This window comes from Hibiscus syriacus, unplaced genomic scaffold, assembly GCF_006381635.1.
Source record: "Hibiscus syriacus cultivar Baekdansim isolate YM2019G1 unplaced genomic scaffold, ASM638163v2 tig00110443_pilon, whole genome shotgun sequence".
Lineage (NCBI taxonomy): Eukaryota > Viridiplantae > Streptophyta > Magnoliopsida > Malvales > Malvaceae > Hibiscus > Hibiscus syriacus.
Genome location: NW_024062739.1, coordinates 1,292,054 through 1,364,142, shown reverse-complemented (window position 1 = coordinate 1,364,142; position 72,089 = coordinate 1,292,054). Strand labels below are relative to the sequence as shown.

At 33.6% G+C, this 72,089-nt stretch overlaps 5 protein-coding genes and 1 pseudogene across 5 annotated transcripts; 4 read left to right on the top strand and 2 right to left on the bottom strand.

Moving 5' to 3' along the window:
• LOC120125814 overlaps positions 1-996 on the top strand; it is a 7,815-nt pseudogene extending 6,819 nt beyond the window's left edge.
• A 31,459-nt stretch (positions 997-32,455) lies between these two features.
• On the top strand, positions 32,456-34,425 carry LOC120125795 (pentatricopeptide repeat-containing protein At3g22470, mitochondrial-like). The gene has a single exon (XM_039144134.1). It carries the CDS (start codon positions 32,468-32,470, stop codon positions 34,385-34,387), a length of 1,920 nt encoding a protein of 639 aa, XP_039000065.1. The 5' UTR covers positions 32,456-32,467; the 3' UTR covers positions 34,388-34,425.
• A 1,063-nt stretch (positions 34,426-35,488) lies between these two features.
• LOC120125757 (GPN-loop GTPase QQT2-like) lies at positions 35,489-38,396 on the bottom strand. Its single transcript, XM_039144106.1, has 7 exons — positions 38,264-38,396; positions 38,015-38,129; positions 37,650-37,876; positions 37,102-37,392; positions 36,628-36,833; positions 36,225-36,526; positions 35,489-36,186 (listed from the first exon to the last, which is right to left on the bottom strand). The coding sequence occupies exons 1-6, from the start codon at positions 38,357-38,359 to the stop codon at positions 36,241-36,243; spliced, it is 1,221 nt and encodes a 406-aa protein (XP_039000037.1). The 5' UTR covers positions 38,360-38,396; the 3' UTR covers positions 35,489-36,186; positions 36,225-36,240.
• A 5,876-nt stretch (positions 38,397-44,272) lies between these two features.
• On the top strand, positions 44,273-46,882 carry LOC120125804. The gene is made up of 7 exons (XM_039144144.1): positions 44,273-44,549; positions 44,646-44,869; positions 45,082-45,143; positions 45,502-45,723; positions 45,835-46,278; positions 46,365-46,509; positions 46,616-46,882. The coding sequence occupies exons 1-7, from the start codon at positions 44,357-44,359 to the stop codon at positions 46,859-46,861; spliced, it is 1,536 nt and encodes a 511-aa protein (XP_039000075.1). The 5' UTR covers positions 44,273-44,356; the 3' UTR covers positions 46,862-46,882.
• Positions 46,883-55,021: 8,139 nt separating this feature from the next.
• On the top strand, positions 55,022-55,590 carry LOC120125800. The gene has a single exon (XM_039144139.1). It carries the CDS (start codon positions 55,060-55,062, stop codon positions 55,432-55,434), a length of 375 nt encoding a protein of 124 aa, XP_039000070.1. The 5' UTR covers positions 55,022-55,059; the 3' UTR covers positions 55,435-55,590.
• A 2,598-nt stretch (positions 55,591-58,188) lies between these two features.
• Positions 58,189-59,727, bottom strand: LOC120125799 (auxin-responsive protein IAA14-like). The gene is made up of 5 exons (XM_039144138.1): positions 59,417-59,727; positions 59,120-59,340; positions 58,789-58,924; positions 58,601-58,662; positions 58,189-58,513 (listed from the first exon to the last, which is right to left on the bottom strand). Exons 1-5 carry the CDS (start codon positions 59,668-59,670, stop codon positions 58,476-58,478), a joined length of 711 nt encoding a protein of 236 aa, XP_039000069.1. The 5' UTR covers positions 59,671-59,727; the 3' UTR covers positions 58,189-58,475.
• Positions 59,728-72,089: the final 12,362 nt, after the last annotated feature.

The window sequence follows — 72,089 nt, the reverse complement described above, 5'->3', positions numbered from 1 at the left end:
GTTCAGCTGGTTTCACTCATCCCAACTCCCCTAGCTCTGGAATAAACCCAGTACAGGCATACTAGCAACCACCTGCTTTTGTATCTGCACCGATTTATATACCCCATAGCTCTGACCAAATGGAGCTAAATTCTGCCCAGTCTGGCTTTCCGTTTGGCATGGCAACTAGGGATGATACTTTGCCAAATGCAACCCAGTGGTTGGAGAGTTCTGGAAGGGATGGCAGTAGAAGTAATCCTTCATTGCTTAGTGAGGTCCAAAACCATGACTTGTACAAGTCCGAGTGTAATGGAACCCGGGAGCACTTTTCGGAGCTTCCAGCATCTACATCCGGATATCATACTCAAGGTGTATTGGGAGATGAGTTTCCACATCTTGATATCATCAACGACTTGCTTGATGAGAAGCACAATGTTGCGAGAGCAGATAGGTTAGGACCAGGGTTCCATTCTTTTGGTAATCGCCCACTTTTATTAAACCGGCAGTTCTCTTTTCCATCCAATTTGCACATGTCGGGTGAGATGGGATCTGCTAATGGTGAATGCAGGTTTGACCGAGCACGGAGTTTGTGTGATGATGGGTTCCAACAAGGTTACAGCAGTTCCTCGGGCAACCATTTCGATACACCGAGGGAATTTATTCAGCATGCGAGCCCACTACCTTACGCCAATGGACAAATTGATGGATTGGTCCCAACCCAGTGGCCAACCGCATCTTCCAACCTACCTTTACTTGGAATGAGGAATGCATATGGTGATAGTTACCCATACTATAGGCAAGTGTATTCTAATCCGGCATGCGGCGTCAATGGCTATATGGTATTCCGACCTTTCAATGGATACTAAAAAAGGGTAATCGAGGACGGAAATTGCGTACACATTCGATCGTTACTTATTCCGTCTGATAATGTATTTAAGGTAAATTTGTTGGATCTTAGATTTGGAGCTTGTAGGGAAAAACATTTTAGTAAAGAGTGTTATTTGCTTCTTGGCATAAAGTATTTACAGTTATATTGTAGCTTTCTATTTGTGTTCAGATTGTAGGTTTTTGTTCCAGTTTTTGGGTTAAATTCTATTAATATTATACTATACATAATCCATGGATTTAGTGATTTGTCTATATTTTGATTTAAAGAATTAATTTATAATAATTTAGTAATTTTTACCGACTACTTTTATAATTAATTAAAAAAATTTATGATTAAAAAATTATTTTGATATAGATATTTCTAGGGATGGGCATGCGTCGTTTGGTACAATAAATGAAATAAATATATAAAACAAGTGTTTTGGAACTAAAAGGGGGACTTGGTACAATAGTTTAGGCGTGACATTGGCTAAACGGGGTGACCTAAGTTCGATTCTATTTAGGCGCACTTTCACTCATTATTTTCTCACTTTAATAAATAGTTACACGTATCACCACCTTATTGGTAGAAAAATAAATATATTACATAAATAAAAATATTAAGAAAATATGCTCTAACTAGGTAATGATGTGTCATCATTTAATTGAAGATTAAATTTATTTTAATCAAAATAATTTATATCCAAATTGATAGGATTTATAAATATTAAGGATCAAATGTATAATTATGTCATTTTTATTAACGGATACGTCACCATCTTTATTAAAAACTAACGGAGAGTAATTTGATTGAATCATTTAAATAGTTGAGTGCTCTTTTTAATCAAATTAAAATATCGGTGATCAAAATGAATTTTGACCATAATTGGGTGATTACCTGTGTAATTTACCCTAAATTCTAAATTCAAACTCGAGCTAAACTTAAATTTATTTTAAAAAATATCCGACCCAATGAGATCGTATCAATTCAGAATCCATTAGGTTGAGTACGGTGTCCATCTCTAGATATATTAGGGTACTTTACTAAAAAGTAACCGAAATATGAAGTAAAAGGTGGTTTCAAAATACTTTTCCCGTGAGGTGCATAAAATGTTCACTATAAATAGAAGAGCAACAACACCCAAAAAAAGGGCAGAAACCCTAAATCTCTCCTCTTCGCTTCTTCAAATCAAACCCCTTAAGGATGCTTTGGAGGAGGAGTTTTTGCATTCGGATCCAGTCCCTTTGTTTGGACAGAGTAATCACGGTCGATTTGCTCATAAGTCTGTTTCGGACTATCATCCTCCCTGCTTTTTAACAGATTTTTTTGTTGAATCCACCGTGTTACTCTGTCTAATCAGATGTATTGGATCATCAATCTCCGATTCCTTTTCTGTTTCGAAACCCATGCAAACTAAGTGAAGGATGATTAGTCTTTCTCTTGCAATCTCAGCAGTGGAAAAATCGGAGGGAATCGGTAATCTTTCCATCGCCAAAACAGTAAGCAAAAATTTCCAAAAAGCCAGGTGAATTTTCTTCTTCTTTCTGGATCTTGATTGTTGCAGAAATGGTGTAACACGTGGGGCAATCAGCGCTCGTTGCTTTCCAGCTTTGAGTTAACCACTTTTCAATATTCTTATTCTATGTATTTTAACTGTTTTCCTTATTTTATTGGCTTAATACTAAATAAATGTTCAAGTTATACTTTTAACGGTGATAGATGTCACAATATGATAAATTTAAATTTTATATCCTCAAATCTTAATTTTAATTCGTTATCGTTGTTATTTTAATCACGACCATCTTCATCCTAGTTATATATGGCTGAAATAAAAAAATTTCAAAATTTTCAGTTTATTTCAAAATTTATGTATTTTATTTTAAAAAAATGTATACTTTTATTCTTTTTAATTTTTTAAAATTATCAAATTTAACATGTGTCATTTAAACTTAAGAAATTAACGTCATCCGAACACCTAAAATAATAATATTTAATCATATAGATAGTCTGAAAAAAAATATTATAAGCACATTAAAAATATATATAGCTTGGATATTTATTCACGTATTAAGCCTATTTTATTAACCAAATCAATTTTTTATTGATTCGTTGAAACCATGACAGGTAAAATTGATCGAATTTTAAAGAGTATAATATATTCAAATGTCAAATCAATCAACCAGAAAAATGTTAAATCAAATGATTGTAGTTTAGATGGAATATATTTGGGTTATTAATTATTTGATTTGTTGTAATTATATAAATATATTAATTCTGATTATAATTTTATTTGTACAATTTATTGATTAATCGGTTTTTAATAATCAATCAATCATGATTAAATATTGAAATGTGAGTCAATTAACGGCAAATTTGCTTCGATGATTTTTTTAATAAAAAGAATGGTTGATATTGGGAGGAAAAAATTATTTCTTGAAGTGAGGTGAAAGTTATAGTAAATATAGGAGATTTTCAAAACATATGACATCTTCCGAAAGACAATCGGAGCACAAGATAGGTTCATTACGGTAAAATAGAATTTTAGTGGTATTTTTTTAATCTTATAGCGGTATTTTTAAGCGTCGTTAAAAGCACTTGCGGCAATAAGAAAAACGTCGCAAGAAGCGTCGGCCATACTAGCGTCGCTAAAGTTAGCAACGTTTGAGAACCAAAAACGCCACAATAGGTCAAGATCTATAGCGACGTTTTTGGAATAAACGCCGCAAAAAGTCAAATTTATAGCGACGTTTTTGGAACAAACGCCGCAGAAGGTCGAGATATATAGGGGCGTTTTTGGAACAAACGCCGCAAAAGTTTAGATCTATAGCGTCGTTTTTAGATACAAACGTCGCTAATTACCTTTCTTTAGCTTAGATTAATTGATTTGCATATTTCATTTCTACTCTACATCACCTAAATTTAATATCATGTAGTTTTATCTAAATAACAACAACCATAAATTTTAATTAAGACACACATTATGCAGAAAAATACTTAATAACAAAATAAATTAAAATTTATAAACATTACAATTAAATGTAATATAGTTTGACATTGTTCTCTATAATTTAATCTAGGTTCTTTCACTTTCAATTAAAAAAAAATATTGTTCACTAGAATTTAGTCTTCATCGCTCCTTCGTGGGGAAAGGAAGTAAAAAAACAACTTTCCTTGTTTGATGAAGCGTTGTTAAGTTTTTCCTCCGTGTAAACTATATATGGAGAAGCTCTTTATCCATTTCACCAAATAAATCCCCTAGGTCCGGTTCACCAAGAAGACACCTTGCGCACTTCAGTCCATACATATGGGTGATCGAGGTACTTATTGCATGTCTTTTGATGTTTCAACATTAGTAAACACAAGTGAAGACAAACCAAAAGCAAACAAGAAAAACAAACATGCAATAACCGAAGCTAAATACTAAACTTTTTGTAGTGAATGAATGTCACTTTACCCTCTATAAGTAATGTGCCTCTTCATAGATAATTCCTAAGTATTGGTTCATCGTTATTTTACTAACTCATTTGATGTCTTATTTAAAACCAAAGAATAGTATAGATAATTTGAAATGGTTACAAGTAAGTCAAGTTCATATCTGAATCTTAATCCAGCAAACAACAAGAAAAACAAAATAGTAGCAAACAACAAAAGCAGCAAGATTGACTTTTAGCAGCTAAACAAAAACTAAAACTAACCTCGGTCCACAGCAAGTAGCAAGTGAAGAAACCCCCGAATTACTCCTAGGTAGAGCTCCTTGTGCTTCCAGCTCACTAATTATCCCTTGGACAACCTAAAATATCAATAGATAAATAAATAAAATTCAAACAATAATTAATACAAAGTAGTTAATCCAATGCTTGAGCTTATTCCAGCATACTCATGCAAATACTGGAGTTCAATCTGAACACGCTCTCGTGCTAAAAACAACAAAATGGTATACACATGTGTATACATAAATTCACTAATAATCCAAAATCTTGTTTATGTACTAACAAATTACACAGTCAACTTGCCCCCATTGTGATAGAACCAAGACCGAATGTAGTAGCAAAAACCTTAGTGGATCGTATTCGACATCTGAATACACACACTTTGCTTACTTACAAGGAAGTCCTTCGACCCAAAGAATTACATTTCCGATAAAAATCTACAAGAAAATGTCAACAGATGCCATTTCAGTGCTAACTTCTTGTCGCCCCGCACATTTGCTTTTAGCTTATGTAGTGAAACTCTATGGTGCAATATGGTGAAAAATCTGGCTAAAATAATTGCCAGATGCATTCGATGGAAAACTCCATGTGATGTCTCCTTGCTTCAGGGTGATAATTACAAACTATTGAATCATAGCTTTAGGCTTAGAAGCTCACAAATATACCTAGTAGGTCAATACATTTTGGTCTGACCAATTATTCATCTAATAAGAGAGCAACTGAGCAAATGAATGAAGATAATTGACCTTGAAGATACGAAACTTACTATATTCAGATTACCAATAAACTATTATTATCAAGATAAAATGAAATCAATCGTGCATATGCAGAAACATACGGTGAAACATAAGATATAAAATTAAAAATACCTCGGAAGACATATCTTGAGCTGCAAACCCTTCGGTAAATGCTCTTGCACCCTGCATTCAGCAACATAATCTAAACTATTACCAAAATAATAAAGATAACAAGTAATGACAAGAAAATACAGGAGAATCTTATTTAAGCAAACTCAGCAGAATTTGCATGCCTGCCATCTGAATCAGAAACTCCCACTGAAGATCCCTCTTGAGACCCTTCTTGAACTGGTGGTGGAGAAACTGTTGAGTTAATCGATCGGATGAAATAGTCAAGAGGGGGTGAAATGGAAATTAAAATTTTGATGGAAGCTTTGATAGAAAATTGAAAAGATTTACACATCGATTTAGAGTGGTTCGACTTTCTCAAGCAAAGTCTAAGTCCACTACCTTAGCTATCCACACTAAGGATTTTCCACAAATTCACTCATTTGTCTTTCTTTTGAGGACAAAGAATAACCTTACAACTCCCTCAAGAATTATACCCCAAATTCTTGAGACACTCTCTTCTCAAGGAGAAAATTACAGACTTTGCAAACTTACAGAAAAACCTCACAAGGTAAGATGTTTACACAATTCTAGAACAAAAAAAGAACACTCAAGAATGAAATCAAATTGAGCACAAATGGTGTTCTTGAAAGCAAAATAAATATTGAATGGATTTTGGCTTGAATTGTTCAAACAATAAGTTTAAGGCTTTCTCTCTTTGAATTCTTTCTCAAAACTTGTTTCTTGTTCTTCGTCAATGGCTTCAAGACTTGTTTAAATACCCCTTGAATGAATTCTGAACGTTGGGGATGATCATGAAATCAATAGAGACGTTTTTGTATGTTTTCCACTTCAAAAAGCTGTTGGGAACGTATGGGTATCGGTACTCCTTCATAGGGGTATCGATACTCCTTCATAGGGGTATCGATACTACCTGTATAAAATTCAAATATTTCGACTGTTGCAAAACTGATGTTATCGGTACCTCTCAAGGGGGTATCGATACTACAATGTAAAGAGGTATCAATGTCTGTCATGGTATCGGTATCCATTTTGCATTTTGTTATTTCTCGGAGTCAAAACCAAATGAGGGGTATCGGTACCTTTTGGCTAGGTATCGGTACCTCTATATAAAGGGGTATCAATACCCTGTAGGGTATCATTACCTCTTTTACATTCGATGTTTGATGGGTATTGATACTCATTAAAGAGGTATCTGTACCTCCCTATTAAAAACTCTATTTTGACTTAATTATGGTTCGAAATACTTTGTAAAAATCATTTCAAAAATATTTTAAGAGTGAAATACAATTTTTCATTTAAGTAAGGAGTAAAAATAATATTTGAAAACTTGGAGTAATATTTGTGATATTCGAATAATTGAATCAAATATTATATTTTAAATCGAATATAAAATATTAAAATTAATTAACACTTTATTTGTTATATGGAAATATCAATATGTTTTCAACAATCTCCCCTTTTTTATATAACAAAATATTTTTGAAATTTTAAGATTTTCTTTTAAATTTTTTTTTAAAAATTACTCTCACTCCCCCTTACTATATTCTCCCCCTTTTATTAAATAAAAAAGACTCTATTTATTTTAAAAACAAGTTTGTCAAATTGATGTGTGTGTGTGTGTATATATATATATATATATATATATATATATATATATATATATATATATATAGCTGTTAAGATCAAAGTCAAGAGAAATATTAGCCATTAGTCCATAAAATCAATATTCATCAACAATATGTAATTGGAATTGGTCATAATTTGATCCAAAAGGTAAATGATGCATAATCTAACATAAAATTTAATTTAAGTTCAAAAAACTAATAATCATTCATAGTATCTCAAACAAATCACACCAAACATCCAAAAACAACCAAATATTCAAACATCCAAAGCATCAAAATGTTTAAACAATAGAAGGTTCAAAGTTCAAACTAAGAAAACTAGCAAGAGTGGTCAATCATCCGTAGGAGGATCAGGATCAAATCGATGTACTCTAAGAAAATCAACATCGCGGGTTAGTGCATCGAGTCTCTTATCTACAACATTGAATCGAATATCCATTGCTTCATGTTGAGCTCGGATTTCCCTTTGATTCTCCAACTGTTGAGTTCTCATAGCAATCAAATGGGACTCTAAGGATACAAACCTCAAATCCAATGTCTCTATAAAAGACTAAAAGTATAGAGGCTGATAACTCCGTAAAAAGACTCAATTTACAGTCTTTTCACTCAAGTTATTGCTCATCTAAACAAAGTATGCACAACATTTTAGTTGCATATAGTTGCATATAGGTTATGTTAGTTTGTGGTGGATAAGTTTTGCTTAGGCAATATTTATTTGGTCTAATTGATGCTGCTGAGGAGAAAGAGTTGTTTGGATTGTGTTTGTGCAGGAAACTTACAGAGGAAGAATATTTCAGTTGTGACAACGTAAATTTGCAAAGGCCAATGGAACATATAAGAACGTGAGGAGCAGATTTATATCGTCGAGGCAAGGTTTATCTGAAGAAGTCTGAAGCAGGTATGATGAAACCGCCTATGTCACACGCCAGCTGGATGACCTACTTCACGTGCAAGCAAGCCTTAATTATTCTGACAGACACCAGCTACCTTTCCTTTTTAAGTTTGGGCATTTAATAACGGCTATTTAAGGAAACTCCAAAAGCATGCAAAGCCCTAGGTGATATTTCCTTATAAATAACCAGTCATAGCCGCAAAGAAAGGAGGCAATGAAGAAGAGATAAGAGCTTTACTCAAGGCGTGAGCGAGAAACTGTAGTGCTTTCTCACTGTTTCCCAACCAACCTTCCTTGGTTTCCTCCATAGCCGGACTGTAGCAGAGCGGTGATCAGGTCTCGAGATAGGCTGATCACCAAGGCAGGCGCGGTGCTGATCAGAATTTTCGCGACAGAGCCCCCGATCTTGGGAGTCGTTCTTCATTTGTTTTTAAACTCTTTATCTACTTGGGGTTGTATTAAACGTTGAAACTTGGATGATTTTTTATAGAACCATGATTGTCTTACTTGGTGCTAAACTTTGTTTTGCCTTAACAATATTTTTATGTTTTATGAATGATGAATTATGTTTTGCTAATGATTGTTTTGCTCATTGCTTAAATATTTACCTTACGCTGTAAGAGCATCGAGAGATCACTTGGGGTGTTGGTAAAACATGTCTTGGCAATATAAGAGCATTGAGAGATAGCCTTTTATCTAGATAGTGATTCTTAAATTTGAGAGAATTAAGATAGATCCACATGAGCAATGAAATGAATCCGGGATGGTGAAGTTCTAACTTGTCTACCTTAGAGATAAGGAGTCAGTTTCAAACGACTAAAAGGGATAGATGCTAGAGTAGGATAGACAACGCCTATAGTTTACGCTGAGAGGTATTGCTACAACAACAGTTCGACAAACCAAGGGTTGTAGTTAACGCTGAGGAGTATTGCCATAGCAACCGTCTAAGAATACCTAGTAATCCTGTCGAGCGGGTTTAGCAAATCATAAAAATTCATTCTAGACTTAGAATAATTGTTTTCAATACAAAAGTTTAGCATAAGTGTTATGTGATAAGTCTGAATATGTGAGGTTGTCTGCATTATATTTAAACCAACACTTGTTTTATTTTATTCCAGCGTTTTGCATACTTATTTTTCCTCGACCAAACTTTTCTGCAACCAATATATTACTTCTTGTTTTATTAATATCAATCCTTAAGTTGACAACTTAGTAGGAATTAGTTTGTGACACTAGTTCTAGTTGTGGTGAAAATAAATTTCCAATCCAATCCTTGTGGAGACGATACTCGCTCATTACTATATTACTTGCATCGATTGTGTATACTTGCACAGATTTGCTTGCCTTAGCATTTACATTTACAAGCGATCAAGTTTTTGGCGCCGTTGCCGGGGGTTAGCAAGTGACGAAATTTTTAGCCATAACAAGTTCTTTTTGTGTCACCTTATATTTATTTAGTCTAATATAGTTTATTATTTTCTTTTGTAGGTTTTTATTATTGCATGACCTTGAGATCTGCTAGTAAGCCTTTGGAACCATTCGACCCTGAAGTTAAGCAATCATTCAAACAAAGGTAGCGTGCCCAAAGAACCAGAGAACAATTAAACCAACTCCAAATGCAAGAAAACATGGGAGATCTAGGACCTGATGCAGCCATCAATCTTCAACTTGCAAGGCCAAGAGCGATACGAGATCATTTGAACTCGATTCTTGATGACCTCAATCCAGGCATAGTGGCACCTGAAATACAAGCCACTCATTTCAAATTTAAACCGGTGATGTTTAACATGATAAACTCTATTGGAAAATTTGGTGGTTCATCCAATGAGGATGCTAGGGAGTATGTTCGTGCTTTCCTTGAAGTATGTGATTCGTTTCGATAACAAGGAGTACATGAAGATGTGCTTAAATTGAAACTTTTCCCTTACTCCCTACGCGATAGAGCAAGAGCCTGGCTCAGCGGAGTTCCTTCCAGCTCAATGGAGTCATGGGCAGATTTATGCGAGAGTTTCTTACTCCGATATAATCCCCCCAATATGAATACACAGCTTCACAATGACATTACGAGTTTTCGCCAAGGAGATGATGAATCAATGTACGAATGTTGTGATAGATACAAAAGTCTACTTCGCAAATGTGTTAACCATGGGTTTCACGATTGGACGCAAGTGGTGATGTTTTACAACAAAGTTAATACACCAACTCGAATGATGCTAGATGCCTCAACAAAGGGCACCTTACTGGACAAATCACCTGAGGAAGCTTTTGACATCCTCGACAGGATAACAAATAAAGGTTATCAATTTCAAAATACAAGATTGGGAACATGCAGAAAAACATCCGGAGCTTATGAATTAGATGGTAAGGATTCGGTAGCCACTCAACTTTCTGCCATAACCAATATGTTGAAAATTTTGCAACATCTTAATGAGGTAAGAGAAGTCAAGGTGACCAATAACGCATTCATATTTTGTCACGACAACCATCATGAGAGTGAATGTCCGAAAAACCATGAGTCAACCAATTTTGTGGGCAACTATAATCGGAGCAATAATAACCCCTATTCAAACACGTACAATCCTAGTTGGAGACATAACCCAAATTTTTCATGGAGTAATCAAGGGAACAACAAAAATCAAGCAGCAAATTACAGGCCACAGCAAAATAATCTTGACCATCAAAATTTTCAGAATTAGCATCATCAGCATCCCTGGCAAAACAATAAAAGTATAGCTTCTTCCTCTAATATTTATTCCAACACTAACTCCTTGGAGTTATCATTGCAGGAATTTATGGCCTCAACGAAAGATTTCATGACCTCCACAAAGACTATGATGCACGAACATTCTGCAACAATTAAAAATCAAGGAAATTTGTTACAAAGCCAAGCAACACTTTTGTAAAGCCATAATTCATCTCTAAGAGCATTGGAGAATAAAGTGGGACAAATTGCTACAGCATTACATTCTTGCCCACAAGGAAATCTCCCTAGTGATACTGAAATCACTAAACATCATGGGAAAGAGCAATGCAATGTACTTATATTAAGAAGTGGAAAACAAGTCAACCAAGATGACAAGTCTGGGGGAGAACACCCAAACAGTTTTCGCCATGGCATAACACAATCAGAGGATCGAGCTGAAAATGTTGAACAAAAGGAAGCGCCTAAAGAGAATAAAAGAACTGAAAGCTCAGAAAAACATCGCTCAAATAATGAGAAATTCATGGCCAAGGCCAGTGATTCTTCAACATCAACAGCAGACAATGTGAGACCTCCACCACCGTTCCCTCAACAGTTGAAAAAGCATGATGAAGACATCCATTTCAAAAAAATTATTCATGTTCTGAATCGGTTGTGTATTAATGTGCCCTTACTTGAAGCCATCGAACAAATGCCTTCATATGCCAAGTTTCTTAAGACATTGTTACAAAGAAACGAAAGGTAGAACGTGTTTCCACGGCAACAGAAATATGTTCGGCAGTAAACAAACTCCCACCAAAACAAAAAGAGCCTGGCAGCTTTATAATACCATGCTCAATTGGTAATGACTTCATAGGACGAGCCCTTGTTGATCTGGGATCAAGTGTAAACTTGATACCAAAATCCATATTTATGAAACTAGAAGGGAATCACCCTTGTCCAACCTCAGTCATCCTACAACTAGCCAATCAGTCTTATGTGCGGCCCGAGGGCAGAATAGAAGACGTCATAGTAAAGGTGGATAAATTTGTATTTCCATTGGATTTTCTCATCTTGGATTACGAAGCCGATGAAAATGCCCCGATCATTCTAGGATGACCCTTCTTAGCTACTGGAAGAATCCTAATAGATTGTGAAAAGGGAAAGTTCACAATGCGAGTAGGAGAGCAAAGCGTCACCATCAATGTATTCAACTCCATGAAATATGTGGACGATTCAGAGGAGTGCCAATGCATTAGAGAAGTAGAAGAAAAGACAATCCTTGGATGAGGTGAATCTAAGACTCGATGAATACAGCACTTTGTACCATGACACTACAACCGATATGTATGGTCAAGATATTTATGGCCCAGGTGAATTATGTTCAGAAGATGATTCTGAAAATTATGGCTCTGATAACAGAAATCTGAACAATGATTGCCCTAAAAATGACACCAATGCAAGATACGGAGGAAATACAAAGGATCAACCAAGGCTTCTTCATAATAAATCAGGTATGAGATTCAAACCCTTAGATTATGATGAAGTTAAGTTTCAAGAGTCATCCTTACAACATGCACCGAAACTGGAACTTAAAACTTTGCCATCACATTTGAAGTATGCATATCTAGGAGATGATGAAACTTTACCAGTAATAATTTCTGCTAACCTAACCTCCGAACAAGAGAATAGCTTGTTGAATATTTTGTCACAACATAGAAAATCAATCTAGAAGATAGCCATATCACTTTGTTAAAACCCCAAAGAATGCTCAACCCAATCATGAAGAAGGTAGTCATGAAGGAAATTATAAAATGGTTGGATGCGGGAGTAATTTATCCTATATTGGATAGTTCATAGGTCAGCCCGGTGCAGTGTGTACCAAAGAAAGGTGGTGTGACCGTGATTAAAAGTGAACATGATGAACTCCTCACCACAAGAATAGTCACGGGCTGGCACATATACATAGATTACATGAAGCTCAACAAAGCCACAAAGAAATACAATTTCCCCCTCCCTTTTATCGACCAAACGCTTGATAGGTTAGCGGGAAAAGCATTTTACTGCTTCCTCGATAGATACTCAAGGTATAACCAAATAGCCATAGCATCGGAGGATAAAGAGAAAACCACTTTCACATGCCCATATGGTACCTATGCATTTAGACGAATGCCGTTTGGATTGTGTAACGCTCCAGCTACATTCCAAAGATGCATGATGGCAATCTTTTTAGATATGGTGGAAGAACGTATGAAAATATTTATGGATGATTTCTCCGTCTCGGGTGATGATTTTGACCGATATCTCGGTAATCTATCCAAGGTACTGAAACGATGTGAATAAGCCAACCTAGTGCTGAATTGGGAGAAATGCCATTTTATGGTAACCGAAAGAATAGTGTTGGGTCACAAAATTTCATACCGAGACATTGAAGTCGATAAAGCCAAGGTGGACGTGATTGAAAACCTTCCCCCACCTACCAACGTGCGAGGTGTACGCAGTTTTCTTGGATATGCAGGCTTCTGCAAGCGGTTTATAAAACATTTTTCTCAAATCTCTAAACCCTTATGTCTTTTGCTTCAACAAAATCATCCATTTGAATTTACTAATGATTGTTTGAATGCCTTCACAAATTTGAAGAAAAAGCTTTCGACATCACCAATTGTTATCTCACCAGATTGGAGCGAACTATTTGAGCTCATGTGCGACGCTAGTGACTATGCAGTCGGAGCAATTCTTCGGCAACGAAAAAGTAAAATCTTTCATGTTATATACTATGCGAGTCGTACTCTTAATGATGCACAAGTAAACTATACCACAACTGAAAAAAACTCTTAGCAGTAGTATTTGTATTCGATAAGTTTAGGCCATATTTTATAGGCACTAAGGCAATTGTGCATACAGATCACTCTACCATTAAATATCTAATTAATAAAAAAGATTCAAAGCCTAGACTAATTCGGTGGATATTATTACTACAAGAGTTCGATTTATAGATCAAGGATAAAAAAGGTATAGAAAATCAAGTGGCAGACCATTTGTCTAGGCTAGATAACAAACCTGATTGTCCTGACATAACAGAAATTAAAGAGGATTTCCCTGATGAGAAAATATTATTTATCACGGCTGCGCCGTGGTATGCTGACATAGTTAACTTTCTTGTTAGTGGTATTGTTCCTCCTGATTTATCTAGCCAGGGTCGAAAGAAGTTTCGACATGATGTGCAACATTACTACTGGGATGAACCATCTCTATTCAAGAAATGTGGAGACCAAATAATCCAAAGATGCATTCCAGAAGAAGAACAGAAAGATATTCTACACCAATATCACTCGTCACCATATGGAGGTCACTTTGGTGGAGTGAGAACATCAATGAAAGTGCTTCAGTCTGGATTTTATTGGCCAACCTTGTTCAAAGATGTGCATGAATTCTATAAGTCATGTGATAGATGCCAATGAACAGGAAGCATGTCGAAACGACATGAAATGCCATGACAAAATATTCTGGAAATTGAACTCTTCGACGTATGGGGAATAGACTTCATAGGACCTTTCCCACATCATTTAGAGATTTGTATATTCTCTTGGCAGTGGATTATGTATCTAAATGGTGAAGCCATCGCAACACCTAAAAAGAATTCCAAAATGGTGTTAAAATTTTTGCACAAAAAATATATTCACCTGATTTGGAACACCACGAGCTATCATCGGCGATGAAGGCACACATTTCAACAACAAACTCATTTCCAAGACACTAAAACGATATGGAGTACGACATAGAATTGCTATGGCGTATCACCCTCAAACGAATGGATAAGATGAAGTGTCTAACCGGGGAATTAAACATATCCTTGAGAAAGTGGTCAACCCAAGTCGAAAGGACTGGTCGTCGAAGCTAGATGAAGCACTATGAGCTTATTGCACAACATTCAAGACACCATTGGGAATGTCACCGTTCAAACTAGCCTACGTAAAAGAATGTCATCTTCCTATTGAACTAGAACATAAAGCCTATTGGGCCATCAAAAAGTTAAACATGGATGCTCAACTTGCTGGAGAAAGAAGACTCTTGGAACTGAACGAGATAGATGAATTCAGAGCACACGCATAAGAGAATGCCCTCCTATATAAGGAAAAAAACAAAACGATGGCATGACAGAAAAATATTGTCGAGGCAATTTTATTCTGGACAACAAGTATTGCTCTACAATTCACGACTTAAGTTATTTCCAGGCAAGTTAAAATCACGATGGTCAGGACAATTCATCGTATACTAAGTCCATGACAATGGAGCAATTGAAATCCAGAACCAAACTGATGGTTCCATATTCAAGGTGAACGGGCAGAGACTCAAGGAGTACAAAGGAGCCCCAGTCATGCACGACAAATCGACATCGTTGGCACATGATGCCCAAGAGTTTGCTTTACTTAAAAAAAATTCGTTGCCTAAGCAACGAAAATTTGAATATGTACATAAATAAATTAAGTTATTTTCTGATTTCATTATCCGTTTTATTTTATTTTCTTTATTTATTGTAAGCATACAAAGAACACGTGGCAGCATGGGGAGTTGGAGCATGTATGAAAAGAAAGGAAACCCTAGGATGCATGGTTTTGGCGGTAGAATAAAGAGGGAAAGAGATCTTTTCCCCCACTTTATGTCCAATCATATATTTCTCATTGAATGCAAAAATCTTTTCCCCTCGTCTAAAGACAAAAATACCTCGAAACCACCCATTACTTTCCAAAGAAAAACTACCCAACTTCTTCTTATTCATCGTGTCTCACTCACTCTCTACCAAACAAGAAAAATTTTCTTTCTCTCAACGAAATCCTCCCCATCGCCACCACTGATTTCACCAAACCAACCAAGTAAAATGGTAAGATCAAGGAAAGCCCCAGCCTCAACACAGAGTTTTGAACGTTTTCAAACAGCTGAAGCGGAAGCAGGCTTCAAAATCCTTCAGAAATGATAAGTGTATTTAGAAGATGGATTCGTCTTTCCAGCTGAGGATGAGGAGTCGTTTGGACCAGTGATGATGGATGTGATAAAGAAACACAATTGGGAAAAGTTTTCTCGCCATCCCAAAGCCGTAGTACCAGCGATGGTGAGGGAGTTCTACGCCCACCTCGAGGACCCGTCAAACCATACGGTGTACATCTGAGGGAAGCTCCTTCGATTTTCCCCTTAAGTACTAAACAAATACTTCAAGTTGGGGAAAGTGGAGGAGCAACATAAGCGATTTGTGGTTGAGGTGGATCAAGAAACGTACAGCGGAGTGATGGAAGATTTATGCTTCGAGTGAACCAAGTTCGAAGGGAATGCCCCAACGAGGAAGAGAGTCAATCGAAAAGCCCTCAAACCGATTGTGAAACTATGGAACCACTTTCTCAAGGGTAAGCTTATGTTTGTACTCTTGAAAAGATTGATGCTCTTGCACTCGATCATATACGGAAGGAAGATTGACGTTGGCGAACTCATCTTTGAGCAAATCCACGAGTGTGCCAAGAGGAACCGGGGAAATCTATTGTTTCCCAACTTGATTACCACACTGTGCAGGAAAAAGAAGGTCCCCGAGGAGCCCTTTAAGGATTTTATTAAATTCAAGGAGGGTATCACCAAGAAGAAGGTACCCGAGTTGATGATTTTCTATGACAATGCCCCGCATGAAGGCTTAGAACGGGGAGCAAAATCGGTTGTCGTGACTAGAATAACCATCGTGGTTACGCACACAAGAGAAACACGTGAAAAGATCGGGTGCCTAGAGGATCACATGGAGAACTATTTTGAGTATGTCAAGGCAAGGGACGCGCAGCTCAACGACTTCTTCAAAGAGTTACTCCCAAACAAAAACGCCAATCTGCCATCCTTCCCCAGCTTCATCCTCAAATAAACTACTGGTGGCAGCATATTCCACGCCTCGACATAGAATGTCCCTCCAGGAGTACCAACTAATTTACCAGAGGAATGCCAAGGTGACACAGAAGAGTTCATCAGCTCCTCATCTTTCTCCACCTCTGATAGTAGCGAAGATACCCCACCCAACTTCTTCTCAAATGAATATTTCATTCCAGTACCAAAACAACCCGAGCATGATCCCATTCAGTCCCCTGTCTGTCAAGCAACACCAGTCCCAGTAGCAGCTCTTAGCCCAGTACCAGTTCCAGTACAACCGAATCCTACTGCCGAGCAACTAACTCCAACATGAGCCTCGACCAGCAAGAAGCGCTACAAGAGAACGACAAGCCGTATACTTCAGCCTTCTTCCTCAACGATAGCAGCAGTAGACTCGAGATCTGAGAGCCCATCCCATTCTAAACGACACCGAACGAGGGCGTCCAGTCAAGCCACCCCACCACAGTGAGTTTCCATTTTAGTTTTAGTTTTTTTTTTTACATTCACATTTAGTATCATGTAGTTTTAGTTTTCATGCATTGAGGACAATGCTTCCCTCAAGTTTGGGGGAGGTATTGTGTCATATTTTGCCATACTTTGTTTAAAAGCAATTGATGATGATTGGTTGAAAATCTTGGTTGTCATGACATAAGTAGGTTAATTTTATTGTTAGGAATGAATTAGGGATGCCAATGATGAATGCATAATTTGATTTCCTAGGCCAGAATTATTGTAAGTCTGTCTAAGGAAGAGAAATAACCATAGGCCTGATTCTTTGAAATTTACAAACATGATTGTAGGTTGTCCCTACTTAAGGTAATCTGCAAAATTTTTAGGAAAGAACTTTCTATTTGCCGAGACTTCAAAAATATTTTAAGGGTAAAGTAAAGCTCCCTAGTGTTTAAAAAAGTTGAAAAATAAAAAGGGACACTCTTCTGTGCAAAGGCATAAACAGAAAAACTCCATAAGAAATTAAGAGTATCCAAGGCATATAAGTGAATGAAAGTAGTCACATGATGACTCTGTCCGACTAGCTTGGGGGTGGAAGGTATGCTCCCTTTCACCTAGAGTGTGGGATGGTAGGTGTGTGAGCTGAATCCCCTATGGAAAAAAAAAGTCGATAAATAAATAGGAATATAAACTAAGCCTGACAAATAATTTGATGCCTTGACAATCCAGAAGTCTTTACTTTAAGTTTTCTAATTACCTTTATGCATAAATTGGTTATAATCACGCACACACAATAGCAAGGAATCCTGACTAAGGAGGGGGCTTGACTGATATGACTGTAGAACATGTTAAGGCCAAATATTTTTGCTGAGGGCTGAAATCTCAAACCATATGATTTTCTTAACACTACTTTGCCATGACAATTTTAATTTTGTTCTAGTTATTATACATTGCTTGAGGACAAGCAATAGATTAAGTTTGGGGGTGTGATAACTCCGTAAAAATACTCTATTTCCAGTCTTTTCACTTAAGTTATTGCTCGTCTAAACAAAATATACACAAAATTTTAGTTGCATTTAGTTGCATATAGGTTATGTTAGTTTGTGGTGGATAAGCTTTGCTTAGGCAAGATTTATTTGGTCTGACTAATGCTGTTAAGGAGAAAGGGTTGTTTGGATTGTGTTTGTGCATGAAACTTACAGAGGAAGAATATTTAAGTCATGAAAACGTAAATTTGCAAAGTCCAATGGAACATATAAGAACGTGAGGAGCAAATTTATCTCACTGAGGTAAGGTTTATCTGAAGAAGTCTGAAGTAGGTGTGACGAAACCGCCTATGTCACACGCCAGCTGGATGATCTAGTTCATGTGCAAGCAAGCCTTAATTATTATGAAAGCCACCAGCCGTCTTTCTTTTTTAAGTTTGGACATTTAATAATGACTATTTAAGAAGACTCCAAAAGCATGCAAAGCCCTAGGAGATCTTTCCTTATAAATAATCAACAGTAGCCGCCAAAGAAAGGAAACAAGTTAGAAGAGATAAGAGCGAGAGAGAAACTGTAGTGCTTTCTCATCGTTTCCCAACCAACCTTCCTTGGTTTCCTCCATAGTCGGACTATAGCAGAGCGGTGATCAGGTCTCGAGAGAGGCTGATCACCAAGGCAGGCGCGGTGCTGATCAGAATTATCGCGATAGAGCCCCTAGTCTTGGGAGTCGTTATTCCTTTGTTCTTAAACTCTTTATCTATTAGGGGTTGTATTAAACGTTGAAACTTAGATGATTTTTTATAGCACCATGACTGTCTTACTTGGTGTTAAACTTTTTTTGCTTGAACAATATTTTTATGTTTTATGAATGATGAATTATGTTTTGCTTATGACTATTTTGCTCATTGTTTAAATATTTTACCTTATGCTGTAAGAGCATCGAGAGATCGTCTGGGGTTTTGATAAAACATGTCTTGGCAATATAAGAGCATCGAGAGATAGCCTTTTGTCTAGATAGTGATTCTTAAATTCGAGAGAATTAAGATAGATCCACATAAGTAATGGAATGAATCTGGGATGGTGAAGTTCTAACTTGTCTACCTTAGAGATAAGGAGTAAGTTTCAAACGACTAAAAGGGAAAAAATAGTTTGACAAACCAAGGGTTGTAGTTAACGCTGAGGAGTATTGTCATAGAAACCATCTAAGAATACCTAGTAATCCTGCCGGGAAGCTTTAGAAAGTCATAATAATTCATTCTAGACTTAGAATAATTGTTGTCAATACAAAAGTTTAGCATAAGTGCTCTGTGATAAGTCTGAATATGTGAGGTTGTTTGCATTATATTTAAACCAACACTTGTTTTATTTTATTCCAGCATTCTGCATACTTATTTTGCCTCGACCAAACTTTTCTGCAGTAAATATATTACTTCTTATTTATTAATATCAGTCCTTAAGTTGACAACTTAGTAGGAATTAGTTTGTGACACTAGTTCTAGTTGTGGTGAAAATAAATTTCCAATCAAATCCCTGTGGAGACGATACTCACTCACTAATATATTAGTTGCATCGATTGTGTATACTTGCACAGATTTGCTTGCCTTAGCATATACATTTACAAGCGATCAGAGGCATTGAACTGTCTTGCCTAGCTGGCTTGTCGTCGGTCTGGTTTACGGGATCGTTGATATCCTATAGAAGATCGTCAAGCACTTGAGCAATAACCGGAGCCAGAGCAGCTCGTGAAGAGCTAAGCATAGAGGGTTTTCTTTATTGCTCGAACCCATTGGTCTTTGTCTCCAGTCCATCCTGATTTTCGTAAAGATGTTTTGTTGATTTGTGTGGTTAGAGGGATGGCTATGTCTAATTCTAGCTTAAGACTAGTTTTCATAAACATATTACTAAGTAGACATCCATAAATTAATGTTTCAACATGTTTAGAAGGAATATTGTTTACGATTTTTACGAGTTCCCCAAAGATAATTTGAGGGAGATTTATTTTCTTATCTTGTTGGATATAATGTATCCAACATAAGTTTAGAGCCCTAAGAGTGGAGTATTTTCCTCTGGATGGTCTAAACCACCAAGAGATGATAAGATGAAGAAAACGTTCATGATAATCTAAAACTCTTACACTAGACTTGGCTTTATAAGGGGTAGGCACTAAATCTAGCTCATTATCTAACCCTCGATTATCTAGACCAAATGTGTTAGCTATATAGTCTGAGTCTATAAAGATGTATTGCCCCAAGAGATAGGAGTGAATACCTTCAGTTGCAGTTTGGGACTCATTTTGTACACACACCGCATTGGAGTAGAAAATATGAACTAGTTGGTGATAAACAATTGGTTCAATCTTAAAAAGTTTATCAAATTTCCATGATTTGAGGGTAGGGAGGTATTTGAATTTCATATCTTCCATATCTTGGAGAGACGGGATACATTCTTCCCTAATGTTATAAGACTCGAAATGGTTAACGAACCTAGAGTAGAGACCTCTACAGTTAGGTTCATTAAAATAAGAGTTAAGAATAGTCATTTCGGTTTCATTTGTATTGGGATTTGGAGGTGGAATAAGAGGTGGATTTTTAGGTTGAGAGGATCGACTAGACGAAGACCTAGCTCGTTTAGACATGGTTTAAAAAACAGAATGGGATACCTTGAAAAATTGGATATTGAATGGAATGTAGTGTTGTTTGCACGATTTTAATGAATGTTACAGGATTATGAGTTGAAGAACTATTGAAATCCGACTTGAAATCTAAGGTTTTGAGCAATGTAGTGATTTGGGGTTGAAAGAGAGAGGAACAACGAGTAAGAGATATGTTTGGGAGTTTTACGAAAATGTTATGTTTTTAGGGATTTTAAAGCCTAACCCCGACATGGGGTATCGGTACCCCTCTAGGGGTATCGATACACATTCAAGATGTATCGGTACCGTTAAGAACGATATTGATACCTAGCAAGAGAGGTATTGGTACTTGGGTGACCAGTATCGATACCTAGCAAGAGAGGTATTGGTACCTGGGTGACCAATATCAATACCTAGTGCATACAATTGTCAAAAATCTATTTTTAAACACCTAGCAAGTAAAATTAATCAGCTCTAGTGGTATTGGCAACTCATATCACGAAAATTAACTATGTTCAATCAATCAAATCTATCCTTAAATTTATTTGAACAATTTAGTAATTTTCACTAAAGATCATAAACTCCCCCTAACTATTAGCATAGAAGGCATTCAAAATGTTATTTTTACATGCATTTTTCTTTAATCGTTAAAAGTGCTAAAATTATTTTAAACACAAAATCAAGGTAGGTTGTTTAAACCTAATTCTCTCTTAAGTGTCCAAAATCTTTCTTTATCTAAAGGTTTTGTAAAAATATCGGCTAATTGATGCAAAATATCTACAAATTCTATGACTACATCTCCCTTTGTGACATGATCTCTAATGAAATAATGTTTAATTTTAATGTGTTTAGTTCTAAAGTGTTGGATGGGATTTTTAGTGAGATAAATAACATTAGTATTGTCACACTTGATAGGTATGGTACCAGCTTCGATTCCATAGTCTAAAAGTTGTTGTTTCATCCATAAAACTTGTGCGCAACAACTATCGACTAAAATGTATTCTACTTCAGTGGTAGATAATACAACACTATTTTGTTTCTTTGAAAACCAAGAAATCACCATATTTCCTAGGAATTGACAAGTACTGGAGGTGCTCTTCCTATCTATTTTGCATCCTCTATAATCCGCATCCGAGAAGGCATGCAAGCTAAAGCTAGAGTCTCTAGGATACCAAAGTCCTATACTAGGAGTGCCCTTAAGGTATCTAAAGATTCTCTTAATGGCTTATAGATGTGATTCCTTAGGGCATGATTGAAATCAATCATATAAGCAAACACTAAACATAATGTCTGATCTACTTGCAGTTAGATAAAACAAGGAGCCAATCATAAACCTATAAAGTTTAACATCTACACATTTACCTTCTTCATCTTTGTCAAGCTTTGTGAATGAGCTCATAGGAGTGGCTTGGGGTTTGACATTTTCCAATCCAAACTTCTTGAGCATATCCTTGACGTAATTTGCTTGATTGATGAAGATACCATCTTTCCTTTGCTTGATTTGGAGCCCTAAGAAAAATGAAAGCTCCCCTATCATGCTCATCTCAAACTCACTTTACATTAGCTTAGAAAATTATTGAAAAAGAGCATCATTAGTATAACCAAATATTATATAATCAACATAAATTTGAACTACTAATAAATCTTTACCTTTTTAAAAAAAAACAATGTAGCATCAACCTTTCCTTTTGAAAAACCTTTTTCAGTTAAAAATTTTGACAATCTTTCGTACCAAGCTCTAGGCGCTTGTTTTAAACCATATGGTGTTTTTGTCAATTTAAAAACATGATTTGGAAATTTTGAATCTTCAAAACCATGAGGTTGTTCCACATACACTTCTTCTTTTATAAAACCATTTAAAAATGCATTTTTACATCCATTTGATATAATTTAAAATCATTGAAACATGCAAATTCCAACAACATTCTAATAACTTCCATCCTAGCTACAGGAGAATATGTTTCATCAAAATCTATTCCCTCTTCTTGAGTATACCTTTGAGCAACAAGTCTAGCCTTGTTTCTCACTATATTATCACTCTCATCTAACTTATTCCTAAATACCCATTTAGTACCTACAGTAGATTTATTACTAGGCCTTCAACTAATGTCCATATTTTACTTCTCTCAAATTGATTTAACTCTTCTTGCATAGTCATAAACCAATTTGCATCAGTTAATGCTTCTTTAACATTTTTAGGCTCTATGCATGAGATAAATGCAACATAATTACAAATGTCCCTAAGAGAAGATCGAGTAGTTACCCCTTTGGATAGATCACACCATCCTTTACATAGTTGTACTCTCTTGGGTATGTTATTTCCCTTTCTTCAATGGTTAGATTCTTGAATGCATCTTGAGTTTCCTCATCCATCACTTCTTCCTTTGATGATGATTCTCCAACGTCATTTGCATTTATAATACCTACGTCATCATCAACACAAAAATCCTTCCTCGGAATGGGATAATCATCGAAAACAACATTAATAGACTCTTCTACCACTAAAGTTCTTTTATTAAATACATGATAAGCTTTAGAATTTAAGGAATAACCCAGAAAAATTCCTTCATAACTTTTAGCATCAAATTTGTCAAGATTGTCTTTACCGTTGTTTAAAACAAAACATTTACATCCAAAAGGATAAAAATAGCTAATGTTAGGCTTTTTATTTTTGAAATTTTCATATGGAGTTTTCTTTAAAATTGGTCTAACCGTTACTCGGTTAATAACATAACAAGCGATATTTGTGGCTTCCGCCCAAAAATATTTTGGAAAATTGTTTTCACAAAGCATGGTTCTAGCCATTTCCTGTAGAGTTCGTTTTTTCCTCTCAACAACTTCATTTTGTTGAGGGGTGCTAGGTGCTGAAAAATTATGGCTAATCCCATTTGAATTACAAAAATCGGTAAATCCAAGATTTTCAAATTCAGTACCATGATCACTTCTAATACTTGAAATGAAGTAACCTTTTTCATTTTGGATTACTTTTGAAAAAGTGATAAAATTTTCTAATGCTTCATCTTTAGTACTTAAAAATAGAACCCAAGTATATATAGAATAGTCATCTACCAAGATAAAGGCATATTGTTTTCCACCTAAGCTAGTAGTTCTAATTGGCCCAAAAAGATCTATATAGATCAATTGTAATACTCTACTAGTTGATACATAATCAATGGATTTAAAGGAAACTTTCTTATGTTTTCCTTTTACACGTGCATCACAGATTTTATCTTTATCAAATTTTAGCTTTGGCAACCCTCTTACTAAATCGCCTTGAATTAGTTTTTACAAAACACTCATGCTTGTATGTCCTAGTCTCCTATACCATAACCAACTATCATGCTCATCCTTGGCAACTAGGCATAAATTAGTCATATTAATTAAATCTAAATGCACCATGTATATATTTCCTATTCTATGACCAATAAGCATAATCATATTAGATGCAATGTCAATAACTTTACAGCCATTTGTTTCAAACAAGACATTGTATCCTTTATCACACAATGCTTTAACCCATTTACATATAAACCATTTTCTACTTGTATGGAAGAGGTATTACCTATAGTACCTATACCTTCTATGTAACCTTTTGAGTTGTCACCAAAGGTTATCACTCCTCCATTTTTGTCTTTAAGCTCAGTAAATCGGCTCTTGTCTCCAGTCATATGTCTTGAGCATCCACTATCAAGGTACCATGTATTTGAGCTTGCATTTCATGCCTTGAAGCAATGCTCCTTTTCCTACAAACATAAATTAAATTTTGATTTTTGGTACCCAAATTCTTTTTGGTCCATATTCATTAGTTCCTAAAAGCCTTGTCCCCTTAGGTATCCATTTGTTTAGGATATCCTTATCTTTAGTAGTATTGAGTTCTTTAGGAACCCATATACTCCTAATGATTTTACTATTTGAGGTTCTTTGGGGACCTCTATGATTGTAAGATTTAAAGTTATTTCTAATATAGTTGGATTTTGAATTTTCTCCTTTTTCAAAATATTTTGATCAAACTCTATTAAAAGAAGATTTAAGATCATCAATTTCTTTTTTATTATCAACATTGACTCTTGAAAGTAAATTATGCAAATCAGAATTTTTTCTTTTCAAAATCTTCTATTTTGATTTGCAATTCTTTTATTTTACTTTCAAGATCATTGTTGGTCTTGGATATGAGATCTTTTTCATTTTTCAATTTTGAAATATCTTTCTTGTATTTTGAAAATAATCTCTCATAATCCGATGCCAACCCATTATATTCCTCTAATAACTTATCAAATGAATAATCTTCTAAATTAGATGAGTTAGAGGTTACCTAATAATCCTCCCTAAAGGCCATTAAGAACAAGTTAACTACTTCTTATTCCTCTTCATCAGATGATTCTTCATCGCTCCAAGTAGCCACGTGTGCTTTATGCTTCTTCTTTGAAAGACCATTTTTCTTCAATTGTGGGCAATCGTATTTAACATGCCCAGGTTTTTTGTACTCATAGCAAATGATTGGGTCCTTCTCCTTAGAGTCATTTTTGAAGCCTTCATTTCGTTGGAATTTTCTTCCTCTGTTGGGCTTTATTAATTTTCTGAGTCTTCTGGAAAGCAACGCCATGTATTCATCCTCGTTATCGTCAGAATCACTCTCATCTTTGGATGATTTGAGAGCAACACCAACGTTATTCTTCTTCTCTATCTCTTTCTTTGTGTCGTCTTTCTTCTCAAGATCTACCTCATCTTGAATCATCATTTCATGAGTGAGGAGAGAACCAATGAGCTCATCGAGAGTTAAAGACTTTAGGTCTTTAGCTTCGATAATTGTAGTATTCTTTGATTGCCAATTACTTGGAAGAGAATAAATTATCTTCCTCACAAGTTTCTCATTAGGGATTATTTCTACGAATCCCTTGAGACCGTTGACAATTACGAAAAATCTATCCATCATAGCTTTGATCTCTTCATCTAGTTTCATCCTGAAATTTTCATAGCTATGAGTAAGAAGACTGATTTTGGTTTCTTTTACCTAGTCGGTTCCTTCATGCGTGACTTGAAGTTTATCCCATATCTCCTTGGCGGTTGAACAAGATGATATTCTACCGTATTCATCTGGTCCAAATGCACAAAAAAGAATATGGATAGCTTTTGATTTGAGCTGGAATAATCTTGTCTCTTCTTCACTCCACATTTTCGGATCTGTGGATGGTTCAGAGTATCCTCTCATCATGATTTTCCATGCTCTCATGTCACATGCTTGAATAAAGAACTTCATCTTATTCTTCCAATAGGCATAGTTAGCACCATTGAAGAATGAAGGCTTGTTGACGGGCTGAGAATCAAGACCGAAGTCGAAGTTTGATGCAGAGGCCATTGATGACTTGAATATCGATTGAACTTTTCCCAGATCTTCTCAAGAGGTGGTAAAACCTTCAAATGAGTGTAGCTTTGATATTAATTGTTGAGTTAATTGATCAGATGAAATAGCCAAGAGATGGTGAATTGGCAATTAAAATTTTGGTGGAAGCTTTGACAGAAAATTGAAAAGATTTGCACAGCGATTTAGAGTGGTTCGACTTTCTCAACCAAAGTCTAAGTCCACTACCTTAGCTATCCACAGTAAGGATTTTCCACAAATTCACTAATTTGTCTTTCTTTTGAGGACAAAGAGTAACCTTACAACTCCCTCAAGAATTATACCCCAAATTCTTGAGACACTCTATTCTCAAAGAGAAAATTATAAACTTAGCAAACTTACAGAAAAAACTCACAAGGTAAGATGTTTGCACAATTCTAGAACAAAGAAAGAACACTCAAGAGTGAATACGATTGAGCACAAATGGTGTTCTTGAAAGAAAAATGAATATTGAATGGATTTTGGCTTGAATTGCTCAAACAATAAGTTTAAGGCTTTCTCTCTTTGAATTCTTTCTCAAAACTTGTTTCTTGTTCTTCATCAATGGCTTCAAGACTTGTTTAAATACCCCTTGAATGAATTCTGAACGTTGGGGATGATCATGAAGTCAATAGAGCCGTTGTTGTATGTTTTCCACTTTAAAAAGTTGTTGGGAGCATATGGGTATCGGTACTCCTTCATAGGGGTATCGATACTACCTGTATAAAATTTAAATATTTTGATCGTTGCAAAATTGATGGTATCGGTACCTCTCAAGGGGGTATCAATACTACTATGTAAAGAGGTATTGATACCTGTCATGGTATCGGTACCCATTTTGCATTCTGTTATTTCTCGGAGTAAAAACCAAATGAGGGGTATCGGTACCTTTTGGCTAGGTATCGGTACCTCTTTTGCATTTGATGTTTGAGGGGTATCGATACTCATTAAAGAGGTATCTGTACCTCCCTATTAAAAACTCTATTTTGACTCGATTATGGTTTGAAATACTTTGTAAAAAATATTTCAAAAATATTTTAAGAGTGAAATACAATTTTTCATTTAAGTAAGGAGTAAAATTGATATTTGAAAATTTTGAGTAATATTTGTGATATTCGAATAATTGAATCAAATATTATATTTTAAATCGAATATAAAATCTTAAAATTAATTAACATTTTATTTGTTATATCAAAATATTAAAATGTTTTCAACAGAAACATAAATCACTCTCAATTTGCACTCCTCGACTACATGTCCAGCTTCTTTGTTGAACTATAACATGAAACACTCCCCGTAGATAATAAGCTGCACATATTTCCGAATGTTGAAATTGTAAATAAAATCATGTAAAATAAATAGTCACCTACCATTTATGTAGTTATATCCTTTGCCGTTACACCATCATTCACTTTGACACTTTGAAGGAGGAATTTGTCCCTGCATTGCATATCAGGTGGAGCTTCCTTTTGCGCTTGCATTGTAACTGAATCAAAATCAACCATTGTACTAGAATTTATTCTGAATCCAATATTGAGTAGAGATAGAACCAGTAAAATATAAAGTAAAATACAATTAATTTAGTGTGCCCATAACTTCAAATGTGGATCGAGGCAAGACGACCCCTGCGTTGGGACGGACGCAATACTTCTTTGGATTTATTGTTTTCACCTGAAAACCAATTGTAACTCAAAAAGGCAACGTACAACATCAATTTGAGATTTAAACCTTAAAAATCAAAGCTTTTCAGGTTCGAAATGTTGATCCATTCGTTATTCATGATTTTGTTCATCAACCAAACTTAGGCGTACGGCGTCGCATTATTTAAGCGTAAGAAGATCATGATAAATCAAAGATCAAAGTTTCTTGGAACTTCATATGAAACTCTTGCATACTAATACTTAACTCCTTCATGAGAGCCTGTTTTTTTTTTCTTTTTATTTTTATTGGATGGCAGTCACAGACGTTGGTCTATATTCACAAAATTTTGGAAGGCTTTTTTTGCCGAATAACAATGATCACTTGTTATCCACTTCATCTGAAAAGGGTAATTAATTCATACAAGGCACTAACCTATTGGGGTAAAAACAAATAAGACTCTCCTCCGCATACAAGCAGGGAAAAGGAGATGAAGAAAGTACAAGAAAACGATGACTTATGTACAAATGACTATATTCCGTCTTCATCCTTCCCAATACTCTATATCACTTACATAAATTCCCAAAATCCCCCCAAAAAGAAAAAAAAAAGGTCCTTTTTCTATGAATTTCTAACCTGCAAATAGAAACCACCTCTTTCCATATGGCAAAGCCCCGCAGAATAACCAGCCTGTTTTATCACCACTTCTAAAATGAGATATCTTAAAAGAAGAAACACAATTTAAATTATTAAATATATCCTAAAAGATACAATAATTTTAGGTCAAGCATATGGATAGTGAGGACAATTAGCCTAAACAAAGCTTTTAAAGCTGATGAAATGATTAGCTTCAAGCATTGAGAAAAATGCAGCCTAATTCTAATAATTTAGTCGATCAGTTAAAACGAAACAAAGGGTTCCTTAGATTCATTTAAAGACCAAATGTTCCCTAGCAGTAGGATAATGGATGAATATGAACCCTTAATTCTAGACATAAAGTACAAAGTGGTGCTTAAAATGGAGAAAAAGCAATACAATGTCAAGATTCTTACAGTGATTTGTGACAGTGGAACACATAAAATAACATTAAAAAATGCCATGATAGAGACAAAAAGATTAAAGAAGAAAGAACAAGTGGAATAACTTAATGTGTGTGGGACATCTATGGTGTTGAAGATGTAGGGCTGATGGGAAGCAGTTTGAGATGTGAACATGGTCGAATGAGTTCATGCCTTTCAGCTTATTTTGATAATATTAATGGGGAAGAAACAAAGTAACATATTTTCACACACTAATAACATGCTTACATAGTCTGAAAACAAGATGTTGGCTGATCTGATGATGATTATGTCCATGAAAATGATGATGATGTGGTGGAAGACAGTAATAACAAAGCTTGCACAAAGGTGTAGAAACAAATCTTGACTTCTGCATTAAATCTTTCTCCGGTGAATCCTAAAGTTTTCAGGCTCCCTCTACTAACACGTGACACGATCTTATTCACAAGTTCGTAACATCATGATTCCCATGTGAACATATCTACAAAGAAAGCTGAACAATCCAACCAGCAATTTAGGTTTACTATAGGTCAAATACTTCATGAAAATTTAACCCCCAAAGGTACTGCAATCTCAATATCATTGGAAATACAGCTTCAGAAGCTATAGTTTCAATGAACTTAAGCATACTCTCAATGCATACCCATGCAAAACTCAAAATCATGTTCCAGTGCCCTGAATCTCCCTCCAATGAGTCCTGAAGCTTCAGTGTCCCTTTGAAGACAATCGAACTCGACTTCTCTGCCAATAGCCCTATGACATGTGACACGATCCTATTCAAAAGTTCATAACATCATGACTCTGTATCAAAAAATCTAGAAAGAAAGCTTAGACAATCCTCCTCGTAACATCTCAACGCAGAACACTGCCTACGATCACAAAATGGTTTATATTAAACCAAGCAAACATAAAAAAAATATTCCACATGAAAAATGAAAATGATTAATTACATTGCAACTTTACATAAAAATAAAAGCACAAACAAAACCTACATTGTCAAATACAATAATCCATAATGCACGCAAAATAGAAACAGAGTTGAATCCCGAGCTTAGTTAAAAAGAAGGAGAAGGAAATAAGTTCCAACCAACAAAGATTGAAACTTTAGGTTCTAGGGTTCCTACATATTCAGAGAAAGAATATTCTTGTTTATTTTAGGTGAGTGGATATTCTATTACGAGATGAGAAAGAAGAGGGAAATGGGTAAGAAAATGGTGGGAAATGAGCAAGCTTTACCTTGGAGGGAGAGGGGGTTTGAAATTTTCGAAAATCTGAGTTGTTTTCGCTCTTTTTGCAGCATATTTGAAGTTGGCAGTCGCTCCTTCCATTCAAAAACCCTAAAATGGAAGAGACAAAGAGAAAGTTTTGTAGTGAGTTCTTAAAACCCATGTTGGGAGGGTTTCTACTGGCTATGCATATATAGCGGCATTTTTACACAAATGCAACTATATATCGAGCTATCGCGGCGTTTTTTTTTATATAAATGCCACTAAACTATGCTTATTTAGCGGCATTTGCTGAAAATGCCATTATAGATTAACTCTATTGTGACTTTTGTATAAAAACACCACTAAAGTACTACTTTGTTGCGGCGTTTGTTGAAAAACACCGCTAAAGTACAACCCTTTTGCGGCGTTTGTTAAAAAAATGCCACTATAGATAAACCCTATTGCGGCATTTTTATACAAACGCAGTTAAAGTACTACTTTTTCACGGCGTTTATTGAGAAACGCCACTATGGATGACCTATTGCGTTGTTTGTATAAAAACGCCGCTAAAGTACTATTCTATTGCGGCGTTTGTTGAAAAAACGCCACTATAAATGAATCCAATTCCAACGTTTTTATATAAACGCCACTAAAGTACTACTTTGTCGCGGTATTTTATATAAAAACGCCGCTAAAGTTACCATTTTGTGGTGTTTAGAATGTAAACGCCGCTATATTTTTAATGTTAGTGGCGTTTACTCTCAAAACGCCGTTAAAAATACCGTTGTAGAACAGTTTTGATGTAGTGGTTGTAGCAGTAAAGGAGAGAAGAGAGGGACAAAGAAAGGAAGACTAGCCATGGTGATTTGGTCGGAGCTTTAAGATGTCGTATATTCCAGTTATCTTCCCAAAGACGTATATTTTGACTGTCTTCTCAAAGACGCCAGTTATTTTCGGTGTTTTCCGATGATAATGTTCAAATCGTCTTATTTGAGAAAGTACTTTTCCTCCTCCATATCAACCATTCGTTTTTTTAAAAAAAACTTCATCGGAGCTTCGTTGGCCTAGATTAGTAAGTATTCTTACAAATTTTTAATCATTATTTTTTCTGATATTGTTACAAAGGAAGCTTTTTTTTTCTTTTTGGATCAAAACAAAGAAAGCTTGTTTGCAGCAAATTTCAACATCAAAATGGATCGATATTAAATAATTTTGAAGTTCTTGCGAATATAAAAATTATATCAGTTAAAATGATTATTCAAATGTTAAAGGTATTTTTGGATATTATGTCTTCATAAAATGCGTAAAATTTAAAATTATTATTATATCATATCATATAACTATTTTAAATTTTTTAAAATAATATAGTGAGAGAAAAAAATTGACTCAAATGGGTGTTGAGAAATAAGAAAACGTTGAGAATATTTAGTGTTTTTTAAAAAAGTAAGAAAGATACGATGTTTTTTGAAAGAGTATAGAAGATATGTCGTCGTCTTCTTCATATTATACATTTCGATGAGTGTTGCAGAATAGAAATTGGATTGTCCGAACGTCTTCTAAAGATTGTCAGATGATCCAGACGTCTTTCTACTTGTACCATAATAAACGTCTAGTTAAAAAATAAATTCTCTATCACCCCATTTTATTGTTAAATAATATAAAACCAACTAGTAAAATAAAAAATAATAACAAAATTAAACACAACTAAATAAAGAAATCAATTCTTTTAAATAAAATAATAGAAAAGGTCAATCTCATAAAATTAAAAAAATAAAGATCAATTCAAATTTTAGCATAATACATGAGTCTTAATATAGTTTAACTCCTAATAATAAAAAGAACCCATCAATCTTTCTTGAATTATTGGATTTGGGCAGTTAAGAATATAAACAAATATTTATTTTTTAATCACCTTAAATTATTTTAACAAAAAAATGTGATTTCTTTTAAAAATATTAGTATTTGAAAAAAAAAATTGAAAATAATAGGTTTAAATTCACCATTTCCCCTAAATTATACACAATTTACTTAGTTTTCCCTTAAAATATTTTTCAGGACGTTTTGTTCTCCATAAGTTTAAATTGTTATCTCATATTTCCTAAGATGTTAAACCTGTTAAAAAATTAATGATAAATTACATATATAGTCATTCAACTATTCATTGTTTTGGTCACCTAACTATTTTTTTTTAAATCGTCACTAAATTTTAGTTTTAAAAATTTAAGTGATGATTTAAAAAAAATAATTGGGCGACCAAAATGAAATCATGAAAATAATTGAGTGGTTAAGTATGTAATTTACTCTTATTGTTTTTATCAAAATTAACATTTTTGAAGTAAACGAAGTAACGATTTAAATTTTAAAAGATAAAATATCCCTAAAAATACTTTTAAAAGTAACTTGATACAAATGATCTATTATAAGTACAATGGTGCATTTAAACCAAAATAATATTATCTTCTAAATAAATATGTTTTAGTAATTAGTTAAGAGTGATACTATATTAATGAAGAAAATATAAAACCAAAGATTCTTTACTATTTTGCAGCAAAAGATCTTCATGTCTATGTCGCTGAAGACGGCAACTTGTTCAAGCAATGCAGGTCAAAGAAAGACTCCCAAAATCCCCCACTTTCTCACTTTCCTCTCTTTTCATTCAAAATCCATCTCATATTTCTTCACCAAATCCGAAACCGGCACCTCTTTTGGTTCACCACAATATCGAGTTTCACATCAAGCATCAATGTAGATCAAGTAAAATCAACCTCAACGATGCTTTAAGTTACTTTGAAAAGCTAATAAAGTTCAAACCTTCGCCTTCTATTGACACTTTTAATCATGTATTGGGTTCTGTTTTAAAGCTTAGCCGTGACTCTAGTGTGATATCGTTGTATATGAAGTTGAATCACGAGGGAATTAAGCCAAATTTACACACTCTGACCATTTTGTTGAGTTTTTATTGTCATTTGAGGCGAACAGACTTTGGGTTTTGTGTTTTGGGTGATATATTGAAGAGGGGATTTGAGCCTGATCACGCTACTGTTGTTAGATTGTTGAGGGGTTTGTGTGCCGAAGGGAAGGCTTTGGAAGCAGTTCAAGTGTTCGATAAAATGCGTGAGAGAGGAGGTTTTCAAGGTGATGTTTTTATCTACGGGATACTTATTAGTGGCCTCTGTAGCATACGTGAACCAAGTTCTGCTCTCAAATTGTTTAGGAAGATGGCAGAGAGCAATTGTGATGGGGATTTGTTTATATATAGTACAATTATTGGTTCCCTTTGCAAAGATAAGTTGGTTGATGATGGACTCTATTTGTTCCTCGAAATGCTTTCGAAAGGGATTACTCCTGATGTTGTTGTTTATGGTTCTTTGGTTAGTGGATTGTGTAGTTTAGGTAGGTTGAAGGAAGCTGTGAAATGTTTTGATGAAATGGTTGGCCGAGGGATTGCTGCTGATTTGGTCATGTATAACTCTTTGATTAATGGTTTTTGCCGAGAGGGGATGTGGAAAGAAGCTGCGAGGATTCTCGATAGGATGGTCGGAGAAGGAATATCTCCGGACGAAATAACTTTCACGACTTTGATTAGTTGTTTGTGCAAAAAGGGGATGTTAGTAAAGGCTCGTGAAATATTTGCACTCATGAGGGAGAAAGAAAAGGTGCCAAGCTTGTTTACTTATAACTCACTCATGGATGGATTATGTAGGGCGGGTAAGTTAGACGAGGCAGCTGAGCTTTTCAGGTCGATTGTGGATCAAGGTATAGATGTCGATGTTATTAGCTATAATACTATGATTAATGGATATTGCAAGCATAGAAAGATTGATGAAGCTTTCCAGCTTTTTCGGGACATGCAGTTTCAGGGTTGCAAGCCGAATGCTAGAACTTACAATACACTTATAGGAGCACTTTGCCGGGCTGGGAGGGTGAGGACGGCAAAAGAGATGTTCAATGAGATGTATGTTTATGGTAGTCAATCTCCAACATTATATGCTTATACTATATTGTTGGATGGACTATGCAAAAAAGGTCATGTTGATGAGGCGTTAGCTATTTTCCGTTCCCTTGAAGGTACCAAGCACGAATCGAGTATCGAATTATACAGTATACTTCTTTATGGAATGTGCAGAACAGGAAGATTGGAAGAAGCAAGGAATATGTTCAACGAAATGCTGAGAAAAGGGTTTGTTCCTGATGTTGTAGCATATAACATAATGATCGACGGTCTTTGCAAGAAAGGGAGTTTACTCGAGGCGGATAAGTTGCTCGTGGAAATGGAAGAAAAGGGTTGCTTACCCAATTCCATTTCCTTTAACATCATCATCCAAGGTTTTCTTCGAGAAAATAACATCAGTAAAGCTATGAATCTTCTCAAAGAAATGCGTCGGAGGAATTTCGCACCAAATGATGCTATCATTTCGATGATACTAAACCTTGCTGTGGAGGATTCACAATATCACGCAATCCTCAAGTCACTTCCGGTTCGGAATGCTGTCCGACCGGAAAATTTTCTGGAGTAAAATCTTCAAGTGTCGCTAAATGAGAAGATGAGCCAACCCCATATGATCTGTGGATGTTTTTTTTTTCTTTTTTCTCTTGATTTCATTAATTTTTAATAAGATTTCTATGTGATATAATGTATACTAGGCTTCAAACTTTCTTATGTTACAATGGGCTAGATAAAAATAATCGAAAGATGACGTGACAAATTATAATTAATCAATTTTATTTCAACAAGTTTTACGTTTTGAATAAAATGATTACCATTTGTGTACTTTAATTTTAGACAACTAGCACAAATTCTATTGAACTCGGTGATATAAGAATTGTTATTCCTTGAGATCTCAAGTTTGAGTACCAAGAATGTCAAGGATATAAGTATTTAATGTCAAATGGTTGAAAATTATCTTTAAACATATATTATCTTATACTTGCCTTGTATCAATAAAAAATAATTTTAAGAAACTATTGTGAAAAAGGGGTAAACTATGGATTTAGTCATTTAATTATTATTTTTTATTTTTTTATCATTCAATTATTTCATTTAAAATCATATTACATTTTGATTTTGTTTTGATTGTTCACCGTTAAAAAATTAACAGTTATATTAACGTGTCATCATAAGATAATGACACTCCGTCATTGATAAAACGGAACTAAAACAGAACATTAGGTAATGTTTTGATAAAACTATATTTGAGTAACCAAAATAAGATTATGAGAATAATTGACTGACTAAATACGTAGTTTACAAATTTGGGCAAACAGGGAAATCTCAGGGGGCAAATGTTGCATTAAACCTAATTGGTTTTCGTAAAGGAGTATTACTTTTTCATCACGTATAAAATGCTAGGTTTTTGCATGAACTTCCGCTGGCCGTAAGTTCTTCTGTAGGAATTCAAGTGCCTTTCTTTGTGGCACGAGCCAAACGGTGATAAAAAAATGGTTATTATTTATTAGTCTCGAGTTCAAACATCATAAAAATCAGAAATCAGAAATGTAAACGTTAAACAGATATTACCTTTTTCTTATACTTACCCGTATTAATAAAAAAAAAGTCTTCTTTGGTAGAACACAATTTCCTCTCCGGAGCAGGTGATTCCATTCTTTTCATTCAACGATCTCACCATAATTCAGTTCCCCATGCTGTTTTCTCTCTAAAACAATCCGCCATGGGAGGAGGAGACCCATCAAGATCGAAGCTTTCACAAGCCCCAATCTTTTATACATTCATCCATTCTCCACCACTTCAAATCAACAATCTTTTACAGCCTCTTACCTTATAAAAACTTGTGGGTTGTCCCCAGAATCTGCTTTCTCAGCCTCCAAACATGTCAGTTTTCAAACCCCAAATCATCCTGACTCTGTCATCGCCTTGTTAAAGAGCCATTCTCGAAACCCCAAATCACCATTATCGGGAAGATGCCATCTATACTCTCATTTCAGCTATTCTTCGAATTGGCTTAGAGAAGAGAATTATCCCTTCTTTTAACTTCCTTAGCAATCTGTTTCGATCGGATAATGATGCCCTTCATGTTCTAAATTTATGGCCCCGTATTCTTTCATATGATGTTGATTCTTACCTTTTGCCTAATAGCCATGTTTTGAGGCAAAATGGACTGCCTGAACATAGTTAAAGGGTTTCGGTTCCCTAGCACACTCTCCACTGCTCCAGTTGTGCTCAAAGATATTGCATCCCTAAACTCAGAGCTTAGATTCGTTGGTTAGCACCTACATTTTTCACCCAAAATATTATATTGATTCGCACATAGACCGTGAAGGTCATCGACGAAGTTTAAAGAGAATTTACTGACACAGCAAATTCGATACAATTCTTGTTGAGCTGGCTAGCCCAGTCAGTGCTATATATATGTTAGAAGGAGAACCTGGCAATCTCTTCATCTTCATCCTCGTCAATAAGATCTTCATCCTCTTCACTGAACCTCTCAAAATCATCATCTTCATCTTCTGGTTCTTCTACTCCATCTTCAGGATCCATCATTGACTTTCTTCTTCCATCTTTGTCTTTCAACCCGGTACTCAAGACAACAGTTTCACCTCTCGATTGTTCCATATCCCTCCTCAACTTATCCATGCTCTGTTTCCGGTGTTCTTCATCTTGGCGTTGTTTTTCTGCTTGTCTCTTATCGAGATCAGCCCTATAAAACAATGATAGCAAGATACAAAATTTGGGAATTACCATAAGCATTTAAAACACCCCCAAACTGATTTTGTAAAGATTAAAAGAGAAAGGTAATACTTGTAATTTTCCATGTATTCCTCAGCACTGGCTTCAATGGCTTTAAAGAATTCATTCATTCCAGCCCCAGAAATTGCCGACACTCCAACAGATCGTAAATTCCTATAAAATTCATCAAGAGAGAGGGACAGGCTCTCAGTTAGAGTTGATGTGTACGTAGTATCCGACTTTATTGCCGCCTGAAATGCCTCGAAATCTTCCATCCACTGCACAAATGGTTTAGTTTTCTTTTCTAAAGACAATTAATTGATAAGAAAGCTAACAGTATTGCACATATTACATGTCGACAGGAAAAGCTGGAAACAGATAAAAACCGAAGAATCATGAACTAATGGATGATCAACGTGATTCGGGAAAAGTACAACACATAACCAAACAATTATAACAAATATGAAATTAAATGGAAGCAATTCACGAAAAATTATCTAAATGCCAAACCAAAATATCTGTATCTAATACGCAAATCAAATATACCTCCAAAGCAAACTCATGTTGTGCAACATCAATCTTGTTGAATGCTAACACAAGAGGCAACCGCGTTTTGTAAAGTATGCTACAAGCATAAAGCATGTTGCTCATGAAGCTAACCGGACTTGCAGAACGAGGCGTGTCGACTACGTAAGTGACTACAGTAGGAAACGTTGAAGCAAATGCTTCTGTAATGATAGCCCCAGAAGCAGACCAGGTAAATATCTCAATCTGCCCAGGAGTATCCACAAGAACATAGTCAAGTTGATCAGCTCGTCTCTCAATAACCGAAATAACCTGAGATTGGATGTTTGCAAAGCCATTCACGTGAAATGACAAATGAAAAGGTGTCAAAACCACCAAAATATGTCAAAAGTACAACAAGCACGTTGATGGAGAGAATGAAGAAGACAAAAAAAAAACTACTAAGACCACTCATTTTCCAGTTTAAACATTTTAATCCATGGAGAAGGCTCGTCCTACAACTAAAAGTCTTGGTATTGTTCCGAACGTTCCAGTCACAAAATCTAATGCAGAAAATTCAGAATGCTCACCTCATCAAACTTGGTAGCAAACAAATTAAGCGATGTAAGGATTCCACCATTAGGTCCAAGATTGAACTGCTTCATAACTTCCTTGTATTTAACAGTATCTCTTATATCGATATTAGCACCGAATGGAAGGGTCATCACAGCAGGATCAAGATTCATCACATAACCCCTAATATTCGAAGCTTGTGCGTGGCAAACCAGCCGATGAAGAAACGTGGTTTTCCCACACCCTAATAAAATCAGACAACACATTTACATTCAAATTCACTCAAACAACTTGCTAGTAACTTGAATTTCAATCAGAGACAGGAAGATACAACATATAACAAACATAAAAAGAAACACCCAAATCAAGTTTCTTGGTCTAACTGCCATTCCAACAACAATAATAATAACTGGTTTCCTCTTGAAACCGTTCGAAGGCGAGTCGATATTTAATTTGTCCATGATACCAACAAGCTGCTCTTTTTCATCATTGTCTCCCTGTATAACGAAAACCAAACAACTCAATATTGATTACAAGAACTACCCGTCATTGAAAAAAGTAAAAGAATTAACTGTTTATTCCCAATTGTTTAGCTATAAATTACTTCATAAAAAAAGAGTTTAGCTACTACCTTTGTTCCCGAGGATTCCTGGGAATCCATTTTCACTGAGATGTTTTCTTCTGGGGTTTTAACGTTTAGTTTCCCCCACTCAGAATCAATTTCCATCTTCAGTTGTTTCACGAATCTCTTGAGTCTTGACTGAAATTCGAGATTTTGTAAGGTTTTAAGCATTTTATATACACAGAAAGTGGATTAAATACTAAAAGGGTAAATTACAAATTTGACAACTGAATTATATTATTTCTCCTATTTCACTTACTGTATTATAAATATTTTCAGTTTTTTTTACTAAATTTAATACATTGAGTTTTTCAAAGACACTCAGTCTTTTTTTCACTAACGACATTATAAATAGGCTATTATATAGATACAAAATGACATTGTTTTATTATTTTTTTAAATGACATTGTTTTAATGCCGTTAACTATTTTATGACTAAGTGACAAAGAATTCAATGTATTAAATTTAGTGAAAAATTAAAAAATTTAAACTTCAGTGAACAAAACAAAAATAATAAAGTTCAATGATAAAATTTGTAATTTACCCATATTAAAATTGTGCAATGGAAATTTTTCACGGGCTTTGGTTGAGGCCCATAAAAAATTCTAGCCCACTCAAAAAGATTTGGAAATAATTTTATTTTTGGATATAATAGGAAAATTCATCCCTAATATTTAGTAAAATAATTATCTTTGTTCATATTCCTTTTTTTTAAGTACTTTGACATCGACTTTTTATGTTGTAGTAAAATACCTCTGGTTTGGTATATTACAAAATCACATTATCACTTTGGACACATGATAATATTATATCATCATTTTGTACATATAGCATGTGTCATGTCATTACTTTGAATTTGTTACATGTGTCATGTCATCACTTTAGATACATAACATGTTCCACGTCATCAATTTGGACACATGACATTTGTCACGTCATCATTTTGGACATATATAACTTATCACACCAACAATAAGTATTAATTGTTAGTTAACTAATTAATTACTTCTAACCATGAGATAATTTGTCTCACAACGAAACGTTGGAGACCGAAACACTAAAAGAGAATAAGAATAAAATGACTATTCGATCAGATATTATGAATATTTTTTGACATTATACCTTTATTTTTAAGATTCTCATAGTTAGAAAATAGTTTCTAATAAAATTATGATATGTCACTATTTCTTCGTCATAAAATAAGAAAAATGAGTTAAGAGCTAAAGTCCACAAATTAAGTGATCTTAGTGGTTAAGAAATTATTGTTATTCCTCAATATTTTGGATTCGAATATCACGTAATATGGATATATAAACGTTCAATATTAACTATTTCACAATGAAGGTTGACTGATAACTTTTAAGTTAATAAAGTAAGTGTTTTTTTAATTATTGTGATTTTATAACAAACATAGTAGTGACACTTTGAGTGATTCAACTGTAAAAAGGAATATTTAAACAATCAATTATTTAAAGTTAAATGAGCATTCAATATTATACCAAAAAAATAGAAATAATGTCTTTAATTAGTGCTAAAAGTATCATGACTTTACTTTATGGTTAGCAACTAGGCCATGGACACATGAATGGTCATGATTTCCAACTTGGTATTAAAAAAATTAAGGGAAAGTATACATTTAGTATCTCAATTATTATTTTTGTTTATTTCTGGTCACATAAGTATTTTTTTGTTTCATAATCATGTCTATGGTTATGTTTTGGTTTTATTTTAGTCACTCACCGTGACGTGACATTATCTTATTGCGGCATCAAAATCACTGTTATCTTTTTAATGGTGAGTGACCAAAATAAAACGAAAACGTTACGTGTAATATGATTTTGAAACAAAAAATAGTTGGGTAACCAAAATGAAACAAAAATGATAGTTAAGATATTAAAATTGTAATTTACCCTAAAATTAATAGTTTCACTTTATTACAAAAATGGTCCAATTAATTGTCAAGTCCACATTTTGTGTGCATCGTCATGTCCACTATCTAAATAATTCTTTGTGGGTTTAAGGGTTTCAAAACATTTCGAATTTTTGAAAAAAAAAACAATTAGTCTTTTAAATTGTTTTTTAATCTAATTCGCTCTTTATTTTTTAAAATTGTATTAATTTGCTTTTCTTGAATAGGTATAAGGTGATATTTGTTCAAATAACACTTTCAATCATTTGATATTGAACATTCATAGTCTTGATATTCATGGTACTCGAACTCCGAATCTCAAAAAAATAATAACAATTCCTTTAAAATTCTAGAAACTTTTAAAAATATTTTATATATTAAATAATTTCGTCATAATTTTTCTTTTTAAAATATTTTCCACATGGCAGAATCACAATGTGCAATGTGACAACACTATCTCTTAAAAAAAATAAGTGCTCCATGCACCATTAAACCTACTTTATATAACATTAAAGTGATGGAAAGTTTGTTATAAAGAATTTTCTTTTCAAATTTCCCTTTATTTTAATCTCCAAACCTAAAATAATAATGTAGTTGACTAACAATAACAATAACAATATCATTATAAAAAGCACCAAAACACTACTATGTTTGTTATAATATTGAATTTATGATACGGTAAATTACATCATTCCTCACTGAATTATACTTTATCTCTTATTTTACTTATCGTTTATTTAATTTTTCTAATTTATTCACTGAACTTACAAATCACTCCTTTTTTGGTCACTCTAAATTATTTTATTATTATTTTGTATTACGTGAAATTTTTTTTATTACTTAATATAAAATAATTAAAAATATAAAATAAAAATAGAAGGTGGTCGAATGCCAACGTCGACCACTATAGATGGTGGTCGTTCGGTTCCAAATTTCATGGGTCGCTTCGTCTCGATACCCTGAGTCCGAATTCGCCCTCCATTTTGTTGGAACTTGCTCTGAAGCCCACGAATTGGAGATCGAAAGTGAGAAAGTTGAACCGTTTTAGTCAAAATTCATGGGTTTTGAGACATTTTCTGGTGAAACAACCACCATATTCGAACTCAAAGGATCGAGACAAACTGACTCATGAAATTTGGGACCAAACGACTACCGTCTACGGCGGTTAACGGTGGCCAACGGTTGCATCTGACCGCCTTATGTTTTTATTTTATATTTTCAATTATTTTATATTAAAAAATAAAAAATATCACGTCATACAGAAATTATAATAAAATAATTCAGAGTGATCAAAATAGGATCAATTCAAAAGTTTAGTGAGTAAATTAGAAAAAATGAAATTACGATGAGTAAAATAGGATAGAGTATAGTTCAGTGAGGAATGATATATTTTACCCTTTTATATACTATAAAATGATCTAACGTTACAAACGTTACTACTTTAGGCGCACTTCCTCCCCTTCAACAAATTTCCAATTTATATTCTAGATCGAAACAAATGAAAACAAGGTGATCGGGGATTCCAGGTTAAGGGCTATTAAGGTTTAGATATTGGTATTTGAGACTTTAGGGATTAGGTATTTAATTTTAAAAATTTAAGAATTTTGAGGTTTGATATGATAACAATGGTGATGGCTGATCATTGGGTGGCTAACGACGAATAGATGGTCATTCGGTAACGGATGGGTGATCTGAAATGGCTTAAGACCATAGTAAAAGAAATTAAAATAAGAGATTTTATGAATTGTGGGGTATTTTGTATAAAATAGAAAAGTTTAGAGTTTTTTTTAAATATAATAATATTTTAAAGTTCTTAAATAAAAATGTCAAAATTACCAGAATGTGACATGTATCACTTAATGAGCTTTTTTAACAATAATTACAGACCAGACACCTAAAGTGGTAATATTTGTAACGTTAGACACTTGGATTGACTGAAAAAAATTTAGACACCATTTTAGAAAAAACCAATATAGTTTTGACACTTATTTTTATATTAAGCCTAATTATAATATAGAATTTATGATTTGTTTTAAATTTAAATATTTGTAGATTAAAGTTTTTTAAATTTATATCATTCGAAGGGAATATTTTAAAATTTATTAATTAACCCTTTTGACTAATATTAGAAATTAAATCTAACAATCATTTGAAAATTAATTGATGTCATATATCATATCACGATATTGCTAAGTGATATTTTTTAAAAAAAATCTTAATTTTAATAAAATTTATATCTTTCACTTTTTTTAAAAAATAGAATCACACTATGGCATAGGGTGGTAATAGATCATAAAACTATTGAGACATAATGATCACAACTGGTTAAAGAACCTAATTGAATTAATTTTTATGTTTGATGATTTAAATGATTTAAGGGTAAATTACAAATTGGATAACTAAACTTTATTTTTTCTCTTATTTCACTTACTATACTTTAATTTTTTTTTTCAATTTTATCACTGAACTTAATACATTGAATTTTTTGTGTCACTTAGTCGTTTCCTCACTAATGACTTTATAAATAGGCTTTTATATAAATGGAAAACGATATCGTTTTGGTGAATTTTTTTTAAATGGCGTCTTTTTAACGTCATTAATTATTTAACGGCAGAGTGACAAAAAAATCCTAATGTATTAAATTTAGTGAGGAATTGAAAACTTTTAAAGTTTAGTGAGCAAAATAGGAGAGAGAATAAAGTTTAGTGTTGAAATTTGTAGTTTACCCTTGATTTAATTTATCGATTTAAGAGTTCAATGATTAAAAAAATAAAAGACTTCGAATGATTTTTTCTCCAAAATTTTAAAGGTTTCATGCACTCTTAAGTCTTTAGTTATTCAAATATTTAATTTTATTTGATATTATATTTTAAGTTCGATTCAGAGTGGTATCTCTTCACTTATATATATATATATAAAAGTCGTTATTTGACAGAATTAACATTAATAAAATATGCATTTGGATTGAATCCAAAAATGATAGAGTATCTATATTTACGACCCAAAAAAAAGAGTATTTAAAAGTATTTGACATAAAGTAATTATATTAAAAAATTATTTAAATTTTTATCATCAAATAATTGAGAATGTTCAAAACATATATTATTTATAATTTTCTTATATTAATAATTTTTTAATAAAAATAGAGTTTTTATAATTGTTGTTATTTCTTGAGGTATCGAGTTTGAGCACCATAAATATCAAAGGTATGAATATTAAATGTCGAATAGTTAAGAATTATATTTTAGTATATATTACTTTGTATTTATCCTAACTTACATTAAATACTTAAATAAAAAATATTATATTTTATGTACTTATTTATGATATAAGCATTTTAAGGGAGAAGTACACTATCAGTCCCCCCATTATAGGGTGATATTATTTTTAGTCTCTCGACTATTGAAAGTTACAAAATAGTCCCCTGACTATAAGGTATTGCTTTGTTGAGTCCCCCGACTATTAAAAGTTGCAAAATGGTCACCTAACTATTTAGTATGTTCCAAACTCGTCATTTTTAGTTAAAAATTGACGACAGTATAAGTTGGATGTTAACCTGTTGACTGAGACATGATAGTTTTTTGAGATTATGAGATCAAATTTTATCATATCTCAGTCTGTAGATCAACATTCAACTCAGAATGCCGTCAATTTTTAACAAAAAAAGGACAAGTTTAGAACACACTAAATAGTTGGGTGACCATTTTGAAACTTTTAATAGTCGGAAGACTCAACAAAACAACACCCTATAGTTAGAGGATCATTTATAATTTTTAATACTCGAAGGACAAAGCATCGCCCTATAGTCGGGGGACTGTTTGTGCACTTTACCCTTTAAGAAAATAGAGATACCATAAAAGATAAAATGATAATTGATGGACTAAATCCACGAAAAATGCAAAATATAAGGACCTTTAAATATTGCCAAAGAATAAAGGAACCAGGATTTTGACCAAAAGAATGCAGAATTATCAACCCACTCATTGCTGAATGAAAATTTCATTTCCAATTTTGTATAGTTTAATCCTGTAAATGTTGACTTGTACTTGACCTCAACTTCTATATAAAGACCCATCCCCCCAGTTCCCATCAACCAATCAAAACCCAAATCCAGAAATCTTCAAATTTTCCAGGAATTTCCAGTACTTGGATTTGTTATTTTCTCGGGACATTTTCCATTAATACAAACAGATATGGATCATATTCACGGCGGTGTCAGAGTCATCATCATACGCATCCTCGCCGCGTCTGTCATCGGAGCCGCCGCAGTCACCGCCGCTAATTACTGCAGAAAATCCGTCGAAGACCATCAAAGTCTCGTCCCACTGCAGCAGAGGACAGATTCAGGCCGGCTTGGAAACCTGGAAAGATTCTCCCACTATGTTGGTAAGATTTCTTCGAGATTTACTGCAAATTCGACAAACGAATCGGAACCCATTTTTTGAATTTCTTTTCTTAATCTTGGTTTTCCTTTTACGGCAGCTAGGCAACTGGGATTTGAAGATGCAAATGAATACCCGAAGCTCTGCAAATTGGCTGAAAACTATGTGAAGAAACCAAAAGATTTTGAGGCTCAGATGTTTGAATATTTTGCTGAAGAACCAGAAGCTGAAGCTTTGTATGTGAAGTTGATGGTGGAATTTGAGAGATGCATACTCAGTTATTTTGCTTTCCATTGGAACCAAGCTCCCAATATAATTTCTCAGGTAACAACCGCTATACTTAGTGATAGTCTTAGGGCAACTTAAAATTTTTACTTAGTGATAGTCTACGGCCAACTTAAAATTTTAAATTTTTTAGATATTTAAATTAAGACTTTTAAAATTTTGAAGAGTTTAATTTATATTTTTTTGGAAAAAAAAATAGGATCTAACTACAAATTTTAAAATTTTGTGAATGATTTTGTAATTAATGTCAGGTTTTGGCTGTTGAATCTGAGAAGAAAACAAAGCTAAAGGACTTAGTCATTGCAGCTACAAGGTGATTTTGATTATTATTATTATTATTATCATTTTAATTAGTAAATAATATTTAGTTACAAAATTTTTAAATTAAAACCATGAGTAAAATACAAATTAGGAGTATTTATTACATATATATATTTATTTACATTATGTTTCTCGATCTAGAATTACTTTGTACTTCTTTATTTTATTAGCCATGCACGTGGGCATTTTAAATATTAATTAATTAGTACAATAAATATTTATGACATTTTTTTAGATATGTTAGTCAATAAATAAAGATGATTTAATTATTGAAGTCGAAGTCTTGGATTTTTATTATTTAATAAATGGATTGTTTGTTAATTTGTATTGAATTTTGATTTTTTTTATAGGCAAAAGAGATTTGAGAGGGTGATAAAGGACTTGAAGGTGGCAAGGGTGTTCTCGACGTTGGTGGAGGAGATGAAGGCGATGAGACGTGTCGACGGCGAGGCGAAGTGTACGGAAGTGATGGCGCCGGTGGCGCACAGCCAGCGGAGCCCGGTTCTGTTGCTTATGGGCGGTGGTATGGGGGCCGGCAAAAGCACCGTGCTCAAAGATGTTATTTTAAAAGAGTATGTCTATCTCCATCATTCCCCCATTTTGAATTAAATCATATCATTTTATGTGATCTTAATCGGTCGTACTTTACGAAATTTGAGAAATTAATTTAATTATATCCGCAGACCGTTCTGGGCGGACGCGGCGGGGAATGCCGTGGTTGTTGAGGCGGATGCGTTCAAAGAAACAGATGTAATATTCAAAGCTCTAAGCTCAAGGGGTCACCACCATGACATGCTCCTGACATCCGAACTCGTCCATCAATCCTCCATCGAGGCCGCATCGTCACTGCTAGTGACGGCATTGAACGAAGGCCGAGACGTGATAATGGACGGGACTCTATCGTGGGAGCCCTTCTTCGAGCAGACGATCGACATGGCTCGAAATGTCCACAAGCATCGGTACCGGATGGGGGTCGGATACAAGGTTGATGAAGATGGAACCATCACCGAGAACTATTGGGAACAGATAGACGAAGACAATGATCATCAAACACATAGGAAACCTTACCGAATCGAACTTGTTGGTGTTGTATGCGACGCATATCTAGCTGTCGTTAGAGGAATAAGGTAACAACAGTTCGTAACTCGATTTATATCCATCATCGTCTATATCCCGACTCTATGATCGATCGATTTAAAAAAAAAATGTGCAGGAGAGCCATCATGGTGAAACGAGCAGTGAGAGTAAATTCACAGTTAAGATCCCACAAGAGGTTTGCAAGTGTATTTCCAAGATATTGCCAATTTGTTGACAATGCCAGGCTCTATTGCACTAATGCTCTTAGAGGCCCTCCAAAGGTACAAAAACCCGAAGTTTAACTCGGTTTATGCATGTTCCGATCTGAGATTCGAATCTCCGACATTTACGACTTGGTTTATTCATCATTGTGTGTATAATATGCAGTTGATAGGTTGGAAAGATGGGGATAACAAGCTGCTGATAGACCCAGATGACATAAAATGGTTGTCAAATGTGAGCAAGTTGAACACAGGAGCAAACTGTGTGTATGAGCTTTATGAACAAGACCAAAGTCCGGTAGACATGCCTGGTTCTGTCTGGAAAGACATTGTTTTGTCCCCTACAAGATCATCTATTCAATTGGACCTCAAAGCTTCTGTTCGAAGAATCGAAAAACGACGACAATTGTAACACAGATATGTAATCTCGCTCCGGCTTTGGCATCGGTATTGATTCCATGTCGATATGAACACCGGAATGTTCAATTTTTAATATATATATTTAGTTGAAGATTTTTCGAAAATATATCTTTATCAAATACGAAAAATTTAAAAGACGAAAACAATTAACTAAATTTTAATTTGGTTTGACATAATTATTGTTATCACATTTTATCCACAAAACTTGTTGTTAGGTACGTAGTTATTGAATTTGTTCGACACATTTAGAATTTAAAAACAATTATTACTAACAACCAATTAGTTACATTACTTTAACAAGTTAATTTTATTACTAACAACCAATTAGTTTAATGAGATAAGGCTTAGATCCTTTAAACTACGGCTGAGCAACGAAAACGAGAAAACCGAAAAATTTACCTGAACTGAGTAAAACGGTTCGGTTTTACCTTTAAACAGTTCGGTTTCGGGTTGATTTAAAGAATCAATTCTATTTATTTGGTTCGGTTCTGGTTTTCCATACGGAACCCACTTGTTCCATATTGAACCGAATAGACAAATTTTTTTTTTTAATTTATAGTTTCAAGTGAATTTTTCATTGAAAAACCGACGAACCGAACCGAAAAAACCGCATTATCGAATCAAACCGAAAAAATCGGTTTCACATAATTCGGTTTTTTAACCATTCAGCTTCGGTTTAAATTTTAAAAAAACTGTTTATTTCGGTTTGATTAAATTTTTAGTAAAAAACTGAACCGAACAGAACCGAATACACCCCTACTTTAAACAAAGTCAGATGTACAAATTTTAGTGTTTGCGAATGAAGCAAATTGAATTGGGAGAGTCGCCATTGCCTCAACAATACCCAATTCGAATTAGTTGATCAATGATTAGATACCGATGATTATACAAAATATAAAAAAACTTAATTTTATTAAATTTTTATTGGTGTGTCATCTTTATTCTTTATTAATCAATTTGAATGTACTCACATCAACAAATGTTAAAAGAATTAAAAATTAAAAATAATGTATGCAACTATTTTTTTTAACAATTCTTATATATAAATTGTTTTTTTGCTGATATTATGTAATGAACTCAAAACTTAAAAGAAAAGGAAATATGGCAATTAAGAAGATTTTTATTTACCTACTCTAGAGATGGTTGACATAAAATTAAGGATGAACATGATTTGTGGAGATCAGACCTAATTTTATATGATCAATTTTTTTGAATGATAATGTAAGGTCAAATTTATATTTAAGGTAAAATATTTTCGACTCAATATAAGATAATAGTATAATCATTTCTTATATATTTAGAGATAATTATAATAATGAATCTCTCTATTTTTTTAATTAGATTCATATTCTACCAAATATATACATATATATGTATACACGTCAGGTCGAGTCAAGTGTGAATGTAAATTTTTATCCTAAAAATCAATTTAAATTTAAATCGAATAGAGTCTCTCTAAGTCTAAATCAAACTACAAACATAATCCTCAAATTATCAAAAATTAGATACAACATAATCTCCATAAAATATACATTAATCCAAACTCAAAACACTGAATCCAAATCCAATTGAAAGGCCAACATTGGTGCCCAAAGATCTGATTTTAGGGTTTTCAGAGTATATATAAGCAATTTTATCAAAAGCATTTCCATATCTTCCACCTCTCGGATAAAACCCTTAGCGGCGACTGCTCCAGCTTCAGAAAACCAAAGCTTTCATCCATGGTAGTTCCATTTGTCCCTCTTTCCTTCTTGATTTTTCTTACCACTTTACAGGTTCTATTTTTTCCTTTTGGCTTATGTGTAATGTATGTATTTGGGTAAAAAATTAACAGGCGGATGTGGATACCGAGGTTGCGGCGGCCGGAGTCCCGAAGAAGAGAACATTCAAGAAGTTCAGCTTCCGAGGAGTTGATTTGGATTCTCTCCTTGATATGTCAACCGATGAGCTTGTCAAGCTCTTCCTGCTCGTGCTCGCAGAAGGTAAATAACAAAAGTATTTGCTTACGTTTTTAATATTTTTTTTAATAAAAATATGAAATGGGTTTATTTTTTTAATTGTTTTTATTATGTGATTTTAGGTTCCAGAGGGGTCTCAAGAGAAAGCCAATGGCTTAAATCAAGAAACTTCGCAAGGCGGTAAGCTGATCTTTACTTTTGCTTTTTTGTTTATTGCTTTATGTGATTTATGTTTAGATCTAACATTGATGTTGAGTTAATGGGGAGTATTCATTTGGTTTTGTTGAAAGATGATGCTCATGTATGCTTATGCTATTAGGTAGATAGAATTAGAGAATTTCTTGTGGCTATTTGTCGAATGTCTCGAAATGTTGTATTAGAAATGCATGTTTATAATATATCTTACTAGCTTAAGTTGATCTTTTGTTTATCTTATTCGAAGAATGTTGTTGTAAATTGTTTATTTCTAATGCTCATTTCAAAGCGAACCACATTCACTTGATTGATTATGTTCCAAATTACTATTCAAATACACAACCAGATATAGTATTGAGTCGTTGCAGGTTCTTAGCTTATTGTAATTGTAAGGAACTACTTATTTCGCATTCGTTATATCCATCTCATCTTCTCCATTTTTTAGCTTGTTTTATTTTCCATTCTCAATTGATTAGTTGTGTGTTGAATGTCTCAAAATTTTCTATCTAAAATGTATGTTTATATTTGATCTTACTATCTGAAGCTGATTTATTTTTCTTTTTTGAAAAATGTTGTTGTTAATTGTTTGTTTTTAATGCTCATCTCAAAGCATATCTGCCTTCACTTGATTGATCGTGTTCCAAAATATGCATTTGAATGAACATTACCGAATATAATTTTGATTCATTGAAGTACAAGTTCTTAGCTTATTGTTGTTGTAATTAACTTCCTATTTTGCATGCGTGATAGCCATCTCAGCTTCTCTATCCTTTGTAGTGTCTTGTTTCATTTTCCATTCTCGGTTTCTTTCTCGTATATTAGAGGCTATCCACGTTTTTGTTTATCCATGTTGTAGGTTATTAAAGTGTAATTGTAGTTTATAGTTTTAAGCTAACGTTATCTTTGATCAAACTACATTAGTTTATGATTATTCTGCGAAAGTTGATTGTTCTAATTTGATGCATTGATTTAGAAAAGGGAGGCCCTAGGTTAATGAAAGAGATGGGTTTTGGTGATAGGTGGTGTTCTTGGATCACACAGTGTATTTCCACAGCTTCTATATCGGTCCTACTCAATGAGTCCCCTACAGAAGAATTTCTTATTGATAAAGGATTAAGGCAAGGATGTAGCCTCTCTCCTATTTTGTTCAATGTTGTTGGGGAATTACTTCACAAGATGTTGACAAAAGCAGTGAATTTGGGACTGTTTCAAGGGTTTTCGTTCGGCAATGATCAAAATTCCTTTAATTTATCACACCTTCAAATTGCGGACGATCTAATTATATTCTATCGAGCCTCTATTACTCAGATCAGGAATGTTAGAAGAGTTTTGAGGATTTTTAGCCTAATGACGGGGTTCCATCTCAATTTAGCCAAAAGTAAACTTTATGGTATTAATATGAAGAATGTCTTACTTGAAGAATGGGCGAGGGATATTGGCTGTTCAATTGGCTCTTTCCCGACAGTTTATTTAGGCCTTCCATTGGGGGCAAAAAAGAATTCAGAGAAGTTGTGGGAGTCGGTTATAGAGAATTTTAGTAGAAAATTGGCAGGGTGGAAAGCTTCATCTTTATCCATGGCTGGTAGATTGGTGCTTATTAAGTCGGTACTTTCATCTTTACCTATCTATTTTCAAGATGCCATCTACTATTTTTCAACAGTTAAATTCTTTGATGTCGAATTTTCTATGGGGTGGAGGGGGCGAGAAGAAGAGAATGGATTGGGTTAGTTGGAAAAAGATTTGTAAGCCGTTGAGTGGTGGAGGCTTAGGAGTTGTTGATTTGAATCTTACCAATCGAGCGTTGTTGGGGAAGTGGGTATGGAAGTTTGCAAATGAAAAAGATTCGATATGAAAGAAATTCTTTTGTAGTAAACATAATGTGAGTTGTCATTCCTTGAATATCACTAAGGCCCTCTCTCAAAAAGACTCATGGATTTGGAGGGGAATTGTCAATAACTTCTCAAAGAATGACTTCATTGGAGGTTGTCTTAGATCTCATGCAAAATTACAAATAGGGAATGGAAAATCTGTCTCTTTTTTGGAAGGATACTTGGCTTGGGGATTGTCCATTAAAAATACTTTTTCATAGGATTTTTGCACTTTCTACTAACAAAGGTGGTAATGTGGCTGATTTTGGAAGTTTTGACTTGAATGGATGGGAGTGGAATATTAAAACGAGGAGGAATCTATGTGATTGAGAAGTGTTGCAGTCGGTTGAGTTATTGAACAACCTTAAAGACATTAAACTGATTAAGTCTTTGGAGGATTGTTTGCTGTGGGATGGCTTGGGGGAGGGGTTGTTTTCTGTCAAAGAGTGCAGGAAATCTCTAGAGTCTATTTATGAGGATACATATCAGTGGAGAAACTGTGTTTGGCTGGGGTTAGTCCCTCCGAGAGTGGAGACTTTCCTTTGGCAGCTATCTCATCAAAAAGTTGCTGTTAGAACGGAATTGATGAAAAGGGGGGTTCCTATAGGGGAGAATACTCTCTGCCCTTTATGCAACCTATGCGATGAATCAGTCCAGCATCTTTTTTTTTGTTTTGTCAAGTTTCGTGGGAGCTGTGGAATAAACTAATTTGTTATTGGGGTATTAGTCTAGCTTTTCCACTTGACCCTCCATACTTACTTAGTTCTTGGTCTGATTTGAGGCCTACTTCGGTTATCTGGAAGTTTATTCTGGGTGTAGTGTTATGGTCAATTTGGAGAATTAAAAATGAAATTATCTTTGATAATGGCAATTTGGACAGACTTTCACTGTTTTTCATTGTTCGGTTAAGGCTAGCAAGATGGTTTCTAGCAAAATATCCTCTTTCCTCTATTAAGGTGAATTCTCTAATTGGTGATCCTTCCTTGGCATATAGTATCTCTGCTTCTAAGGAACTACTCAAACCTGTGTGTTGGTGGATTCCTCCTCCAGTAGATTTTTTAAAGTTGAATGTGGATGGGGTTTTTAGTAGAGTTGGGAGAGTTGTTGGAATAGGGGGTCTTCTCAGGGATTGGAATCGGGTTATACTTATCTCTTTTTCAAAAAATGTTGGTCCTTCTCATCCCTATTTAGTAGAATTGAAAGCTATAAAAAGAGGCATTGATATCTTTGTTTCTTCAGAATGGTTGTTGAAAGGCAGACTCATTATTGAAAGTGATTGCAAGCTTGTAGTGGATTGGATCAAAGACCAAGCTTTGGTTCCTGTTTTCCTTTCAAATTTTGTTAAGGAAATTGTATCTATTGTTTGTTTTAGAAATTTTATTGTTAGGTGGATTCCAAGGTCTTTGCTAGCAAAAGAGGGGATCGGGTGACGATTTTATCTTTTTCAGTTGGTGTTTGTTTATGAGCTAAGAAGCTAGAGGAGTGTGTGAAGTCTTATATTGTATGTAAAAGTGTTTTTAAGTTTTATGTAACTTGGCTATCATTAATAAATTGAGGTACTCTTTTCTTCTTTTCGCTAGTTGGTCTTACCTTAGGGGTAAGGTCCACTAAGAGGGTGGTTTTTAATGAGACTTTCTATTCCTATCAAAAATAGAAAAAGAAAAGGGAGGCCCTACCCAGTGAGAAGCCAGAACTTGTTAGAACCCACCTGCGTAATATGATAATTGTACCTGAAATGATTGGAAGCATTATCGGTGTGTACAATGGCAAGACATTCAATCAAGTCGAAATCAAGCCTGAAATGATCAGCCATTACCTGGCCGAGTTCTCTATTTCATACAAGCCAGTTAAGCATGGTAGACCCGGTATTGGTGCTACCCACTCTTCCAGGTTCATTCCTCTTAAATGAAATCCTTTGCTTGCATCTTGGATAATTCTTTTTTAAATCTTGTGTTGTATGAAGAGATATTTATGATGATCAAATTTTGATTGTTGCGACTCGGTTATTTTAATTAATGACAAATTTACTTTGCTTTCGTATAATATGTTAAAATTTGAGACTTGTTCTTGCTTTACTTTTTAATATTTGAAAGTTCTATGATCAAAGTGATCATTTGAGCATAGTTTTCGGACAGCGGTTACTTTCTAGACGTAACTAGCATGAAAAGCATAGGTAAAGGCAATGTGATGAATCTATTTTGACCACATAACTAGTCGGGGAATATGGTTTCACTGTACAGTTTGCGTGTCGGACCTTCAAACCCTTCAAGGGCGGATAAGTATTGCACGGAGTTGTACGTTGCATGCCTAAGCACGGTGTGTTCTTGAGGTGTGGATCCATCAAGAAAGCATCTCTCTCGACTTGGAAAATGTCTAATAACCATTATGTCTCGGTGTGAAACCGGCCTTCTTTCTGTAGCCATGAGCTCTCGAAGATAAACAAGGGTTCAGTTGGTCCGGTTTTGTTGCCGTGTCCGAAGAATCGGACTGGTGAATGAAAGGTCGTATAGCGAAATTGTTTGTGTATTAAAAACTTTCTTGATTTCTCCGTGTTATCTCAGAAATTTTATGAGTCCCACAAATAAATTTGAAATTAATTAATTTAAATAAGTTTATAAATTAATTAATAATTTATTTTAAATAATATTTCTTCTGTCTCACGAAAAATGTTCATTATTGATTTTTTGTCAATTTTTTAAACTTTGACTAATTATTATTTAAAATTTATCATTGATAAAAATTTGTAAAAATAATTTTAAAAACTTTAATAAAATAATTTTCAAATATATATATTTTATAAATTTAAATATTTAATATAATCATGCTAAAGTTTAAAAAGTTGACTTTTAAAATATAAATAAGGTATTTTTTTATAGGACGGAGGGAGTAACATTTTATAATTAGTTTTCAAAACTTAAAATTTGAACAAGTATGTATCGTTTTCTACTTGTAATTATTTAGCACATATTAATTTATCTTAGTGGTTAAAGAAATTATAATTGTTCTTAGAGGTTAAAAGCTTGAACACCAGCAATTGTAAAAGTAATTAAGTATTTATTATCAAATGATTAATTTTTTAAAAAAATATTTTAAAATAATTTTTAAAATGGGGATATAAAAATAATTAATTGATGATTTAATGTTTTTTTATCAAATCTAAATGTAATTTATAAACCTTGAAGTTTAAATTTATTATTTTTTAAAATTGTGTTTAAATCCAAATATTTAAATTTAAATTTATTATTATATAATCAAATCACATAAAATCAATGAAAGGATAATAATTTTATGATTAATAATTTTTGATAATCTAGAGTAATTATAAGGTGGTATATGTTAATTTTATGATTAATTGTTTGTAAAAAATAATCTCTTTTTTAAAGGAATTTTTTATTTAATTTTGAAATTGAAAGGACCTAATCGAGAATTTGAACTTAATTATCTGATAGCAAAGAATTTACTGAAGAAACCTCGCATCGACTCTTCGTCCTTTTGGAGTTCATTTTTTTTTTTGGGTTTTTTCTCCTTTTTTTTTCTCAGACCTTTGTCGAATATATGTCTTCTTTATTCTCAAGCTTTAAGGGGTTATTTGGTTAAAGTAATATAAGATTATAGGGGAATGTAATCCACGTTCCTCCGTTTGATTAGTCGATAATTTCATTTTCGATAATGTTTTATTACCAATAGTGGATTTTTTTTGAGTATATTATCGGAAATATCATTACTTCTCTTTTTTTAAGTATTATTGGATTACTAGCATTTTGAATTAAGATGCTCTTAATTTTTTTTCTTTTAAAAAATATCCTTCTTCGGTCATTGAATAATAAAAATTCTACGAAGGTTAAATCACAAATTTATCCTTAAACTATTTAGATTTACAGAAAAATCTATAATTAAAATTTTTTTATATGAAATTCAAGGGTTAAAATAAAAATTTATCATTTCATTAAACGTTTTTATATTTTCAATTTTGTTAAAAAAATTATAAATATCTTATAGTAATATTATAGTAGAATTTAACTTATTAAAATAACAAATATATAATAAAGATAATTTGATCAAATATACATTCTAATAATTTTTTATTCCTTTAATCAAACACAATAATCTTCCATTCCTTAAATCAAATGCACCCGCACAACCCAATCCCTCACTGCAATCCGGCGTCCATGGCGGGATTTCTTCGACATCACTGTCGTCGACATCCCCTCCTCCTCCTCTGCTACCATCCGAATAGCTCAGAAAGTAACCCATTTCCGCCTCAATTACTGCATAATCCTCCTCGTCATTCTCTTATTGTCTCTACTATACCACCCTCTAGCCCTCGTCATAATTTTCGTCATCCTCCTTGCTTGGTTCTTCCTCTACTTAGCCCGCGATCGCGATGGGCTCGCGACGAGCCCGTCGTGATCTTCGGCTTCCTAATTGACGACCTGCTAGTCCTCGCCGCGCTCGTCGGGTTGACGGTTGCCGGACTGGTCCTGACCGGCGTCTGGAAGAACGTTCTGGTGTTGGTCGCCGTCGCCATCGGTTTCGTGATCTAGCATGCTGTGTTGAGGAGTACGGACGATTTGGTAATGGATGATTTGGAGTCGCCGTACGGGCACATGCTGGTTGGTGGGGATGAAGAACTCGATAGCCCCAGAGGGGATTATACTGGTATTTGATTTTTTGTGTCTTTCTTTGGATTGAACATAGTACATTTGCAGAATTGGTTAACGCAGTCTGTTGCTGACAATGGAAAAATTATTGGAAACTACTGGTTTTTTTTACCCTACGAACTCTTGGTCTTGCATATTTTCAACATTTTGAACTGTTATGTTCTAGAATCAGCTTGAAATGAATGCTTTTACTGTTAATATTGTAGGATTTGGAAAGGGTTATTGTGAAAATTCTGGAATAAGGGTTTGAGATTAGGAGCAAAATTAATGCAATCATAGGAACAAATTTATATATTGCAGCGAGAACTAGTGTTGGGGTCATTGATTTACAGTCTTTGTCCATACAATGTAATTAACTGCAGTAAGCATTCATTACATTTACTACCATAGAAATGACCGGAAAACGATTTGCTACCGATATTTAAATCCCTATGGCTAATAAGAAAGGGTGCTCTTAAGCTTGCCGAAAACGATTTGTTTATATGGAGAGTGGAAATATGGTAATGAGTAGGTTGATCGGCTGCTGCACCATTTTCTGAAGATGGTGCCTGGTATTGGGATACTGGTTTTCTGTGCCTCTTGGTTGCCTTTGTTCATTGGATAATGGGTGTAGTGAGAAACTTGGGACGCCGTTGCTGTTATGATTGCAAGCTTTCGAGTTTTGCAAATGAAGCATGTTTCGAACTTGAGAGATTGTCCTCTTGGTTGCTTTTGTTAATTGGATAATGGGTGTAGTGAGAAACTTGGGACGCCGTTGCTGTTATGATTGCAAGCCTTCGAGTCGTGCAAATGAAGCATGTTTCGAACTTGAGAGATTGTCCTCGACATGGTCTAGTTTCTTAGTCAGTGGAACAAGTTGCTCTTAGCATTTCGCTCAAATTGTCTACTTTCTCTCTATTTTAGTGTGGTTTGCCTTGAGGGATTGTCTGAAATGTTGGGGAACTGGTTTAGAAAGCTTTTGCAGGAATCCTCATAGATGCAGGTACAGCAGCTCTTGGTGAGCAACATGCATCATGAGCTCGAGGTTACAAACTTCGAGTGCCGTTGCCGTTATGATTGCAAGCTTTCGAGTTGTGCAAATGAAGCATGTTTGAACTCGAGAGAGCTTTTGCAGGAATCCTCATAAATGCAGGTACATCTGCTCTTGGTGAGCAACATGCATAATGTGCTCTTGGTGATATCTTTTGTCAGTACAATGCAGGCTTGGTAGACACACCATTAACTACATTAAACATGGGTTTCTGCTACCTTCCACTTTGCATGATTCGTTTGTACATAACATGATCAAATTCCATATATTATATAATAGTATATCAAAGACATTGGACACGATATTTTCACTATGCCAGATCCAAAAAATCTTTCATACACACACACACATATATATATATATATATATATATATATATATAAATTTGTTTAGACATGGATGTTTGGGAGATAAATTTTATGTACTAGTATTTTCTAATGTCTACATAAACTAAAATAATAAAAATTTTATTGCAATCATCTATTTAGATTCATATAATAATTATATTTTGTGTAAAATTAAGGCTTAATACAAAAATAAGTGCATAAATTTTACCTCAAAAAATTTGGTACTTAAAGAATTTTTTGTTAAGAATAGGTGTCTAACGTTTTCTCAATTACACATGCCTATTGTTATATATATATTTTTAATTTTTTAATAATAAAAATATTATTTTTAAAAATTAAAAATGCTTACTTTATTTATAAAAAAATTAAGTTTTTAATGAAATTATAAAAAGAAACTCCAAAAATCTAAAATGTCTAATTTCAACCTTATTACTAATCGTCGCCGACCATCTTCGACCATAATCGATGTTGAACATGTGGGTTTTGATTGAAATTGCACAGTGGTTCGAATGGTGGTGGTGGTGGTGGTGTGGCTTATGGACGTCAGAATTGACGAAAAACAACGATAATGGTTTAAAATCCAATGAACCTTTGAACGTTTCTCCACGACAAACGATGACAGTTTATGATGAAATGTCAATAGGGATTTGATTAGGGATCGACGTTGGTGCTGATGAAGGTGGCGTTTAAGGTCATGGCTGACCGACCTGTGACCGACGATTATGGAAGGTGGAAGGGGGAGAGGGCACATGCTGTTTTTTTTAAATATTATTTTTTAAATAAATTTCCAAAATTATCAAAACGTGACATGTGTCACCTAATAGCCCAATTTAACGGTTGTTACGGTCTAGGCACCTAAAAGTGCTCCGATGAAATTGTTAGACACTTATTTTTAGCGAAAAATTCTTTAGACACTCAAACTTTTTTCGAGACATAATTTATTCACTTATTTTTTTATTAAGCCTAAAATTAATGAATTTTACATAGTATGGATGAATGTAGAAATAAGAATAAAAACAATTATAAAAAAAATGACCAAAAGGTTAATGATCCCATAAAAATTCACTTGTTATATAAAGTATATATAAACTAATGTGCTATGAATGAATGCCCCTATACCCTTCACGTGGTCATGTTCCCCCATCCTTCATTGGGGTCCTCAAAATCCTAATATTTTCAAATCAACCACTAATATTTTAATTATATATATAAAAACCCCATATTAAATACAATAATTAAATCAACAAAATAAACAATGTATATATGGAATTATACATGATATGAAGAATCTTTTTGATTTGGGATAAGAAAAACAGTACAATTAGCATTAAAATTAACTGGGGAAGAAGAAAGGAACATAGAACAAAACACATAAATGACAACCAACACAAAAGCAAAACAAACAAGACAGCAATATGAGGTTTCAAGTTCATTGTTCCTATTACAAATGTCCCTATGATCACATCTTCAATCACATCTATATATACCAACTATATTATACATAAACACAAACCCAAAGCAAGGCTTAATTCCAGGATCTTGTTGTTTCAGCCTCTGCTCTTGCATTTCTCCATTGCTTTTGGAGCTGCAAAATTATGCAGTTTTTTCATGATTTTTCATTCTTGTTGAACATATGGTACTAAATGAAATGTAAACAAAAGTTTGAACATACCGAGTCCGATTGCTTCCGATCCTTTCATTATACGCAAGCGTTTGCATGAATCAACAAACATCCTGTCGAGTAAAATGAGTAGATTTTTTTAACTAAGCTCGATGTCCTATTTAGAAATTTGATCTAACTTAACTAAAAATAAAATAGAAAAAAAGGGTAGAGTTCTATATCTAGAGTGAGGCACTTACTGCCACGGGACATCACCCACGAGCATCCAATCACCATCTTCATCTTCATAGGTTGGCATATAATCAGAACTGTTGAGAAGATCCATCAACTTGCTCTCATTCATGAAGTCTATCATTCCTTGAGATCCATAATTACCTTTGATTCATACGACATCATAGAATTAAATTATGATCGCAACACAACGAAATTCATGAAGTCTATCATTCATTGAGATCCATAATTACCTTTGATTGATACGACATCATAGCATTAAATTATAATCGCAACACAACGAAACACTACGAATGACATTCATATCGATATCGTTGAAACTGAACCGTATGTGCTTACCCATGGTGAATGAACTGAACATCTTGGCCAAAGCATCAGACAGCTCTTGGTAGCTCTTGTACATCTTCAAGTCGACTTTGCGAAGATATGGTGCACCGTCCATACTCACCTTCACAAACACTGCACTGCTAGCTTTCTCATTCTCCTCGCCGGTGTTCTTATTGCCGGCCATAACGTTCTTCCGGTAAGATCGAACCGGTGGCCAACCCACCACTTGCGCCCTGAAAAGTCATAATGACCTCCATATAAGTTCGTCCCTAACATAAATTTACGTCCATCTTATGACTTGTCACTTACTTGGCCAGTGGTTTTGCAGGATCTTTGGTTGAAACTGGTTTCTCTTTGGAGCCATTTTCTAGGTTTTTGTTTAGATCCATGCCGGTTTCCTTAGCCTGAAGATTAAGCTTCAAATATACAGTTTCGGAGAAGCTTCTTTTGCCGGTGGTTTTCTGAGAGCTGTCAACTTCATTTCCACCAACGCCACCAGGCAATCCGAGGCACAGCTCCGTCTCTTTGAAGTTCAAATCATGAGCTCCAAGCACGTTAGCCATTGGAACAAACAGCTCTCTTTGACCCTTTTCTTTTCTCTATCTTCTTCAATACACACCTTCAGATTTTCCCTGATTCAACCTGTTTGGTTGCTCGATGAAGAGAGAGAGAGACAGAGAGGAGGAAGACAAAGAGAAGAGCGAAACCCACAATAATATAAACTGTGGGAGCTAAGTTTGTATGGCTGCATGTGTATGTCACATCAAGGTTCATGATTCCATGGCTTCTCAACACGTGGAGGGAGATGGGACGTTCGATCTTCAAACTCCTAAAACCACTTCGCCCTACATTTTTCGTATATCATTGATCAACTCCTAAAACCTGTTTTGTATGTTCATATTATCATATTTGATTGTATTATGTAAATTTTAAGACATATTTAACAACCATGGTAAAGTATCTGAACCTTGAATCCTAAGTCTTAAACTCTAAATCATGAATTCTAAATCTTAAATCTTATTTTAAATTATGTTAAATTTATTCATCAATCCGAATAGTAAAACAAAATGTTATTGTTTTTAGAGAATTCAAGTTTAAACAATTGAGTCAATAGTAAAACAAAATATTATTATTTTTAGAGAATTTAATTTTAAACAATTGAGTCTGTAAGGTGTGTATATTATCAATAGAGTAAGAAAAATTATGAATAAATACTACAAGAGGCAAACACAAGCTGGACTAGAGGGGGCCACGACCCCAAGATTAAAAAAAATTCTAATTTGACCCTTAATTTTTTAAAAAAATCAATTTGCCCCCCAAATTTTAGAAATTCAAATTAAATTTTAATTTTTTTAATGTTCTTTATTAAACCCCTCTCATAATTTTTAAGAATTCTTATCAAGCATTTCAAAATTTCAAAAATTGTAGTTAGACCCTAATTTTTTTGGAAAAAATATAAACTAAACCCTTCAAAATTTTGAAAAATCCTAATTTAAACCTCTATTTTTTTTATAATTTTAAGTTGCCCCAAAACTCTATCACCGAGTTTCGCCACTAAATACTACATTGTAATCACCCTAGATTAGTAAAAAAAAGTTCTAAATTATATTAAGATATCTTTTTGGACACTATACTTTCAAAAATTACAAAATAAACATTACACCATTAGTTATCGTTAACACCCTATTTACGTAGTTCCTAGAGAATGGACCACTTAATTAGTGAGTTACACCCTAATGGGGTGTATGTGGACAATTTCTCCTATGCTTTTGTACAAAACAAGTTATAATTCGGACGATACAAAAGTGTTACAAATATTAAAATTTAAGTAACATGTATGTATTTGTTCGATAAAGTCAAAGGGAGATGTTAGTAAAATTTGAATATTGACTTTTATAAAAAAAGTGTTAATAAATTCTCGATCAATTAAATTTAAGTAAAGTATTGAGTTCGAGTCTTTGTGTATGTAAAAAAAATTCTGATGGAAAACTCACCTATCAAAATCAGATGTGGAAAACTCACCTATCAAAATCAGATGTGCATCCTAGGTCAGTCTAAACTAATCAGACGAAACCTTAAAAACCGAAAAAAAAAATCTTGTATGCATAATGAGAAATACGAAAAGTTTAAAAATCCAATGCATATGATAATGGTATTAGTTGGGTGTTGGGAGAAGCATATGATAATGGACCATCCAATATCATATTATATATTAATAGTATGCAATTAAAAAGATTATACACATTATTATAGAGTTAAGTTACTTCTAAGAACCTTCCAATTATGCACATTCTCACATGAATCAATAATTCATCCCATGCAATGCAATTCAACACATAATATATATATATATATATATACACATTTAGAAATAAAATATATTTATTTCTTGTAAAAAGAATATATACTTGTTTATCTATAAAGAGGAAGTATTTCAGATATTAATAAATATTTATATTTATTAACTTAAAAATAAAATTTTAAAATATTTATTGACTTAAAAGGATTGAAAATCAAATAGATAAATAAGTAAATAATGTAACGATGAGCTGCATTTGCAAGACAACTTAATTGAACCCACACTTGCCTGCCCCTACAATGCCATGCATATTGCTCGAAATAAGGGTTAATTACATTAGTAGTCATCAGCATATTACATGCCAATTTAAAATAATTTTATTCAAACAAATAAGGTTACAACATAGTTCATAATCTTATTCAATTAAAATAAAAATTAAATTTTACCTTCAAGAGTAATGAATTAGGCCAAGAAATTGGTAAAGTTTTCTTTTAATAATGACAACTGGATTTCGTTAATAAATACAATGGAAATAATAATTACAATGCACCAAGCATATAGAGAAAAATAAGGATGACAGTCACCAAAAAAACGCATGCATAAAACAAAATATTAAACCCAAAGATACAAAGAAAAAAAACATTTCCTGAGAATGATGCCACACCCAACATAAAAAAAATCCAGTAACCTTCACAAAAACTTGTTGTCTCTATCGAATGAACACTTTACAAAGTGATAAAGGAGTGTGGTAAGCAAACCAAACTATCTGACAGGCTGCTTCACTACACAATTCTTATTATATCGGCAAAGAACCTTTTACTAAAGAGGTGGTTTAACTATACCTAACAACTGACAAACCAATCAGAAAACAAATTTCGTAAGGGTCTTTGTGTGAGCACCAACACTACCACAAATGTGAAAAACGTACCAAATGCCTTAAGGAATATGAAACAAGAGCAGAGAAAAGCGTGTCTCAAGTACATATATTCTTATTTATAAGTGAAAAAAAATAAAGAAAAAAGGAAAACAAAGGATATAGTATGAAAAAACAAGATAAATAATAATCACTGGTGGTCGACAACAAACATAAAAATTGATGTCGTCATCGATTAAATAAAAATAAAAAGGAAAGAGAAATGTGGCATAATAATATTGAAAAAAAACTTAGATTAAGGAAAAATGAGAAACCCTAAGAAATTGATGAAGTTATACCCAAATAAATATTTTTTTGGTTTCCCTCTTGGTTCCAACGCTTCACCTTGATTAATCCGGACTGACTCACACATAATTTTGATGGGTGAACCTGCCAGCAGAGATTTTCTACATACACAAATATTCGAACTCAAAACCTTACTTAAGCGATATCAAACTACTTACCACTTGAACCAATTCCTACCGGTACCCAAACAAATATCTTAGTTGAATTAATCGTCACCTCAAAAGTTTGTAAATGCTACTAATAAGATCCAATTATGGGACCCCTGTAAAAGAGCCGAACACTTAATCATAAATTAGGTTATACAATTGTTATAATTCTAATCAAACTAATATTTAAATTAAATTTATATTTTACTTTTTTTTAAAATTAAATATTTTTTCTCAAAAGTAACTCAAATGATCTTATTCTTAAATGTAAAAAAAAAATTGATGCAATTCTAATTTAAAAATACCATAATTATTTAATATAGCAGGCCGGTTTTTGTTTTTAATTTCTCAACCAAAAATAAAGAATATTTAGATAAAAGAAAATAAATAAACGAGACATATGATGATTTTTTAATTCACTTGTAGAAATAAAATAACTTTATTGTTAATGTATCATATAATAAATTTTAATAGCATATAGTAATACCCTAAAGTTTTAAGAAACCTATATATCACACCCTTTGATATTATTTATTTCATTTTTGAAAATAATTACTTATGACTTACATATATTAGAATGATTATATATGACTTAAAATTACACACATCTATACATTGAATATAAATTTATTTCAATATCCTATTATTATTTTTCTTTTTGGTGGGTATTGTTACACATTTTCTATAACATTCATAGCCCGTAAACATCTAAGAATATGATCCATATATGTCACATCAAACTGACTAACGATCAATATTCACAGTTGCTTAAAATTTTACTTCTTTTAAAATATTCCTAATTTCAACTTTTAAAACTATTTTATTTTTCTATTTAAAATTTTGCACCATTTAAAAACATAATATTTTAACTACTATATATTCAAGCATACCAAAATATTAATAAACTAAACTAGTCAAATTAAACAGTCCTAATTTACTATTACAGACCATATAGTAATAATTGATAAAACATGTGTCGAAATGATATTTTCCGACAAAAATAATTTTGGTTATTTTCTAAATCTCGTCTCGAAAAAGTCGATGCTTTTCTTTTTACATAAGATGAAACACAATTTAGGGAGTCGCCACCAATCATAAATCAATGTGTGATTGGACACCAAAAACACTTAATTATTTTAATAACAATTATAAAAATTTATTAAAACAACACAAAAGAAGTCCGCTTACCAGAAAATGAGTTCTGGAGTCGGTCACACGTGGAAAAGGATTAGCACCACTACAACGCCAAAATTGATACCTTTGTTCATTAATTAATTGTCTTTACAATAAAATTTATAAATTCGAGTTTAATTTAATTTATGATCCCTTCAAGAAACATCGGGAGTATTATTTTGTATCAATAATCATTTAAAATACTTTCCTAATCAGTTAAGGAGATATTTTATGATTTATTATATAAAATAATATAACTCAAATACATATAATAATTATAATAAATTTATTGATTAAATCATGAAAATATAAAAGTTCAAGGCAATTATAATAAATACTTAATATATTAGGTACTACAATTATAAATAACCCTGTAATATTATTTAAAATTGAAAATATTAAGATTATTGGATTAAATTATAAAGTAATAAAACTATGGCCGTAAATATAAAAAATACAAAATCAAGATACTAACAGTGTAATTTAACCCTAAGTAACTATTCAGAATTAAAATATAAATGATTAAATCTGATATTTTACCTATATATATATAAACATATATTGTTAAGGACTAAAATGGAAATAAAATAAAATTCGGAAAACCAATTAAAATTCATAGAAATCTAATTCTAATGACTAAATTGTAAAGATTACAAAGCTAAAGGACCGCAGACGGGGTTTACCCATTCGTAAATTATGCATATACTACCTCCCTAAAATGACGTCGCATGGGGAGGGGTATTTATACCCAAAATCCAACCCTTAAGGGCCTTAACCCTTTCATTTTCATTTCTCTCTCTCTAAAAGAGAGAAATGAGAAATCTCTCTGCCTTCTCTCTACAACTTCGTGGCCGGAGGGAAAGCTAACCACCGTCAGTCGCCGTGTATTGACGCTGGTGACCACCGTTCATGGTGGTCGAAATTCAAAAAATCATCCCAAAATGGCCTTTGACCTCTCCTAAATCCAAATCCGACTTTCACTTCTCCTAAAAACCCACCAAACTTAGTAGATCTAGGTTTTTACCTTCAATTTTTCTAGTTTTCCGACGATGCTTACAAACTCCGACAACCGTGGTAAGTCATTTCCTTTATATTTTCTTATGTTCTTCGTTGTTGGTAGTTGTTCTATTTTTTTTGTTTGTTCGTCCTCTTTTGGCCTTGCCTCCCTTTTTTTGTAGGTAAGTCGAGGCTTTTTATAGGCCTCGGAGTGCATCTCTTGGACCGGTCGCAATGATGAAGCCCGGTGAATCACTGGAGCTATGGTGGTGACTCACCAAAGGGTTTGTGAGGTGTCTGGTGAATTAACTGGGTGCATTAAATGCACCCTGATCTTTTGGATCCGGCTGGTGGGGGTGGTGGATGCGTGGTAATTACTGATTGGAGCACCTGGAGGCGGTGACGACGCGCTCATCATCGAACTAAGGCGACAGCTAGTATAACCCTAGGGTTATAATAAAACCCTCATTAGTCTTGATGTTATAAATTCTCGCTGTAGCACGAACATCAGACTGTGAGGCTGTCTCTGAATATCATCTCCCTCTACCTCTTCCTCGACCGCCTCTCTAAGGCATTGCCATTGACCGCTCTGTCTGAACAGATCTCTCTCCTGCCATCGGACAGTCTCTGATATAATGACCAGGGTATCCACAATGAAAACAAACTCCTGATCCTGCTCTACATTCACCAGAATGATATTTTTTACGCCGCAAACATGATGGTTGTTGTCCCTGAGACTGAGCTAATCTGCCAGCTCCTTTAGCCATTGTGTGTATCTGATGCCCTTTTTCCTTAGCCTCGGATCCTCTGCGACTAAAGCACCGACTTCTGATTTACTTTGATAATGATATCCTGAACCTCGAACTCTTTTAGATTGAGATGAGGATGATGCTCCTGATCTTTTAGACTGTCGTCTCCACTCTATTAGAAAATTCTCATTTTGTGCCATTTCCAAATCTTTTGCTTTATTCACCACTTCCTGAAAAGTGGTTAAGTTCGCAGCCAATAGAAGTTCCCCGAGTCTGAAACGGAGACCTCGTACATAGATTTACCACCTTGAATCAGATTAAAGAAATCCTGCTTTATCTGGGTAATAAACTGTTCACCGATATATTTCTTTTGAAAGGCCTCTAAGAAAAATCGCCATGTGATTTGATCTGGAGGAATACATGTTGTCACATTCGTCTACCATATACGAGCTTGGCCTCGTAACAGTGAAACTACTACATCCAATCTTTCATCCTCGGAACAATGATGATTGTCCAATATTATTTTCACATCATTCAGCCACATATCTTCCATTATTGGGCCTTTATTTGCTTTGCCTTTAAATTCTGCAGCTCCTAAACTTTTTAATTCTTTTGGAATTGACACTCTTGGAGCTAGAGGTGCAGAAGGTGGAGACGTAGGAATGGGAGGTGTTGCAGCTGGCTGATATCTTGCCAAAATATCCTCAAGAGCTTGGAAGAAAATCCCCTGATCTAAAGCTGGCATCCCCTGTTGTGCCTGTGCCCCCTGCTGCTGAGGTTCATACGCAATATAATTACTACTTCCACTATCGGTTCCCTCAAGAACCTCCTCCTATTCGGTAGCTCTTCTAGAGCCCTCTGTATTCAACATCTAACCATAAACACATAATATTACTTTAGTAAGGAGCAACATCATAAATAAAATCATCAGATCATACCAGATCAATAATTTTGACATCCTAGTGGCATGTACATATATATGATATAATATAGACTCGGTTTAAGCCAAGAATCGACTAAACCTGTAGCTCTGATACCAATAAATGTAACACCCTTAACCCGTATATGTCTCAATATACAAGTCAAAGATGTCACATCAACTTGAAAACATCTACAGAACTGTAATTTCCCTAAAAATTTGTTTCCTTTAAAAACACTCTTGTTATAACTTTAAAAATCTATTTTAAAGTATATCTCAACTTATAATTTATTTCTTTGTTACAGGAAAATAAAATCATTTGTTAATCAATAATTTTACTAAATCATGTCTTTTCGTAAAATCTTTTAAAAACATAATAATGTAATAAATTATTATCATACATAGATACCGATAAAACTAAACTAAGTAAAATAAACTAAAATAGTTCTAGTTTACTATTACAATTTATTTAAAATAAATACGATAAACAGAAAATACTGACATAATTATACATGCCACTATAAGTCAAAAGAAACATCATAGATGTCTTACTGATACTGATGATATGTAATGTCTTTCCAAATAGATGCTCCGATAGCTCCTTACTGATCGTACTTATCCTTATTAGAACGTACACATGAAAATCATCACGCGCTAAGTATAGCTTAGTGAGGCAGTAATAATATAAGGTGAGAAAAATATGAAAATATCATAAACATAAATAAAATAATTCAACTTAAAACATTAAACTGGAAAACCAACTTATCCAAGTCGATTTCTTCACTGAGACCTGAAATTTCTTTTTAAATCATGAACTCATGAAAATTCTGATAAATCATATATGATAAAATAAGCATACCATGCTTTTTGTCAATTGGAAATCATTCACAACTTGCATATTCATTTTCATAGCCCAATGCATATTTATGAGAACATAAGATATGTGAGTAAGGTGCGCATTATGCACAACACGGTGCAAATCTTAACTGATATTGAGATATAATGCACTTCAGTGCCATCATAACCTGAATAAGCACCAAATGTGCTGGACATTGATACACAAATGTACCAAACCTGATATGTTAACATTGATACACGAATGTACCAAAGCTGATATGATAACATTGATACACGAATGTATCAAAGCTAATAATACTCAACTAATGACATGCCAAGTGTACCAACATTTCTCACTATAACACACAATGGGCTGATGCATCATAATAAATTCATCATAAAAATATCATGCTTGGGTAGTTCATACTCTAAATCATTCATAAAACTAATATAGAATATTATAAAAATATTTTTTATAAACTTTATAAATCATACTATAAATTGGAATGAGGTTGACTTATCGCAAGTCATCCTCGATCGTAATAATTAAATAAATAACTGCACTCACCTTTGCCTTACTACAGAACTTTTATACAATAGTCTTAGTCACGAGCTTTGTCCTTTCCTTTCGGATCGTTCGGATTTCTAGATTTATCGTAGTCTGACAATACCAAATTATAACACAAAATGTTCGGACTACATATTAGCATCGTACTAGCATGAGCTGATTTTAACATTCGAAAATATATAAAAATCGAGATTAAATCGATATCAACTAAATTACATTTCCATTATAATTTCCAACTTCTCAAAAATACTCTTCCGAATTCATGAATATTTATTTTCATCTTTAACCCTTCATCCTTACCAAATTACACAAATAAGCCATAAATTATGAATTCTTTTTAGAATTCACCAACCTTTCCATTTAATTCATAATGGTCCTTCACCATTATGCTCATTGCAAATTAAATATAAAATTCCAGCACTTTAATAAAATGTTCAAATCAATACCCTCAACATTTCAAACATTTATAATTTCAACTCAAACTTTCCTAACTTTCGATTTTCAACCACCAAACTCAATAAATTTGTAACTCAACCTCAACTCAATATTTAATTCAAATTTCAGAATACTAATAATTTTCCAGCATTCAATAGTACTAATAATTTTCCATCATTCAATAATTTACTCAAATAATACTTCTTCATTTAATAACTTGCAAACAAGTCCCCAAAGTTTTTGAACCTTCTGAATTCCACCATTTAACCATTAAAATGAATTCTTTTAGAATTCTTCTCAACATTTTCAATTTATTCAAAATGGTATCTTAACATTTAACTTTAATTCCAAGCATTCAAAAATATACTCACACATTTAAACATTACTTTTCAGCTTCTAATCCATTTCCACTTAATTTCTAAAATTTCCATATTCAGACAACTAGTACTATCTTTAAAGAATCAGTATTTATATACACACTGAAATTTAATTAAGTTTATTCCGTTGCAAAATATACTCGAATATGAATCTATCCATATAAAGAACTCCTTCTAATTCATTATGTACAATTTATGGTGAATTTTCAAAGTTGACCGACAAAATCTGTTTTGTGCAGAATCTGCTGCCCGTTTTTCTGACCTCTCCTCGGTTAAAAATTCATATCTTTTTGTATACAACTTGAAATTGATCTCCGTTTATTTTAAACAAAACTAGATTGATATACAAACACAATATATAAAAATCACCTCCAAATAATATTTATATAATTTCTGGTTAATTTTCAAACTCACTGTCAGATTCAAAATCTAAACTGTTTTCATTAACTTCATCCTTAGGTTCTTCATCAATTCTTACAACCAATTCTTTAAAATCACTCAACTCTTCATAACCCCTAAAACACAAGAAATCAAAATCCCCTTCATAAACTCAATATGAACTTGAGCATAAACCCTAGTGATATTCATGTCAAAACGTAGCGAATTGAACGTAGAACATTTTCCCTAATTACACTGAAGTCTAATTCTCAATAAAATAGCTTCAAAAATGAAAATAAAAATCTTACCTTTTTTATCTTAAGAGTTTCGTCCCTGGTGAAGAAAGAAGCTGAAAATGGCTTCATTATCTTGAATATTCTAATATATAATACTTAATACACTTGGCAAGATTTAATTTAATTGAATTTAATATTCAATTAAGAAAAATCTAAAAAATATCCTTAATAAATCTTGAAAATTACCAAATGCCATTTTCATATCATCTATTAAAAATTCCTTGGTCAAAGATGAATCAACTTGGCTTTGATTTTCGAATTTGGACATGTAACTTTTAAATATTGCATTTTAGTCACTAAAATTCCACTGTTCAGACAAATCTGAAAAATTGCACTGTTCTGAGCAAAATTTCTCTGATATAAAATATGAAAAATAATATTTCCAACCATTTTATAACATCCTTCAAATTTTCGTAAAATTTCGACTCGATCCGATTATCCGATTCCAATACCGTCTTTACTGCTTTCTAGCTTTTAACATAATTCCCGTATAAAAAATTCTTATTCTCACTAAAATCTCTGCTTTAATCCAAACTGTTCATTTACATGCTAAAATTATATAACTTTTAAAAATTATAATTTTGGTGCTTAAACTTTTCAAAGTTTATACTTTAGCCACTAAAGTTTCAAAACTTATATTTTAGTCACTAGATAAAATTTGGGGTATTAAAATTCCTCCCCCCTTAAAGAAAATTCGTCCTCAAAATTTCTATACATATCTATATACCTGCATTAAAAAAGATGAGGAAACTTTTCCTTCATATCTTCTTCTCGTTCTCAAGTTGCTTCCTCAACCTTATGGTTTCGCCAGAGAACTTTTACAAGTGGAATCGTCTTATTTATAAGTTCTTTGACTCCATGTGCTAGAATCTTTACTGGATCCTCTTCGTATGATAAGTCAGGCCGAATCTCAATTCGCTCTAGTGTAATCACATGTGAAGGATCTAATCGATATCTTCGAAGCATCGATACATGAAATAAATTATGAATCTTGTCCATCTCTGGAGGTAACGCCAACTGATAAGCTATTGGTCCAACTCTCTTTACAATCTCGTATGGTCCAATAAATCTTGGACTCAATTTTCCTTTTCTTCCAAATCTCAGAATCTTTTTCAAGGTGACACTTTAAGAAATACTTTATCACCCACTTGATATTCAATCTCTTTTATTTTTAAACCAACATAAGATTTCTGTCTATATGCAACTATCTTGAGATTATCTTGGATGATCTTTACTTTGTTTTCCATCTCCTTAATTAGACCTAGACCAATTATATCTCGATCTTTTAATTCATACCAATTTAGTTGTGTTCAACATTTTCTTCAATATAATGCTTTAAAAGGAGACATTTTGATACTCAATTGATAACTGTTGTTATAAGCAAACTCTTCTAAAGGAAAATAATTTTCCCATGATCCTTTAAAATCAATAACACATGCCCTTAGCATGTCTTCAAGTATCTGAATAGTTTGCTCAGATTAACCATCTGTCTGAGGATGATAAGCTGTGCTGAAATTTAATCGAGTTCCTAATGCCTCATCCAAAGACTTCCAAAATCTCGAAGTGAATCTCGGATCTCTGTCTGAAACTATCAAAATGGGTACTCCATGAAGTCGTACAAATTCTCTGACATATAATTCAACATATTTGTTCATAGAATAATCTTCTCGAATTGGGATAAAGTGTGCTGTTTTTCTCAATCTATCCACTATCACCCAGATCGAATCTTTCTTACTAGGTGTTAAAGGTAAACCTGTTACGAAAGCCATGGTAACTCGTTCTCACTTCCATTAAGGAACGAAGATAGGTTGCAACAACCCCGAGGGAACTTGATGTTCTGCTTTTACCTGCTGACAGGTTAGACATTTAGAAACAAACTCACTGATAGCTCTTTTCATACCTGTCCACAAATACCGACTCTTTAAATCTTGATACATTTTATTTCCTCCTGGATGAATAGTCAAAGGACTATAATGAGCTTCAAAAAGAAGATATTTCTTTAATTCTTCTTCATCGGGTATGCAAATTTGATTCCGATAATACAAACATCCATCAGTCTTAATTTCAAAATCTATCGTTTCTCCTTTCTTTGCTTGCTCCATTTTATCTAGACACTTCTTATCTTTATTATGAAGATCCTTGATTCGATCTACTAGGGCAGGTCTTAATCTATATTTTGCAACCAATACAACATTTTCTCCTATTGATAGTCTTGCATCTAATGCTCTCATAGAACCAAAGGTTTTTCGGCTAAGTGCGTCAGCTACCACATTAGCCTTCCCAAGATGATAATCAATAATCACATCATAGTCTTTGAGAAGTTCAACCCATCTCTTTTGCCTTAGATTTTAACTCTTTCTGAGTGAGCAAATATTTTAAACTCTTATGATTTGTATAAATATAGCATCACTCACCATACAAATAGTGGCGTCATATCTTCAGAGCAAACACTACAGCTGCTAGCTCCAAATCATATGTCAGATTCCGTTCGTGTGCCTTTAACTGCCTTGAAGCATAGGCTACCACTTTACCTTCTTGCATTAGAACACATCCCAAACCATTATGGGACGCATCATTGTAGATTACATAA

Coding starts and splice junctions, on each gene's coding strand:
- LOC120125795 (XM_039144134.1), top strand. CDS start 32,468: ATGCAGGTCAAAGAAAGACTCCCAAAATCCCCCACTTTCTCACTTTCC.
- LOC120125757 (XM_039144106.1), bottom strand. CDS start 38,359: ATGGAAATTGATTCTGAGTGGGGGAAACTAAACGTTAAAACCCCAGAA. Junction 38,130..38,263: donor AGGAATCCTCGGGAACAAAG/GTAGTAGCTAAA, acceptor TTCGTTATACAG/GGAGACAATGATGAAAAAGA. Junction 37,877..38,014: donor TATTGTTGTTGGAATGGCAG/TTAGACCAAGAA, acceptor TGATTTTATTAG/GGTGTGGGAAAACCACGTTT.
- LOC120125804 (XM_039144144.1), top strand. CDS start 44,357: ATGGATCATATTCACGGCGGTGTCAGAGTCATCATCATACGCATCCTC. Junction 45,144..45,501: donor TTAGTCATTGCAGCTACAAG/GTGATTTTGATT, acceptor TTTTTTTTATAG/GCAAAAGAGATTTGAGAGGG. Junction 46,510..46,615: donor CTCTTAGAGGCCCTCCAAAG/GTACAAAAACCC, acceptor TATAATATGCAG/TTGATAGGTTGGAAAGATGG.
- LOC120125800 (XM_039144139.1), top strand. CDS start 55,060: ATGGCGGGATTTCTTCGACATCACTGTCGTCGACATCCCCTCCTCCTC.
- LOC120125799 (XM_039144138.1), bottom strand. CDS start 59,670: ATGGCTAACGTGCTTGGAGCTCATGATTTGAACTTCAAAGAGACGGAG. Junction 59,341..59,416: donor CCTGCAAAACCACTGGCCAA/GTAAGTGACAAG, acceptor ATGACTTTTCAG/GGCGCAAGTGGTGGGTTGGC. Junction 58,925..59,119: donor GTTCAGTTCATTCACCATGG/GTAAGCACATAC, acceptor TATGAATCAAAG/GTAATTATGGATCTCAAGGA.